General features: G+C 28.5%; 4 protein-coding genes across 5 annotated transcripts; 1 reads left to right on the top strand and 3 right to left on the bottom strand.

Annotated features, from left to right (window-relative positions):
- Positions 1–18,871: 18,871 nt before the first annotated feature.
- On the bottom strand, positions 18,872–26,043 carry LOC122510551 (zinc finger protein 341-like). Of its 2 annotated transcripts, XM_043625303.1 has the most exons (8): positions 25,854–26,042; positions 25,645–25,719; positions 25,302–25,575; positions 24,931–25,228; positions 20,912–21,106; positions 20,259–20,822; positions 19,710–19,979; positions 18,872–19,572 (listed from the first exon to the last, which is right to left on the bottom strand). In XM_043625303.1, exons 1-8 carry the CDS (start codon positions 25,882–25,884, stop codon positions 19,189–19,191), a joined length of 2,091 nt encoding a protein of 696 aa, XP_043481238.1. In that variant the 5' UTR covers positions 25,885–26,042; the 3' UTR covers positions 18,872–19,188. The 2 variants fall into 2 exon arrangements, with proteins under 2 accessions (XP_043481238.1, XP_043481236.1); XM_043625301.1 differs by having other exon boundaries at positions 25,302–25,719; positions 25,854–26,043.
- Positions 26,044–34,590: 8,547 nt separating this feature from the next.
- Positions 34,591–40,422, bottom strand: LOC122510543. Its single transcript, XM_043625291.1, has 4 exons — positions 40,244–40,422; positions 36,331–36,496; positions 35,093–35,211; positions 34,591–34,825 (listed from the first exon to the last, which is right to left on the bottom strand). The coding sequence occupies exons 1-4, from the start codon at positions 40,413–40,415 to the stop codon at positions 34,629–34,631; spliced, it is 654 nt and encodes a 217-aa protein (XP_043481226.1). The 5' UTR covers positions 40,416–40,422; the 3' UTR covers positions 34,591–34,628.
- Positions 40,423–40,872: 450 nt separating this feature from the next.
- Positions 40,873–45,898, top strand: LOC122510542. The gene is made up of 4 exons (XM_043625290.1): positions 40,873–41,041; positions 41,502–41,625; positions 42,192–42,301; positions 44,198–45,898. The coding sequence occupies exons 1-4, from the start codon at positions 40,873–40,875 to the stop codon at positions 45,598–45,600; spliced, it is 1,806 nt and encodes a 601-aa protein (XP_043481225.1). The 3' UTR covers positions 45,601–45,898.
- A 2,197-nt stretch (positions 45,899–48,095) lies between these two features.
- On the bottom strand, positions 48,096–54,952 carry LOC122510549 (protein ALP1-like). Its single transcript, XM_043625300.1, has 4 exons — positions 54,410–54,952; positions 51,370–51,722; positions 49,685–49,904; positions 48,096–48,669 (listed from the first exon to the last, which is right to left on the bottom strand). Exons 1-4 carry the CDS (start codon positions 54,724–54,726, stop codon positions 48,285–48,287), a joined length of 1,275 nt encoding a protein of 424 aa, XP_043481235.1. The 5' UTR covers positions 54,727–54,952; the 3' UTR covers positions 48,096–48,284.
- Between the last annotated feature and the right edge of the window lie 7,486 nt (positions 54,953–62,438).

Here is a 62,438-nt window from a genome sequence, read left to right as displayed (position 1 = left end):
TCTGATATTCTCGAAACAATCTCGAAAGCATTCGACAATTCTCGCATGCGTAAAATGTCGAATGGTTAATGTCGCATGCGACTCTGAAAGTTTATTCTCAATGACCGTTCGAGATAGGTTGTTCGAAAATTTTCGTGTGCGACATTCATACATTGTTGCCGTCGTTTCCAAATACTTATTTGCCAATCATAATTGAGGAGGAAGAGAACTTGACATATGAAAAAAATACAAATAGTTATCCGTTCATTTAAATATTTCAAAATCAATTCAATTTTGCGTTTACAATTTGAAATTTTATAAAATTTTTATTTTGAATGAATTTAATTTAAAATTTTATAAAATTTTTGATTTTTGAAAAATTTTGATAATTCAAATTCTTTTGAAATTAATTAAGGAAGATTTCGACTATATCAGCAATTAGTGACATCTATTAGACGTCAATTGAACTCTTTGGTTTAGAGTCAGGTGTTATTCTTAAGATAATTATTCCGATATGGTTGTCGGTAAATAATTATATTTTTGAATTTAATTTTTGATCTGAAAAAATAAGCTGCGTGAACGACTGCACTGTGCATCTGTGAGGACTCGAACCCCAGTTAATAGCTGCCTTTCGCGGGACTAACGCCTACCAATGCACCATGCCAACACAGCCTGGACGTTCACGTTTCTTATAATCTCAGATCAAGCCCATACACTAGTCGAAGAGCTGTATAGTTAATGTAGGAAATTATTTGCTGATTGAGAATTTTAATTAAGGAAGATTTCGACTATATCAGCAATTAGTGACATCTATTAGACGTCAATTGAACTCTTTGGTTTAGAGTCAGGTGTTATTCTTAAGATAATTATTCCGATATGGTTGTCGGTAAATAATTATATTTTTGAATTTAATTTTTGATCTGAAAAAATAAGCTGCGTGAACGACTGCACTGTGCATCTGTGAGGACTCGAACCCCAGTTAATAGCTGCCTTTCGCGGGACTAACGCCTACCAATGCACCATGCCAACACAGCCTGGACGTTCACGTTTCTTATAATCTCAGATCAAGCCCATACACTAGTCGAAGAGCTGTATAGTTAATGTAGGAAATTATTTGCTGATTGAGAATTTTAATTAAGGAAGATTTCGACTATATCAGCAATTAGTGACATCTATTAGACGTCAATTGAACTCTTTGGTTTAGAGTCAGGTGTTATTCTTAAGATAATTATTCCGATATGGTTGTCGGTAAATAATTATATTTTTGAATTTAATTTTTGATCTGAAAAAATAAGCTGCGTGAACGACTGCACTGTGCATCTGTGAGGACTCGAACCCCAGTTAATAGCTGCCTTTCGCGGGACTAACGCCTACCAATGCACCATGCCAACACAGCCTGGACGTTCACGTTTCTTATAATCTCAGATCAAGCCCATACACTAGTCGAAGAGCTGTATAGTTAATGTAGGAAATTATTTGCTGATTGAGAATTTTAATTAAGGAAGATTTCGACTATATCAGCAATTAGTGACATCTATTAGACGTCAATTGAACTCTTTGGTTTAGAGTCAGGTGTTATTCTTAAGATAATTATTCCGATATGGTTGTCGGTAAATAATTATATTTTTGAATTTAATTTTTGATCTGAAAAAATAAGCTGCGTGAACGACTGCACTGTGCATCTGTGAGGACTCGAACCCCAGTTAATAGCTGCCTTTCGCGGGACTAACGCCTACCAATGCACCATGCCAACACAGCCTGGACGTTCACGTTTCTTATAATCTCAGATCAAGCCCATACACTAGTCGAAGAGCTGTATAGTTAATGTAGGAAATTATTTGCTGATTGAGAATTTTAATTAAGGAAGATTTCGACTATATCAGCAATTAGTGACATCTATTAGACGTCAATTGAACTCTTTGGTTTAGAGTCAGGTGTTATTCTTAAGATAATTATTCCGATATGGTTGTCGGTAAATAATTATATTTTTGAATTTAATTTTTGATCTGAAAAAATAAGCTGCGTGAACGACTGCACTGTGCATCTGTGAGGACTCGAACCCCAGTTAATAGCTGCCTTTCGCGGGACTAACGCCTACCAATGCACCATGCCAACACAGCCTGGACGTTCACGTTTCTTATAATCTCAGATCAAGCCCATACACTAGTCGAAGAGCTGTATAGTTAATGTAGGAAATTATTTGCTGATTGAGAATTTTAATTAAGGAAGATTTCGACTATATCAGCAATTAGTGACCTGACTCTAAACCAAAGAGTTCAATTGACGTCTAATAGATGTCACTAATTGCTGATATAGTCGAAATCTTCCTTAATTAAAATTCTCAATCAGCAAATAATTTCCTACATCTTTTGAAATTAGTTAAATTTGGCAATATATATTTAATTAATTATTAAAAATAATGAATTTATAGAAGAATTTTAGTTGAAAACTCTAAATACATTGAATTTTGTAGACGTACGTTACAAAATGATTACAAAAATTAAACGAAGTGACTATTTGGCCCGTCGGCGGGCCATACATAAGCTACTTTTTTTATTTGGCCCGCCTGCTTTTTTTTAATATTTCAAAGCGGGCCAAATAATAAAAGTAACTTATTTGGCCCGCCAGGTAAGAAAAAAAAAGCGGGCCAAATAGAGAGTGGTATATTATTTGGCCCGTCACAAATAAAAATTGCTTTTTTTTTATCTCATCTTCAGTTAATAATAAAATTAACTATAAAAGAAATAATAGTAAGTGCATTAACATATTTTTTGCTTTTTATATCGTGAATTAATTTTTTTTTTTGCTTTAAGAATGTAAATAATATTTTTTGTGTGTTATTAACCTTAAAACACTTATGCGTAAAAAAAGTGGTAAAGGTACACTCTCACCTCACTGCCTGCCTGCCTGCACAGGCAGGCGCCATAAGAGTGAGAGAGAAAAAACATTTAATTTGAATTTTCTTACTCTCTTACTCCTATGGGTTACCATGTCAACCTGCAGGCAGGCAGGCAGGCAGTAGGAGCTGTGCTAGCGCCTTAAGCATCCCAAAAATTGTCTTTATTAGCGGGAATTTTAAATCAAAATTTTTCTCCTTGTTAGATCAAAATTATTTGTTCAATTTACTCTCTAAATCTGAATATGTGACGCGACACGAGAAAAGGGACCTATCGCCGCAAAAGAGAATTTTACAGGGAGAGCGTTTAAAGCGACGCCATGCGCAGAAAACCCGTGTATTTACGCGTACATGCTTAACTTTCGGGCTTTATATTATTAACACTATTTAAATTTTTCAACTTTTGATTTTTTCACGTGAAAGAGCAAAGAATAATCTATCGAATAGCACCATAATCTCAAAATCGATTTTTTTAACGATAGGTCCCTTTTCTCGTGTCGCGTCACATATGTGAAAATTCACATATTTGTACGTTATAAGTCGTCTTCTCGATCAAGAAGTGCATATGCACTTATAATAAGTGAAATTTCACTCAGAATAAGTGAAAAATTCACTTATTTATAAGTGTATATGCACTTATTGATCGAGAGGACGACTTATAACGTACAATAAGTGAAATTTCACATATTCAGATTTAGAGAGTATATTCTTTTTTGAAATCATATTAATTTGCAAAAATTGTAATATACATTTCATAAAGTCAAGATGAATGAAAACCTTTCCAATCGCCTTCTTTTATATTCTTGAAATAATCATTAATAACAAAAGTTTTGCACCCAGAAAAAAGGTTCTTTGAATCAATGAAATTTGTGCAATGTTATAGGGTCACAAAAAAAGTTTCTTTGATTTAATGAAATTATTTCTTTAACTGTTTTTTGTTAACTCAAAGAAATATTTCTTTGGATTTAACAAATCTTTTTTTAAGTCAAAGACATAAATAAATCAAAGAGATAATTCCTTTAAATGTTCTTGGCCATTTATTTGTCTTAAAGAAATTTTTCTTTGGATCAAAATTTCTTCTAAAAGTAGTTTGCTTTAAAAAGTTAATTAAAAAAAATAAATATTTTATTTAAAAAAATATATATAGTAAATACAAATATTATTGTAAAACAATAAATGATATTATAACATAATAAATATAATATTCAATGTTATGGTTTCGTGAAAACTGTTATTTGAAAAGAATTGTTATATACTAATTATAATAAATATACGAAAAAAGTTTTTTGTTATTTCTCTGCGTTAACAAAAAACAGTTAAAGAAATAATTTCTTTAAATCAACGAAACTTTTTTGACCCTATAACAATGCACAAATTTCGTTGATTCAAAGAAACTTTTTTTGAAACAAAGAAGCTTTTTCTGGGTGTAAAACTTTTGATGCATTAAAATTTCTACATTATAAAATATAAAATTCTCTACATAATATTATAATAAAGCACATTGAAAATACTTAATATTTATTAGTCATATATAATTTAAAATATATTTTAAAAATTTCCAGAAAAATATTATTAAAATGTGTAAATTTTGATGGACAATCAATTAACACTATAAGAAAAAATATTTTATTATTACTTATTTTGAGCACTAACTAACTCTTAAGTTTCAAAATTTATTTTTATTTGAATTACTTAGGGGCCGTACACATAATACGTCACGCGATTTTTGACCATTTTTAACCCCTCCCTCCCCCTATGTCACACTTCGTCACAAATCTTGAACCCCCCCTCCCCCCTACGTCACGTCACACACGTAAATTTCACTGTAAATTTTATACATTGGACAATATATACGTATATTATATCTTACACTCTAAATTATTGAATCAGTTAAGAATATCTGATTTAGAAGCAAAAAATCAGTCACTAATTCAAATAGTAATATTTTTTCTGACAATTAGTTGAAAATAACTGATGTTTAATACAATTGTTTTTGATTGATTCAATTAGTCACGTTTAACTACCTACATAGCACCGAAACTTTCCTAAAAATTTACTAAAGATTTACTCGCAAGCTTCGAAATATTTAAATGCAAAGTTTAGTTAAAATTGTGTAAAGATTTAAATATCCCACTTCAATAAATGTTTAGCGGGAAACTTTTCCGAAAATTTAAGTTAAATTTTCAGGAAGATTTTCACGAAAGTATAGTCGAAAATGCAATTCAAATGTTCAGGAAAGTTTCAAGCTATATTTTTAAGAAAATTTGACGATAGACATTTATTGGAGTGAGAAATTTAAATCTTTACACAATTTTAAAATAAACTTTGCAAGTAAATTTTTTTGACTTATGCAAGCAAATCTTTAATATACAATATTTAGAAAAATTTCGGTGTTTTGTGGATAATTTTTCAGTTATTTTTAACTGATTCAGAAGCAAAAAGTCAGTCACTGTTGATTGACAGTTAAAACCATCATTTTTAACTGATTCAAATTAAGAGAATATCCCGTGTAGAAATTTCGCTATGGTCCGGATCAGGGACTGATCGGGCCTTCCATATTAGGGAATGAAACACACGGCCCGATATGGTCCTGATCAGGAAATCCACATTTGATCGTCGACCCGATCTGGCCCAGGTCGGGCCGTGTGTTTCATTCCCTAACATGGCCATAATAGGGATATTTCTACACGGGATATTATTTATAATATTATAAATAATATGCCAATAGATGTTAAACAGATACATAATAGATATTAAATAGTTCAAACCATTTTTAACTTGTTTTATTTAGAAAAAGTGACATTGTCACATATAATTTCTTATTATCTTTGAATTTAAAAGATCGTGACGTAACACATGAGTTCACCCCCCCCCTCTCCCATGTCACACTTAGTCACAATTCTCAGACCCCCTCCCTCCCCCTAGCCGCGTGACGTATTATGTGTACTGCCCCTTATCATAAATTAATGATTATTTCAAGAATATAAAAGAAGGCGATTGGAAAGGTTTTCATTCATCTTGACTTTATGAAATGTAGGTATATTACAATTTTTGCAAATTAATACTCTCTAAATCTGAATATGTGAAAATTCACATATTTGTACGTTATAAGTCGTCTTCTCGATCAATAAGTGCATATACACTTATAATAAGTAAAATTTCACTCAGAATAAGTGAAAAATTCATTTATTTATAAGTGTATATACACTTATTGATCGAGAGGACGACTTATAACGTACAATAAGTGAAATTTCACATATTCAGATTTAGAGAGTATGATTTCAAAAAAGAATATAAATTGAACAAATAATTTTGATCTAACAAGGAGAAAAATTTTGATTTAAAATTCCCGCTAATAAAGACAATTTTTGGGATGCTTACCACTTTTTTTACATGTTTTTTACGCATAAAGGCGCTAGCACAGCTCCTACTGCCTGCCTGCCTGCAGGTTGACATGGTAACACATAGAAGTAAGAGAGTAAGAAAATTCAAATTAAATGTTTTTTCTCTCTCACTCTTATGGCGCCTGCCTGCGCAGGCAGGCAGGCAGTGAGGTGAGAGTGTACCTTCAGTGTTTTAAGGTTAATAACACAAAAAAAATATTATTTGCATTCTTAAAGCAAAAAAAAAAAAATTAATTCACGATATAAAAAGCAAAAAATATGTTAATGCACTTACTATTATTTCTTTTATAGTTAATTTTATTATTAACTGAAGATGAGATAAAAAAAAAGCAATTTTTATTTGTGACGGGCCAAATAATATACCACTCTCTATTTGGCCCGCTTTTATTTTCTTACCTGGCGGGCCAAATAAGTTACTTTTATTATTTGGCCCGCTTTGAAATATTAAAAAAAAGCAGGCGGGCCAAATAAAAAAAGTAGCTTATATGGCCCGCCGACGGGCCAAATAGTCACTTCGAAAATTAAATTATTTTTAAAAATAATAAAATAATGGGAAAATAATAACAATCCAATATTTATTTAAATAGAAGTTACTGATATTATTACGAATAGTTTTACAATAAATTAAAGAAATTCGTAAATAAATGTAACAACATTTTTTTGATATTAAAGTTTTTTTTCTTTATTTTTTAAAAACTTTCAAATCCATTTTCAATTAAAATTTGTAATTGACGAATTTATCAACATTTTTTCCCTTATTTTTAAAAAACTTTTAATATTATTAAAGCATTTGTAAATTGAGAATTTTCTAAAAAAATGTTAAGAAACTGGAATATGTAATATTTTTTTTAAAGAAAAGAATTAGTTTATGAACAATATTGTTATTAAAAAATTAAAATTATGCATAATAAAGGGATATATTTCCTATTTTTGCAAAAAGAAAATTTATTTGTTAATCAAAATTTTTTGTAATTTTATAATTTTAATTATATTATTTTATTTTAAATCTTGAAAAAGTGCATACTTTCAATTTGTGAAACAATATTTTGTAAAGAAAAAAACAAAAGCATACACAAAAACTAACTTTTAAGGCCAACGCAGAATAGATCTGTAACCGGAACCGCAATCGTAAGCGTAACCGTAAGAATGAGTTAAAGAAAGATAGGTATATCGTTTATCCTTCTCTAACTCAATCTTACGCTTACGGTTACGATTGCGGTTCCGGTTACAGATCTATTCTGCGTTGGCCTTAAGGTGCTTCTATACCTCTGGTGGATTAGTCAAGCAATCGGCTCGATGAATTTTCACGGTCGGAAAATGTACTTTCATGGCGGGTATTTTTGAATAAGTAAATGTTGAAAAGGTTTTTACTTGAAAATTTATTTAAAAAAATGATTTTATCATAGAAATTTTTTTGAAATTTATGTTAAAAAACATGTTTTATTTTAAAAGTTATCAAATTTGAATTCAAAATGTTTTAATTTTCCAAAGAAGTGTAAAAAGCCTAATGTTTTTGAAATGCTAGTACAGACGGTACAGACTGTTTGTAATGAATGTACATAACCTAGCGTTGTGTTGTCGTGCTTGTGATATTATATTCTAAATTTAATGATTTTATTATTATTATAATAATAATAAAATCATTAAATTTAGAATATAATATCATATACATGTTTTTTAACATAAATTTCAAAAGAATTTCTATGATAAAATCATTTTTTTAAATAAATTTTCAAGTAAAAACCTTTTTAACATTTACTTATTCAAAAATACCCGCCATGAAAGTACATTTTCCGACCGTGAAAATTCATCGAGCCGATTGCTTGACCAATCCACCGGAGGTATAGAAGCACCACGAAGTAGTATAAGGAGCTTCCACTCTCCGTAAATAGTGTTTCCGATTTTTCTTTTCTGTTTGACGTCATGGTTAGTTAGCGACAAGAATCCATCTCACATGAAAATGTGCAACTCAAGAATTTTTCTCTTTTTCGTCTGCTAAACGGAAAGACGCATGCGCAGATCAACGCGGTCTTTTTTGAATTTATTAATTCACATATCCGCCATTTGTAATGGCGGATCTCTCACCTGAGTTGTAGGTGTTTCCCCGCAAGAGCGCTAGTTTCGCTAACTAACCACGAGCCGAACAGAAAAGAAAAATCGTCATCAAAATATTTCAAACTACCCATTGAGTGGAAGCTCCTTATACTACTTCGTGAGAAGCACCTTTAAAGTGTGAACAGACAGAAAAAATGAAACGAAGATTAAATTGAAAAAATTTATATTGTTTACATGATTCATTCACAAAAATAACACAAACATGTGAAATTTATCCATTATAAATTTTACATATTATAAATTATTTACATATAAACTTTTATTTCACAAGTTTACTTTTAATTCCTAAACAACACATTTAGGTTATTTTGTATAGTTTTTCTACTTTAGCATGCGGTTCATGCACACTAATACTACTTTATATTATATACGTTTATTACAAGGATGACACACAACCTTATTTTTTACTAGCATTTCGTATACGAAAGGAGACCTCACGCCACATAAAAATCTGCACACATTGGGGGGGACAGAGATCTCAACCAGTAGCAGATGTTGCGCCTCTGTGGTGAAAGTAGTGTACTACAGTTTTTCGTCTGCTATTAAACATCAACATAACCTACGTCTAAAAGAATACAATCGCGAGTGTCATTCGTGGTATACGACTTTGCATCTCGAATGGCCACTACCCACTCGAGATGAACCATTCGGAAATTATCGCATACGACATGAAATCTCGCATGCGACAAGCGTTCGAGAATAAGGCCAACGCAGAATAGATCTGTAACCGGAACCGCAATCGTAAGCGTAACCGTAAGAATGAGTTAAAGAAGGATAGGTATATTGTTTATCCTTCTCTAACTCATTCCTACGGTTACGCTTACGATTGCGGTTCCGGTTACAGATCTATTCTGCGTTGGCCTATAGCTTTTTCCATCTCGAATGGTCTGGGGCCGTATTCTCGAAAGCATTCGACAATTCTCGCATGCGTAAAATGTCGAATGGTTAATGTCGCATGCGACTCTGAAAGTCTATTCTCAATGACCGTTCGAGATAGGTTGTTCGAAAATTTCCGTGTGCGACATTCATACATTGTTGCCGTCGTTTCCAAATACTTATCTGCCAATCATAATTGAGGAGGAAGAGAACTTGACATATGAGAAAAATACAAATAGTTATCCGTTCATTTAAATATTTCAAAATCAATTCAATTTTGCGTTTACAATTTTTATAAACAAATTAACTTTAAGCGGTTTCAGTTTGAAATTTTATAAAATTTTAATTTTGAATGAATTTAATTTAAACTTTTGATAATTCAAATTCTTTTGAAATTAGTTATATTTGGCAATATATATTTAATTAATTATTAAAAATAATGAATTTATAGAATAATTTTAGTTAAAAACACTAAATACATTGAATTTTGTAGACGTACGTTACAAAATGATTACAAAAATTTAATTAAATATTTAGTAAATTCTTCCACAGTTATTTAATAAATTAATTTTTTCGATTTTTGGAAGACGTATATAAAAGGTAAAAGAAAAACACTCTTTTACTTTTTTATAAAATAGACGACGTTTCGGTGGTCAGGTTCGCCACCATCATCAGGTCACTTTAATAGAAAAATTTTTTTAAAAAAATTAATACAACAAAATTTTGAAAATTTAAATTTAAACAAAAAATAAAAAACAATTTTTACCTAGTTAAAGTCAATAAATAAACATCACGTCAATAAATTAAAAACATAAATAAACGCAATACAACAAAAAAATAAAATATTTAAATTTACAAATCACAAACATATTAAAACGAGTGATTAGTCAAACTGACTGAGCCGGTGACAATTTTCGCGTTATATACAGTCGATGGGGTCAATGACCCGCAATCGAAATATTATGAATTATAACCATTATTTCAATTTATTAAGCAAAGGAAAATAGGAATTACTAAGAAACTGTATATCTTCCTTCTTGTTAATAGTAAAATTATTGCATTTAATATAAATCATCTCAGAAATTAATCGTTTTTTATAAGAAGTTTCATAATCTAAAATTTCTGCATCGTCAAAATTAAAAGAATGATTATATTCAGTTTGATGTTTGTTCACAACGGATTCGAGGTTTTTGTTTTTATGCTCGCTAATTCTTTTTTTCAAAGTACGCTTTGATTCACCAATATATGTTGCAGGGCAACTATTACAATTAAATTTATAAACAATATTATTCCGATCCCACTTTTTTGTCAAGTCCTTTCCTAATTTTATTACAGAGCTTAAGCTTTTTTCCACAATAGGAATAGAAAGTAAATTATATTTTTTTAAAATATTAGATAATTGATAATAAATATCATTGAAAGGAATACAGATTTTAGGTAGTTGTTGATAAATACTAACGACATTGTTAGTTTGTTTTTTATCTATTGTTTTATGAATTAATGTATGTTTTCGTTTTTTAATATTTTTTTGTATAAATTCTAAAGGGTAATCGTTGTTTTGCAAAATTTTAAAGATTCGTTTAATGTTTTCATTATGAAAGGACTTGTGAGACAATAAAATTGCTCTATCATATAAATTGTAAACAATGTTTTTCTTTTGTTGAATTGGATGACGTGAAAAATAATTTATCAATCTATTAGAAGAAATGGATTTTTGATACCAATTAGTGATGAGTTGATTGTTATTTTTTATTAATGTCATATCTAGGAAATTAATTTTATTATCCATTTCTAGTTCATGAGTAAATTTTAAATTAATATTAAACGAATTAAAAGTGTCAATGAAAAGTTCGACTTGATCTTTATGGACGCACAAAAGTGTGTCGTCCACATATCTATAATAAAATAGAGGAACACAATTGAAATTGTTTTTAAGCAAATTCAAACAATCAGTTTCCACGTCATCCATTACAATATCCGCAAAAAATGGAGATATCGGTGACCCCATCGGAGTACCGTAAATTTGTTTATAAATTCTTTCATCAAAAACAAAATAAGTATTATCAAATAAAATTCAGTACAATTAATAATGTCAACAAAAGGAATTTTACATTTATTATGAATAATATTGTTTCTTCTATCAAGGCTTTGTATAACTAAATCGCATGGAATATTAGTGAAAAGTGAACTAACATCAAGAGAAAGTAAAACAAAATCTTGTGGTACAGTAATATTCTTCAATTTTTCTTTTAACTCAAAGCTATTGTTTACATGAGATTTTGGTAAAGGAATTACAGTTTTTAACTCTTCGTATATGATTTTGGCCAAAAAATGAGTTGGACTATTTATTAGCGAAATAATAGGACGAAGAGGTGCATTATCTTTATGAATTTTTGGCAAACCATAAAATTTTGCCAAAGAGGTATTAGTCATAGTTAACTGATTATTATGATATTTTCGTTTAAGAAATTCATTGTCATTTAAATTTTTTAAAATTTTATAAGTTCTTGATTGTAATTTGGATAAAACTCCTTTCGTTGAAATTTCTTTATAAGTGCGTCGATCGGAAAGTAAGTCATGGGCTTTGGAAATGTAGTCTGATTTTTTCATACAAACTGAAACATTTCCTTTGTCTGAATTAGTAAAAAATATGTCAGGATTTTCTTTCAAGAAACTTTTTGCAGAATTTAACTTAATGGCAAAACTTCTGTCTTCAAATGTGATGTTGTTTTTTTTGGACAGATTTGACATTACACTATTACTAACTTTTTGTCTAATCTCATTTTTGACTTCAGAACTAATATCTAAACTCGAAATAGTACATTCTAAATTTTTTATAATATTGATAGATTCTTGTTTCGAAACATGTTTAGAATTCTGTTTCGTACAACTGTAATTTTGGCCCAAAGAAATAACATCACAAACTTCTTGAGGAATGACAGTATTAGTTAAATTAATTAACCAATTTTGTTTTTTTGAGTTAATATTATGAACAGAGTTTTTCTTATTAAGTAATGAATTAAATTTTTTAATTAGTTTGTGGTTACAAAGTGAGTGAATAGATGAAAATTTTTTCTCAGAAAACAGGAAAAAATTATTTAATACTTCTGAGTCAATGTGACATTGTGAGATTTTGTTTTCAAAAAATTGCAACTTTTTAGTCAAGAAATTGAGATGAAAATGAATATCTCTAATCTCATGACCAAGTAAAGTGCGTGAATAATAAAGATTAAATTTATGAAAGCTTTTTTTACATGAATTACTATGAAATGAAATATGATTAGATCGATTACTTATATGAAGAAGATGTTGCGGAATGAGTCCATTGCTCCTGCACCTTAGCAAAAAATGTCGTTTTGATGATGTTTCAGCCAGCTGACTTCTTATAAAAAACGATTAATTTCTGAGATGATTTATATTAAATGCAATAATTTTACTATTAACAAGAAGGAAGATATACAGTTTCTTAGTAATTCCTATTTTCCTTTGCTTAATAAATTGAAATAATGGTTATAATTCATAATATTTCGATTGCGGGTCATTGACCCCATCGACTGTATATAACGCGAAAATTGTCACCGGCTCAGTCAGTTTGACTAATCACTCGTTTTAATATGTTTGTGATTTGTAAATTTAAATATTTTATTTTTTTGTTGTATTGCGTTTATTTATGTTTTTAATTTATTGACGTGATGTTTATTTATTGACTTTAACTAGGTAAAAATTGTTTTTTATTTTTTGTTTAAATTTAAATTTTCAAAATTTTGTTGTATTAATTTTTTTAAAAAAATTTTTCTATTAAAGTGACCTGATGATGGTGGCGAACCTGACCACCGAAACGTCGTCTATTTTATAAAAAAGTAAAAGAGTGTTTTTCTTTTACCTTTTATATACGTCTTCCAAAAATCGAAAAAATTAATTTATTAAAAATTTAATTATTTTTAAATGTAATAAAATAATGAAAAAATAATAACAATCAAATATTTATTTAAATAGAAGTTACTGATATTATTACGAATAATTTTATAATTAAAGAAATTCGTAAATAAATGTAACAACATTTTTTTTATATTAAAGTTTTAATATTAGCATTTGTAAATTGAGAATTTTTTACAAAAATGTTAAGAAACTGGAATATGTAATATTTTTTTTTTAAAGAAAAGAATCAGTTTGTGAACAATATTGTTATTGAAAAATTAAAATTATGCATAATAAAGGGATATATCCCTTTATATTATGCATAATTTTAATTAATAAATATATATATTTCCTATTTTTGCAAAAAGAAAATTTATTTGTTAATCAAAATTTTTTGTAATTTTATAATTTTAAATTTTATTTTATTTTAAATCTTAAAAAAGAGCATACTTTCAATTTGTGAAACAATATTTTGTAAAGAAAAAAACAAAAGCATACACAAAAACTAACTTTAAAGTGTGAACAGACAGAAAAAATGAAACGAAGATTAAAAAATTAAAAAAAATAAAAAATAAAATAAATATATTGTTAACATGATTCATTCACAAAAATAACACAAACATGTGCAATTTATCCATTATAAATTTTGCATATTATAAATTATTTACATTAAACTTTTATTTCACAAGTTTACTTTTAATTCTTAAACATTACATTTAGGTTATTTTGTATAGTTTTTCTACTTTAGCATGCGGTTCATGTACACTAATACTACTTTATATTATATACGTTTATTACAAGGATGACACACAACCTTATTTTTTACTAGCATTTCGTATACGACTTTGCATCTCGAATGGCCACTACCCACTCGAGATGAACCATTCGGAAATTATCGCATACGACATGAAATCTCGCATGCGACAAGCGTTCGAGAATAGCTTTTTCCATCTCGAATGGTCTGTCGCATGCGACATCTAGGGTCATCGATTCGAGAATACGGCCCCTGTCGCATGCGACATCTAGGGTCATCGATTCGAGAATACGGCCCCAGCACGGGAACGAATGAATGTCTTTCCGTTGGATCCAACGTGTGCAACGTCGGACAAATTTAGGAAGGAAGAGTGGCGGGAAGGTTTAAACTTAGGTCTGTGACTATCCCAGCTGTTCCTGAATGAGAAAACTATTATAGACATTTAGTTTTTTAAAGGCAACTAGCGCTTCAGACGGCCTTCGGCCGTCTTCGTTGCTTCTATTCCTTCTTCATTTTTGTTCAATTTTTAAAAGTTCTAATGTTCAGTTTTTTAATTTAATAATTTTTTATATAAAACCAGAGCCCTCGTCGACCGCTTGGCGGTCGACTTTGTTGCTGCTTTATTCTTAATTCTATTTTAATTTTTAATTAAATTCTATTTTATATTTTTAATTATTATATTTTTATTATTTGATATCCTTCTTTTTTTTATTTATGATTTCATTTTATTTATAAATAAAATCATTTTATTTATAAATTTTTCTTGAGATAAACAAGACAAACCCAAGACAGCTCCATGCTCCATCTATTTCGTTTACATTTAGAGTGTGAGGTGCGCTTTCTATGTTCTTTTTTATTCTCTGCTTATTTCTTGCTTCGATACTTTTCGAGTTCGACTTTTTTCAATTCGAGCTTTTTCTGCTTTGCAATTTTTTAGAAAGGATAACACTGACATATATTTATCCAGGCTCGATTGAGAATACCTTCACCAAGCATAAATGGGAAATCAATAAATTAATTAATCTATTGAGGTATATCTAGGTTTAATCGATCACTTATAAAGTATAATGTGATCTATATTTAATAGAAGGCGCAAAAAAAAAGAGAGAACCACCAAACTCAGCAATAACTATAATATTAGGATAATTTTGAAAGTGCACTACGCATGCTTAAATGATACAATTTACAGAAAATTTCAACATCATCCGTCTCCTTCCCGATCTAGAGCTTGGATCAGCAGCAGCAAGATATGCCCAAGGCACAGAGCAGCTGATTAACCCATTTCCTTCTGCCTTCAATTAATATGGTAGTGTTTAAATCATAGTTTACAGTAATTTGTGTACCAAAAATTTACATATAGACTTAGGTATTAAGCTTAATGTCGGATTCTTCTAGTTGCCTCATAGCAGGAAGGAAGAGTAAGGAGACCGAACTCTGTGTAGAAAGAGCTTTAAAAATCTCAGAGAAATATGCACGAAAAGTGCCAGGCTCACTGCGTTCTAGTCGACTTCCAATTAAGTTGATCATGCGCCAGGGAGTAAGACTAAGGAGACTGAACTAATGCTATGGAAGTGAAACCATTCGTCGCATTGAAACTATACGTAAGACTGAAAATTATGGTTTTCGCGCATGCGCACATGCAATATATTTGTCTCTGTCCTTCTCAGTAACTCAGATGCGACTGAAAAATCATTATAAGCTACAAGTTGAGAAGGTTATGTTTAATGTTTGTGAATGTTGTGCGTTTCAGGAAATATTATTAATAATAACTATTAGTAAATTGAAAAAAAAATTAATTTAATAAATATAAATGTGCATACAAAAATATATACTAAAGAGTGTATATTTTTCAGTGATAAGTAATATATTAATAATATAATGAAATATTTATAAATGTTCAGAATCAATTTTTTTGGTATATAACTACAAAGTGTTTTATTCTTTGTGGAAACAATTGAACAATTCCTAAATAAATAATATTTACGAATTTGTAATTTACTTTAATTATATACTTTATAAATAAACAGCTTTAAATGTCACATAAAAGTTATCAATAAGTTAATTTATTCGTTTGTCGATCATTGTAATATGATGTTTTGCATCCTGGTATGCAACAAATCATAATTTTGAAATTTTATTTTAAGAATCATATGTCAAAACATAACCATAACCTATTGATAAGTTTTTGTTCTCTCACTTGCTTATATTTTACGATATAAAGAGAGAGAGCAATATGCGCATGTACTGCGCATGCGCGCGGAGCATAAGTTTTGTCATTCTGCGAGTATAGTTCCCCTACAGAAAAAGGTTTCATTTTTGAGAGACTTCACACAGTCAGTTCAGTCTCCTTAGTCTTACTCCCTGTCATGCGCATAAGCTGTGTTGTGTCTCTGTTTCTCGTAAAAATTGTGCGAGTGAGATGTAAGTTCTAATGTTTACATTTAGCCGGTCTTAGTGAGATACATACATATACAATACATTTCGTTTTAATAATTATTTATTTATTTTATTTAAAAATTGTCGTGTTGTGTGCCAGGATGTAAAGAAAGAAAAAGAGTCTAAAAACATTAGTCTCTTCTATCCTTCTACGGTATGTAAATAGACTCTAGTTATAAACACAATTCTTCTTAACCATTTTCGCAAAATTTTTCCCTTTTCATAAATATATTATTAAATTATTTTGAAAATCTAAATAATATCACAATTGCAAATAAATAAATTTGCTTTTAAAATTAACACTGTTTAAACTATGTAATATTTACCTTGACATAACCACACTTTGTATCTATGTCAACACTGAACTTTAGTTCAATGCGCATGATCGACTTAATTGGTGATCAACTAGAACACAGTGATTATATTTTACTCACCAGGTCATGGCCGGATATACAGGCATAAAGCCAGTATAGTGCCAATCAAATTTAACTTAACTTAACTTAGAACACAGTGAGTCTGGCACTTTTCGTGCATATTTCTCAGACAGTTGTAGAAGCAGAGTTCGGTCTCCTTACTCTTCCTTCCTGCCTCATAGAGATTTTATAAATAGAGTGGGGAAGGTATAGGCGGCAGCGTGTGGGGGAAGTGTCCTGCCATAAACAGAAATCTGTCCTTCAATGAGCTCCAGCGCAAGAGAGACACCTACTGGTGCTAAATCTTCTTTCTCTTTCTATCAAGCGGACGCATACATGCAAACCATCCCCACTCTATTTATATTATCTCTATGAGTTGCCTACGACATATAAATATATATATATTAGGGTGGTTCTTATTTGGGCGATGTTTCCAAATCTTCGGTCTCACCTCAAAAAATTAATCAAGGTATATAAAAAAAGATTTTCCTGAAAGTTTGAAGCAAATCGAACAATATTAACACGTGCCTCTAGTCGACTGAAATTTTAAATGGAAAATACCTTTTTATCCCACATGCACAAAAATGGCGCTTTTAGATAGCTGACGAGAGGGAGTAAAGTCACTCATTTGTTCGACCATATGAAAATGGCGTCCATTTTCTCCCATGTGCAAAAATAACCGCTGATCCCATGCGTTATTTTTGCCCAAGGGAGAAAACGGCCGCCATTTTCATATAAGTCGAACAAGTGACTGATTTTTATTCCCTGTCGTCTCGGGGCGCCTACGGTGCCCTCGACCTCCACTCGTGTCACAAAAATCACCGTAAACAAATGGCTGCCTTTATACCCTTGTTGCTTAATATACTATGATTAATTTTTTGGGGTGAGACCGAAGATTTGGAAACATCGCCCAAATAAGAACCACCCTAATATATATATAAACAGTACGAAAACCTACCACGTCAGTCATATCCCATGAGTAGGAGTGAGACAGACTTATACCCATACCTTCCTATGACTGACGGATAGCTTTTCTTACTGGTATATATATATATGTGACCTGGTCTATGAAGTCGGTTCTACAATGGGCACGTCGGACGTGGTCGTCTAACGTACCGTGCTGACGTCACCCATTTGAATAGCATGGGTGACGTCAGAACGGCACGTCAGACGACCACGTCCGACGTGCCCATTGTAGAACCGACTTGAAAAGGGACCTTACGTGCGAAAACAGCAGTTAGGGTGAAGTCCCATGGCAGCGTTTTGCGTTGCGTTTTGTAACTAGGCCATGAGTGCAAATATAGCAAACGTATATCTCTATCCCTCTCACACTCATTGCCTAGTTACAAAACGCAACGCAAAACGCTGCCATGGGACTTCACCCTAAGGCTGAAGTTCCATGGCAGCGTTTTGCGTTGCGTTTTGTAACTAGGCAATGAGTGTGAGAGGGATAGAGATATGTTTGTAAGGGTTTTCGAGGCCGCTGATTACAAATATGATGTTAAATTGACTTTGACAGTTGACAACTGGCAACTTCTCTAAAAAGTGATCGTTTTTTTATAAAAAAGACAGTTCTAAGGTTTTTGAGGTCGCTGATAACGAATATGATATCAAATTTGAATTTTAATTGTTGACAGTTGTCAAAGAAACTGTCAACTTTTCTAAATAATAACGAATTATTGTCTTCGTTATTTTAATTTGTATAATAACAAAAAAATCAGTTTTTTCGTATTTTTACTCTTGTTTCTTTTGTCTTTAAAAAATTTTTTAAGAAACTTCTAATCAACTTATGACTTTTTGGTTTTCCCCATCTTAAAGAGCATTTCAAACTCTATCCGAATCAACAAAAAAGTAAAAAAAAATTTTTTGTCACGTAAGGTCCCTTTTCATAGACCAGGTCACATATATTAATTGAAAGTGATGCGATGAAGTTTAATAAAGTACATACATAAAACCTTTGAAATAAATCCTATATATAGAATTATAAGAATTATGCTGTTATAAGTATCCTTAATATAAAGCGAAATTCACTAAATTTTAAAGAGATAAATTTTTTTTTATAGAATAAAACAATCTGAAATAATTATAAGTTACTTACATTTGTAATATTTTATAATACAGTTATCACAGATATGTAAACTACATTTACCGTATTTGCTATTATAAAATGCATTAAATTTGCACTTACAATTAGCGAATGATCCCATTGCACACACTAATAAATTTTTTATATATATAATGAAATTCTACTCTTTTACAAATAAATTTAAAACTCTATTCTTTACAAATTTAAATTCTACTTCATTATAAATTGCTTTTAAAATCTACTCTTTAGAAATTATTTATTATTTAAATGATTAAAAAAAAAGAAAATATATTTATACTTAAAGAAGTCTTCTATTTGTTTTCCTCGTGAGAATTATTTGTATCAAGTTCCTCTCTCACGGACATTTTTAAATACGCTATAAATTCGGAATCTGAATCCTCGTGCGTTAATTCCATTTCTTTTTCAAATGAATTACAGGAAGATTCGTCTATTAATATTTCATTATTAATTTCAACAAAATCATTCATTATGTTTTCATCACAATTATCTATTTCTTCTAAATCGTCTAACTTTTGATTTTTATTTTTATTGTGTGCAATTTTAGAATTGGATTTTCTTTTAGAAATTGTTTTTCGCGTTTTTGTATTTTTAACAATCTTCATTGCTGCTTTTGAATTTTCTTCTATTATTGGCTCACAACTGTGATTAATTAGCTGATCGGATGTTCGAAATTCCTGAAATTGAATTTAATTATTTATGAAAATAATTTAATTCATGCAAAGAGTATTATTAAAATTTTTTAAAATAATTGAATTCATGAGAAGATAGTAAAAAAGTATCCGATTGTTTTGAAATTTCTATAAAAACTTACCAACGAGCAGACTTCACATTTTAAACAATGCTTATAGAGTTCTTGATGTTTATGTGCCTGTGGCCTGTGGAAATTTTTCGAACAAAGATTGCATCTGAATGTTTTAATATCGCTGTGCGTAAGTATGTGCCTTTTTAATTTATCGGGACGAGAAAATTCCCTCATGCAACCAACATAATTTCGATATGGACACTTTAATCTTTTTGTTAAATCGTGTATTAACATATGACGACGAAGTCGATCTTTCCTCTTAAATTTCGATGGACAATACTGAAAAAAATGAATTTTTTAAATTTATAATTTTCAATTCTTGAATAAAGAATAAAGCAAAAGAAAAAAAATCTTATTCCATATAGGGTAAACTAGACAGTAGTCGGACACCTCTAAATTTTAAATAACTACAAATCCATATGAGATAAAAAAAAATTTTTTTTGCTAAACGTTTGTAGTATTATTGTTAATGACCCTATACATTTGTAATCGAAAAAAATATTATTTTTAAAGGTTTTTGAGCCGGTGGCCGACTACTGTCTGGTTTACCCTACTCACTGAACAAATAAACGGTGTCTCATCATTATGAATCAATTTATGATTCGTAAGATATTGTTCAGTCTTGAAAGCCTTTCCACAGTCCTCACAAATGAAACGTGATTGCGCGGCGTGTGTTTTTAAATGACGTCTCAAAAATCTCTCGACATAAAAACTTTTTCCACAATGTGGACAAGCGTAATCGTGCGTTGTTGTCTCCATATGATGATTCAATGACTCCAAATTGGAAAATGACGATTTACAAATTGAACAACAATAATATTTTTCTGTTGTTTTTTGCTTACGGACGGTGTGACTGTATTGATGACTACCCAAATCAGAGAGTGTATTAAAAACTTTACCGCACACATGACAACGATATTCAGAACGTTTATGACTGCGTGTGTGCTCTAAAAAATCATCTAACTCTTGGAACATTAAACTACATCCAAGCTGAACGCATTTATATACTTTTAGAGTCAAATGAGAAATTATTAAATGCGCCTTTAACGCTTTGTACGAATCGAATATTTCTTTGCAAAATTGACAATGATAGGTCTTGTCAATACTTCCGTCTGTTGGAGCCTGGAAACAAAATTTATAAAAATTGTTTAAGAAAAGAAAAAAACTTAATAATCATAATTGTAATAATTAATCTAAAAATGGATTTTTACTTCAGGTGGAAGGGAATGAATAGCCGTGCCGGGCCACACTTTGTGCGAAGACATGTGTTTCTTAACATTAGATTTCTGTGCAAATGAACGACCACAAACTACGCATTGATATGGTTTTTCCCCTGTATGTGAACGTTCATGTTGTTGCCAGTAAAATTTTTTTGAAAATTGCTTTTCACAAAAATCGCATTTGTACTGTAAAAGACAAATATTTAAGTTAAAATACAATTTAAACAAAACTCCTAAAAATAATTGAGGGCTTGGAACAGATAACTGCCTGCAACGCATGGTCGAAAGGGACTATACCAGTCAGACAATAGTGAGCGCCTCTAGGCCTCTCACTGATGTCTGACTGGTATAGTTCCTTTAGACCATGCGTTGCAGGCAGTTATCCGTTCCAGGCCCTCAATTACAATCAGGATTGACACAAAAATTTAATTTTGTTTTTCCCTGATTTTTCCTGATTTTCAAACAAAATGTTGACTTTTTCCCTGATCCTAAAAAATATACTGATTCACTCTAAAAATTATTAGATAGGTACTCAAAGATATGTTCTATTACATTTATTTACGAATTTCTTTAATTGTAAAATTATACTGTAACATCAATAACATCTTTTTTTAAATAAATATTTAATCATTATTATTTTTTCATAGGAAATAGGATTTTCAAAAATTTCAAATTCAAACTTTTTGCAATTCAATAACTTATAGGAATAATAAATAATTATAATTAATAATAGTAATAATAATAATAATAATAATAAATATAAATATAAAACAAATTGATCAATTTCTTCATTTTTTATGATAATTAAAGATGACCGAGTAATAAAATCATTATTTTATGTTAAAAGAATGTTGAAAAAATGTTAAAAGAATGTTAAAAGAATAACAAAAAAAATGTTATTATAAATAAAAATAATTGAATCGCTATATAAAAAATGTATTATTATAATGAAAATAATTGAATTATTGCGAAATAAATTATATAAAATTTGTAAATAATAGAATTCCTGTGAAATTTTTATTATTTACGAAAATAATTTAATGTTTGCGTAGAATTTTACCAAATTTTTTTTTAACTCTCTGCTGATGCTAACGACCGTTATCGTCAAAAATCGTCATTCTGGGCGCCTGGTGGGGACTATGGGATTTACGTTCTTTGACAATAGAGTGGGGATAAGTTAGCATCAGCAGAGGGTTAAATAATTGAATTATTTTGGAAAATTTAATTAAATTGTATACATTGAAAATCATTGAATTAAGGAAATTGAAAATAATTGAAATTTTGCCATGAATTTTATTAAAAAATTTAATTTCGGAGAAGAATTTTACTATGTATATATAGATAATTGAAATTTTGACGACAATTTTGTTAAATTTTTGAACATAATTGAATTTCTGGGAAGAATGTTTGTAAATAATCATTTTTTTGAAAATAATTGAATTTTTGCAATCATTTGTAACTTCTCCAAAATTCAATTTTTTTAGTGTTTTTAAATAAAATTCTTCTACAAATCCATTATTTTTAATAATCAATTAAATATATATTTAAAAATTTAACTAAATTTAACTAATTCCAAATTAAAACCTTTTGAAGTTCATCTATTTATGAAAATTATAAACGCAACTCTTAAAATTTAAATAAGTTTTAAATATTTAAGTACACAGAAAAAAATATTCACCTGGAACAGCTATAAATTTCGCTAGGTTAGCCAAATTTTTAGTTGTTTCAGTTAAGACTTTCGCTATTTTAGAGAAACTTATCGCTGTTCCAGGTAAACATTTTTTTCCGTGTAAAATTATTTATTTTTGTAAGTAGTGCGATTCCATGGGAGATTTTAGTTTTTTCGGAGTAAGTAAACCAATTGCAATGAAACTTAGGAATTTCAATCTACACATAAAAAGAAACATTTTCACCAAATATTACGTCAAAATATTCAGTAGTTTTTGAGATGTCAAAATTTTGGAAAAATTTTGAAATCGTTATATCTTCTTTCCATCTTAACCAAATCACTTAATTCTTTTTGGAAAAAATTCAGCATAAAAAAACGAAAACATTTTTTATATTATGTTTATATAAAATTTTTATAAACAAAAAAGTTATTAAATAATAATTGAATAACTTTTGCACGACTAAACGAAATTGAATGAGGCAAACACTAAACAAATCTTCACTGTGGTTTTTTTAAGGTTCCGAAAAAAACATGGTACATCACGAAACATTTCTATACAATATTTTAATATTTTTGTTCACTTTTAAGCGTAAACATTAGAAGTTTCTGCTACTTTACGTGCAAATTCAGATGCGCGCGCAGACCTCTCTCTCTGAAACCGGAAATTCGTAGATGATTAGAAAGAGAGGTCTGCGCGCGCATCTGAATTTGCACGTAAAGTAGCAGAAACTTCTAATGTTTACGCTTAAAAGTGAACAAAAATATTAAAATATTGTATAGAAATGTTTCGTGATGTACCATGTTTTTTTCGGAACCTTAAAAAAACCACAGTGAAGATTTGTTTAGTGTTTGCCTCATTCAATTTCGTTTAGTCGTGCAAAAGTTATTCAATTATTATTTAATAACTTTTTTGTTTATAAAAATTTTTTATAAACATAATATAAAAAATGTTTTCGTTTTTTTATGCTGAATTTTTTCCAAAAAGAATTAAGTGATTTGGTTAAGATGGAAAGAAGATATAACGATTTCAAAATTTTTCCAAAATTTTGACATCTCAAAAACTACTGAATATTTTGACGTAATATTTGGTGAAAATGTTTCTTTTTATGTGTAGATTGAAATTCCTAAGTTTCATTGCAATTGGTTTACTTACTCCGAAAAAACTAAAATCTCCCATGGAATCGCACAGTAATAATTCTGTGGAAGAAATGCATAACAGCATAACTGACATTTTTATCAAATTTGAGATAACATCAGATTTGTATATATTTAATATTGCTCTTCAAAGTTCAATAGCTGAAAAATCATTAAAATGGTTATTATTAATGTAGAAAATAATGGAAAAAATAATCGCATAATTGCATTTTTGACAAAAGGAGACCAGCATAATAACATAACTGCATTCAGTTTAAAAAACAATTGACATAATTAAAAATGAAAATAACCTTTAAGAATAAAAACAATAAGAATTTTGTAATAAAATGTTTTTAGTGAAATACATTTTTCGTACTTTAAATTAAATATATTTATTTTAATAAAACTGGAACAAATTTTTTATAACATAAATTGTGCATTTAATTATGTACTTATTTTTAAGGGTATTTCTATTCTAAAAAATTTTGGAAAGTATTTCAAAAAATAAATTGAAAAATTCTTCAAGTTGAACAGTAAAATAACTCTTTTCTCGTTTAAATAAATTAAAAACATTTTATAAAAAAATAAATTTTATAACTAAATAAATTCTTATAATTTTTTCTAACGAATTAATAGTTTAATTTGTGTTTGTGTGAACAAATCTTATTATTATGACAAATCAAACCAAAATAAATTGTGACTTTAAAAGTGTCTGAAGTTGGACTCATATGCAAACTGAACTTGCATAATCGCATAAGTGCAATAAAACTCATGATTCCGATGAAAAAATCAAAATTTATATCAAATCGTGTGTTTTATTAAATGTTATAAATGAATTTTGAAAATATATTAAATAATAATACTAAATGCAAAAGACCGAACAAATCTGTTGATTTTCTGAATTGACAGAAGTGAGAGAACATTAAAATTAATTTATCTTGAAATCATGACAAATGCAGTTATGCTGTTATGCCTTTTTTCCACAGAATTTTATGATAGTTCTTCAGGATTTAAGTTATTTAAAAAGAAATTATTGACAGAAATAGAAAAAATTGAAAGTTTTTTTTGGAATTCGTGATAATTTCATAGTTTATGAGGCAAACAAACAAGACACAAAAATTCTGAATTTTCTTATGAGTTCTAAAAATTAAATTTTTTCCAGTACTTTTAATAAAAATCCCTGACTTTTCCCTGACAATAAATATACCTTTAGATTTTGTGTTGGTTGATTTTCTTGCTCAACAGAAGGTTTTTTCTCCTTATCATCAGTATCTGTAATGGGAATTTCCTCTGTAAAATTATGATAAAGATTTGAACTTGTAAAATCTTCATTTTGACAATTCTTATCCTCCAATGGTTGTATATTATGGACTTTCACACTTATAGACTCTGCATCAGAATTAAGTGACGGATTTCCAAATGAATCAATACTCTCGGTACTTAAAATAATCGGAACATTAAAACCAGGATCAGAAGGCAAATAACTCGAACCCTCCTGGTCCATACTGGAAAATAAGTTCATCACAATTATTTACTTGTAAAAGATTGCAGTGGTAAAATAAAATTGTATACTTATACCTAAACAACATATCGTTGCCTTCGAGAATAATTGGCTCGTCAAGTTGATCCGTTTGATCAAAAGTCTCCTGTGTGTGATATTGCGTTCCATCGGAGCACGTTTCATCCGTAGATACAATTTGAGAAGTATTAGTTACTAAATATTGACTAATATCTACTGATTGTTCTTGTACTTTGAAATGTTCCTGTTTATGTAATATAAACAATTGCAATGAAGTAAATTGACTTTTACACTTGCCACACTGAAATATATCCTCCTCATCCTGATCTATCGCTAATAGAGAGTAAACAAATAATTTATTTTTCACCAGAATATAATAATGAAGATGACAAAATAAAATACCTGATTGTTCAACTTGAGTGATAAGAGTTTGAGATTCAAGTAAAGATTGTACTGTAGAATTATCCAGGCAAACACCTTTAATAAATATACATTATTGTTATTGAATTGTTTAAAAAATAAATTTCTAACATTTGAGACAATTTTAATTACTAATTGATTTTAGTGCATAACCTCAATTGTTAAAAGAAATTTCTCTATAGATTTCTTACCTGTCAGTGCATCAAAAATAGAATTAGCCATTACTATTTTGTCGATTGAAATTTCATCTTATGATACAATTAAAAACTAATTGTAAAGAATCGTTTAATTTTAATAAAAAATCTAGATCAAAAATCAAAAACATTACTTTGGAACTTTAATTGAACAGCTGATTTCATGATTTACAGAATTTACAAGACTTACAGGATTTTGTTACGTGCGGAGTTACGTTATTTACGCGCAGGCGTAAGATCCGCGATTTGATTCGATGGGCGGTATTCATAGTCGATACTTATTTCTTAGGGTGCGATCCCATGTGAGCAGAATACGAGACGCATGATTTTCCCCTAAACGCCAAGTGGTCGAATGTTCAAATGGTCGAATACCAAGTAGTCGAATCGTTAACTGGTCGAATGCTAGAAACATCGAATAGTCAAAACGTCGAATGTTCAAAACATCGACTCATCAATTGATCGAATGTTCAAAACGTCGAATCGTCATTTGGTCGAATGCTAAAAACGTCGAATCGTCAAATGGTCGAATGCTCAATACGTCGAATGCTCAAATGGTCGAATGCTCAAAAGGTCGAATGCTCAAATGGTCGAATGCTAAAAACATCGAATTCTCAAATAGTCGAATGTTCAAAACGTCGAATCGTCAAATGGTCGAATGCTAAAAACATCGAATTCTCAAATGGTCGAATGTTCAAAACGTCGAATCGTCATTTGGTCGAATGCTAAAAACGTCGAATCTTCAAATGGTCGAATGCTAAAAACATCGAATCGTCAAATGGTCGAATGCTCAAAAGGTCGAATGCTCAAATGGTCGAATGCTAAAAACGTCGAATCGTCAAATGGTCGAATGCTCAAAACGTCGAATCGTCAAAAATTCGAAAAATTTGCTTGGTTTAAGTTAATGTTGACTTAAACCAAGCAAATTTTTCGAATTTTTGATGATTCGACGTTTTGAGCATTCGACCATTTGAGAATTCGACGTTTTGAGCATTCGACCATTTGAGGATTCGACGTTTTGAGCATTCGACCATTTGAGAATTCGACGTTTTGAACATTCGACCATTTGAGAATTCGACGCTTTTAGCATTCGACTATTTGACGATTCGACCTTTTGAGTATTCGACCATTTGACGATTCGACCTTTTGAACATTCGACTATTTGACGATTCGACGTTTTTAGCATTCGACTAAATGACGATTCGACGTTTTGAACATTCGACCATTTGAGAATTCGATGTTTTTAGCATTCGACCATTTGACGATTCGACCTTTTGAGCATTCGACCATTTGACGATTCGATGTTTTTAGCATTCGACCATTTGAGAATTCGACGTTTTGATCATTCGACAAATTGACGATTCGACGTTTTGAGCATTCGACGTTTTTAGCATTCGATGTTTTTAGCATTCGACCATTTGAGAATTCGACGTTTTGAACATTCGACCATTTGAGAATTCGACGCTTTTAGCATTCGACTATTTGACGATTCGACCTTTTGAGTATTCGACCATTTGACGATTCGACCTTTTGAACATTCGACTATTTGACGATTCGACGTTTTTAGCATTCGACTAAATGACGATTCGACGTTTTGAACATTCGACCATTTGAGAATTCGATGTTTTTAGCATTCGACCATTTGACGATTCGACCTTTTGAGCATTCGACCATTTGACGATTCGATGTTTTTAGCATTCGACCATTTGAGAATTCGACGTTTTGATCATTCGACAAATTGACGATTCGATATTTTGAACATTCGACGTTTTTAGCATTCGATGTTTTTAGCATTCGACCAGTTAACGATTCGACTACTTGGTATTCGACCATTTGAACATTCGACCATTTGTCGTTTAGGGGAAAATCATGCGTCTCCAGAATACGTCGACCGAAAGCAGAAAATCATGAGAGTGAAAAGAACAACAATATCTATTTATCTCTTTTGCACTCATGATTTTCTGCTTTCGGTCGACGTATTCTGCTCACATGGGATCGCACCCTTAAGCAGCGACTTAAGCTGCCACCTAGATTCGAGACGCATGATTTTCCCCTAAACGACAAATGGTCGAATGTTCAAATGGTCGAATACCAAGTAGTCGAATCGTTAACTGGTCGAATGCTAAAAACATCGAATGCTAAAAACGTCGAATGTTCAAAATATCGAATCGTCAATTTGTCGAATGATCAAAACGTCGAATTCTCAAATGGTCGAATGCTAAAAACATCGAATCGTCAAATGGTCGAATGCTCAAAAGGTCGAATCGTCAAATGGTCGAATGCTAAAAACATCGAATTCTCAAATGGTCGAATGTTCAAAACGTCGAATCGTCATTTAGTCGAATGCTAAAAACGTCGAATCGTCAAATAGTCGAATGTTCAAAAGGTCGAATCGTCAAATGGTCGAATACTCAAAAGGTCGAATCGTCAAATAGTCGAATGCTAAAAACGTCGAATTCTCAAATGGTCGAATGTTCAAAACGTCGAATTCTCAAATGGTCGAATGCTCAAAACGTCGAATCCTCAAATGGTCGAATGCTCAAAACGTCGAATTCTCAAATGGTCGAATGCTCAAAACGTCGAATCATCAAAAATTCGAAAAATTTGCTTGGTTTAAGTCAACATTAACTTAAACCAAGCAAATTTTTCGAATTTTTGACGATTCGACGTTTTGAGCATTCGACCATTTGACGATTCGACGTTTTTAGCATTCGACCATTTGAGCATTCGACCTTTTGAGCATTCGACCATTTGACGATTCGATGTTTTTAGCATTCGACCATTTGAAGATTCGACGTTTTTAGCATTCGACCAAATGACGATTCGACGTTTTGAACATTCGACCATTTGAGAATTCGATGTTTTTAGCATTCGACCATTTGACGATTCGACGTTTTGAACATTCGACTATTTGAGAATTCGATGTTTTTAGCATTCGACCATTTGAGCATTCGACCTTTTGAGCATTCGACCATTTGAGCATTCGACGTATTGAGCATTCGACCATTTGACGATTCGACGTTTTTAGCATTCGACCAAATGACGATTCGACGTTTTGAACATTCGATCAATTGATGAGTCGATGTTTTGAACATTCGACGTTTTGACTATTCGATGTTTCTAGCATTCGACCAGTTAACGATTCGACTACTTGGTATTCGACCATTTGAACATTCGACCACTTGGCGTTTAGGGGAAAATCATGCGTCTCCTAGATTCATAGTCGTGCAATAAGCATTGCCTTAAGCCGCAACTTTAGCATATGCTTGATAAAGTAAATGCTTCGACTTTGAGTGGGACTTTAAGAATGCCAAGTATTCATAGTCAAATAAGATGATCTTATTTGACCAAGAAGACTATTATACAGGAGAACCAACTCGCCTGCTTGTTCATAGAGAGCAGTGGTCCCGTTTTTAACGGACGACTGGGCGTACTACCCCGAGGCGCACTAGTCTTCTGCACATCGCAACACATGCATAACTGTATAAACTCTATCTGTGTATCTTTAAATAATGTGTGTTTGTTTTGTTTACAATTTTCTTGGTTATGTGCAAGTTCTGTGACAGTTGATTTTGAAAACACTAAATGAAATGCCCCAAAAGAGTTTGTATCTTCTGAAATATTTTTGCTTGATTTCATCTTCATTAGTTTTTATAATTTATAAATCTCTTTTAAAATCTTTGAAATATCGTAGAGCGTTAAATCCGAAAACTTAGTTCAGTTGGAAAAATTCCTCTTTGGAGGTTATGGTTAACCTCAAATACAATGCTATAACAGAAATAAATATAATTGCAGCAATAATAAATATATAATAAATTATATATTACAATAGGATAGATAATAATTTATAATATAACATACCCTTTTTTTATTGTAAGATAAAAAATGGTTATGAAAATCCCATTACAACTTTTATTATTTAAATTAACACTCTTCATCAATACGAATCATAATTAAAAACACTAGTGTTAAATACACTTCTCACTTTTTTTTAGAAATTTCTGTATTAAAAATATTAAGTTCACTTAATATTTACACTTATTATTCAATATGAGGGGATAATAAAAACTTGCAGCTGTTACAGCTGTCAGATGAAATATATATAAAATATACACAGTTATGCATGTGTTGAGATGTGCAGAAGACTAGTGCGCCTCGGGGTAGTACGCCCAATCGTCCGTTAAAATCGGGACCATCGGAAATACTCGAGTTGTTCCTCCTGTATAGTCTTCTTGTATTTGACATTGCCAGTGAACTTATTTGAACGAATTGAGGTTATGATTTTAAGTCAACGTTTTACATGACTTAAGCAATTACTTATTGTCTTTTTATAAATATTTATAATAAAAATGAAAAGATTTTTTGTTAAAAACAATTTAATAATAATTAAAATTTAATAATTTAGAAAAAAGGTTCAAAACTTATAAAATTTTCTCGAGAAATAAAAAGTATTTTTTTTCATCGAAATGTTGAAAAAACATTTCGATATGCATCCACACACAAACATCCGGAGAATTTTTTCCCCATGTTGAAATATTTATATACGCTATACTTGAAAATTTGTAAAAATAATTGATTATCTAAGAAAATCGACACCCTATAAGGAAATAAAACTTTTAATATTAAATAATTATTAAAAAATACTATTTTTAAAAATTTTGTAGTTCCAAATGAAAGTAATTTGTTTCACCCCTTTTGTATGCACTCTTGGTTCATTGTTTTAGGAAAATAAGATTTTTTTATAAAAAGTTGCAAAAAAAATCATTTTACAATAACTTTTTTTAAACAAAATTTTTTCTGTCGTTTGTTTGTTAGAGACAATGGCCAAATAAAAATGCTTTTTTTCATTTCGATTATAAAAATACTCCTTATTTCTTGTAAAATTTCACTGATTCTGACTCAATAATTTTTTTAGAAAATAATAGTTAAAATAATTTTTTCTATTTTTTAATACAGAAAAATTTAGAATCTAAATATAATATTTCGTGAGGAATAGGAATATTTCAATTTTTCATCATTCTGGTAGTCATTTCTTGTATCCTTTTACTTTATAACTTTTTTCCTAAAAATATTAAAATATTATGCATATTTTTAAGTTTTTTTGACCCCTCTCCTCTCCATTATAAGATATTTTATGTGCATTAGCGTCATTTTTTCTAATGAATATAAGCTATCTACCGTCGCTTATTGGTAGATACAAGAGAATATTGACGGAAAAAGCCGAACGCTCAATAAGATCATCTTAAGCATTTGCTTGGTCAAGCAATTCTTAAGGTGCATTTCCTTTACCAAGCAGTTGCTTATTTTTGACTATGAATATATATGGTCTTAAGCTCGACTCAATCGAATAAGACCGACTTGATCAAGCAAAGCTTTAGTCCTTGCTTAAGTCGGGACTATGAATACCGCCCGATGTTCATTTATCTTGGTCTAAGGCTGTGGCAAGGCTGCGGTTACACCTCTGCAGGCAGCCTGCCTGCCTGCAGGTTGTCATGGTAACGTACAAGAGTAAGAGAGTCAGTGACTTCAAACTTCTCCCTTACTCTCGTTGCTCCTGCCTGCGCAGGCAGGCAGCCTGCAGAGGTGTAACCGCAGCCTAATCCTTTGAAAAGGAAGCGGAAATATTCAAAATAAAACAAGTAAAATTCCGTTAAAACGGAGGGAAAAACCCCGAAAATAAGAAAGATCAATTAATAATTAATATTAATATCAATTAATTATTAATCCGACTCATTTCACGAGTAAACCCAATACATTTATTAGATAGTAAAGTCAAACATTACACAAGTCGAAGTTATTCTTACAACTATTTTTGGGACTACTCTGAAGCATATTACGAAAGAACTCCAAAGTAGAACTGATTTGGCCCTTGGTTAAGTTAAGTTAAATTTGATTGGCACTATACTGCAGACGCATGCATATCCCCTAATCGCCAAGTCGTCGAATGATCAAATAGTCGAATGCCAAGTAATCGAATGGACAAAACGTCGAATGCTAAAAACATCGAATCGGCATTTAGTCGAATGCTTAAAACATCGAATTGTCAATACGTCGAATGTTAAGGCCAACGCAGAATAGATCTGTAACCGGAACCGCAATCGTAAGCGTAACCGTAAGAATGAGTTAAAGAAGGATAGGTATATTGTTTATCCTTCTCTAACTCATTCTTACGCTTACGCTTACGATTGCGGTTCCGGTTACAGATCTATTCTGCGTTGGCCTTTAGGTCGGTTCCAGAATGGGTATCGTGAAATGAACGCAAACGCAACGTAGACGCAACGCAGACGCGACGCGCTTGTTCTGACGTCACAAATGTAATGCTACCAACTGCTGAAAGTTGTGTTAAAGTTTTGTATAAATAATAATTAATTAATTACTTTAATTAATGAATTTAATCAAATTTTCAGATAAATTAAATTATTTAATTACAATATATATTATAATTCTTAATAATTGTTATACATATAATAATAATAATAATAATAATAATAATAATAATAATAATAATAATAATAATAATAATAATAATTGTTAATAATACAATTAATGTAATAAATTATTTAATTAATGAATTAGTTTAAAATATATGATAAAGAGGAATTTGAACAAGTTTAAATTTTTTAAAAAATTTTATCAGTAATAATAATAACAAAAAATGTTATACTATATGGTTGGTGATTTGTATTTGTTAAAAAGTTTTTTTTCATAGAAACCTACTATTTACTACTTTTTTTACGTTATGCTACTATTTGAGTACTTTTTTATAGATTTCAGCTACTATAAAAGCTACTATTTCCCTTTTTTTAAGAGAGAGAGAGAGAGAGAGAGAGAGAGAGATTTCCCATTACCTACTTTAAATTTTCAATATCTAGTATTTTCATGAAATTTCGCAAAAGAATTCAATTATTTACATAAATAATTCTTCAATAGAATTCTATTATGTCGATAAATAACCAAATTTTTCCCGAAATTTCAATTATTTTTGAAAATTTTAATAAAATTTTTTGCAACTATTCAATTATTTTCATAAATAATATCATAATTATTTTTAATACTATTTTACAGGAAGTGGTTAAGAAATGCAGTTATTCTTAAAAATTTAATTTTAATTTCTCGAAAAAATGAATTATTTAAAAAAAATGGTTTTTTTTTACATTCTTTGGAAGAATTCAATTATTTACAAAAATATTAGAATTTTTCACAGGAGTTTAATTGTTTTTAAATATGTTAATAAATAAATTTGTGCAAAAGAAATCAATTATTTTAATTTCGTACAATTTTAATTAATTTCTTTTGAAATAATTCAATTATCCTTTTAGATTTTAATAAAATTCTTTCCAACAATTCAATTATTTTTAAAAGTATGAAATTTTTTCTTGGAAATTCAATTATTTTAAAAAATTCTAATAAAATCGTTCTCGAGAATTCAATTCTTTTCATGAATAATAAAAATTTTTCGATAACTACTACTTTTTTAGTATTTTAATAAAATTCTTTGCATAATTCAATTACTTTTATAAATAACAATATTCATTACAAAAATTCAATTATTTTCAAAAAAATTTAATAAAATACCACACAGACATTCAATTATATTGTCAAGAACTTTAATAGAATTCTTTGTAAAATTTAATTATTTTTAAAAACTTTTCACAATTCAATGTTTTTCAATATTTTCTGTTTTCATAAAAATTTAAAAACAAAATCCAATTATTCGAAAGAAAATTTTGTAGAAATCTTCGTAAGAATTCAATTACTTTCATGAAAAATAAAATTTTTTACAAATTCAATTATTTAAAAAATTTTATAAAATTCTTCGCAAGAATTAAATTATTTTTATAAATATTTAAATTCTTTCATGAATAATAAAATTCGATGCAGGAATTGAATGTATTAGCAGGATACAATAAAGTAAATATTTTTGATGAAAATTAGGAAAAAATTATGAAAATAAATAAAAGAATGGAATTTTTTCAGTTTTCTGAAGTATCTGAAACGAGTTTTTTTGGTCCTCAAGTTTAATTTTTCGATAGCTACTTTTTTAAAATTAATTACCTGGTAAGAAGGTGTGTATTAAAATGAATTAAAATGATATCACAAAAAGGACGAAAACGACATTGGTTTGGATTAAAATGATTGAGAATTCATAGCATAGTTGTAATCAGTTTAATCCATTTCAATCCAAAAAATTAAAATGTTAACAATGTTTATGTTCAAGAAAAGATTCAAATGATTTCACTTTTTAAAATTTCCATAAAGCATTAAACTGGATTAAATTGATATCATTTTTCGTCATTTTAACAGATTTGAAATGTTAACAGGAATTCAATTGAATTTAAGTGTGTTCAAATAGATTACTGTGATTGGAATAAATTTATTGATGGACAAAAATGTCATTCGTTTGGATTAAAATGATTTCAAGAATTCAGCTATACTTGTAATCATTTCAATCATTTCAATCATTCAATTGATACTAAGTCATTTAAACAAATTAGTCATCATATTATAGTAAATTCGAGTGTGGAAAAAAGTTGTTTATAATTAATTTAAAAATTAAAATAATATAAAGTTTTTTAATTTTTAAAACTTGTGTTTCTATGTTACTTTATTTTATTAAATTTGTAGTCCATACTTAAATAGATTGTCAATGTTTTAAATACAATAATAATTATCAAAAGGTTTTTTAGGAAAATAGAAACGTAAATAAATGTAACATATGCATTAAAAATGTTTATTTATAAAATGAAGGAACTTTTATAATATTACAAAATGCATTCAACGAGCATCTTTCTTATCTTGAATCATTTTTTTTATATTTGTGTAACCTATTATTTTATTTGCTTCCGGTATTTTTTTCCATTGTGCACGCATAATCAACATGTAACTATTTGTTATAGACGAATTATGTTGTAGGACTGTAGAACTTTCTGGCTGTGTTAAATCTCCTTCTTCACTTTCAGAAGTAAGTAAGTCTAAAAAGTCATTCAAATCGTAGGATGAAAATAATACAAACGAATAATTATTATAAAGTAAGGTATAACCTAATTATCTGCATTAATGAATGCAGGCATTTATTTGGGTTATTGTTCTTATAAAATATGGAACAAAAACTAAGTGAAAGCTGATGATTACCTTCAAACCATATTCTTTTTTAAAATTTCATTATATATTTTAACATAAAAATTAAATATTTTTTATACTATTGTATTATAAATTCTAAATGTTTTAAAATACTATACCATCATCATTATTTTCAGTAATGCTATTTTCTCCAGAAAAATATTCGGAATCAGAACCAGAACTGCAACTTTCATCAATTACTTCCAATTGTTTATCTTTTTTAACATTTGAAACTGTACTATATAGGAAAAAAACACAATTAATAAAATATACAATGTTACCTAAGAATTGAAAAAGTTTAAAGGAAAATTGATTTGAATTCCTTTTTTCTTTAAAAAATACCACATGGAAAAAAACGCAGTATTAAAAATAAAATTTTCAATTCGATAATGTTTACCGAATAGAAAAATCATTGTAAACACGGTAATTGTTTTTGTAAAAAAGACAACACTTGTTTTCTTTAATAAAATTACTTATATGACAGTATAGTTGCTTTAATGATTAAAGCAAACATTTTTTTTACTGAAACAATTGCCCTATTTGCAATTATTCTTTGCTTATAAGGCGATAATTACTAATTTAAACATCTTTTTATTACTTTTTTCAATCTACTTATAATTTTTAAATTATATTTTGCTTTATTTTTAAATTATTTGACATATATTTTTAGATATTTTCTGAAAAAACATCGTTCAAGCAAAAGAGCTTTTTATTGAAATATTTTTTATTTATTTACCAAACAAGAAAATGTCTTGTAAATTTTTGTTACTAAATTCTTTACATTTATACATTTTTTTGCGATATTTTTCTTAAACATTTGTTTAAATATAAAATCCATAAATTTATTAATTTTAGAAATATGTGACCTGGTCTACGAAAAGGGACCTTACGTGTCAAAAAATCATTTTTTACTTTTTTGTTGATTCGGATAGAGTTTGAAACGCTCCTTAAGATAGTGAAAACCAAAAAGTCATAAGTTGATCAGAAGTTTTTTTAAAAAATTTTTAAAGTCAAAAGAAACAAGAGTAAAAATACGAAAAAACTGATTTTTTTATTATAATACAAATTAAAATAACGAAGACGATAATTTTTTATTATTTAGAAAAGTTGACAGTTTCTTTGACAACTTTCAACAGTTAATATTAATATTTTTAAAAGTTAAAAGGATTTTTCTAAGTTAAACTTTAACTGCTTTTTCCTCGAAAACTTGTTTTCGCACGTAAGGTCCCTTTTCGTAGACCAGGTCACATATATATTTTGAAATCAAATTAATGATTTGTAAGGAATACTTATGTGCCAAGATTTATTAATATGTAATAGAAGAAATTCTATAGAAATTTTAATATTTGTCGCTTACGGAATATGTTTAGAAAACTTTTCAAGAAATTTCATATCTTGAAAATATTCCCATTCAGGAAGTTTTTCCGGTGCTGCTGATCCTGACGGGATATATTCCCGTATTTTTTTTTGCTCTTCTGCAAATCTCTTTTTTAATGTTGCCCATTTGGACATTATATCTGAAACTGTTATAATTTCAATTTCAAAAAAACAATTTATATCTCTAGTTCATATTATATTTATAATATAAGGGTGATTTTTCTGAAAGTTCTGCATTTGAACTTCAATTTTCCAATATATTTTTTATAAAATTATATGGTTTTTTCTATTGAAACTACTTTATTTTATACTCAAGAGTAGGATTTTTCAGTTGCGCAAAATTAATTGTTAAAAATATTACAGTTTTTCTTTTTTGAAGAAGATTGTCTTTGTTGCCCCATTACTCTCTAAATCTGAATCAGTGACTCTATTCTCACGATTTGAATAATTGGAATTTCACATAACTGAAATTTCAGTCATTTTCCACTGATTCGACAATTAAAAAACCACTGAAAATTTCTGTCACACATATTGAAAATTTTAGTTATTTTTTAATTTGCCAATCAGTGAAAAATGACTCAAATTTCAATCATTTTTAACTGATCTTCAATGAAATTTCACTGATTCAAATCGCGAAAATAGAGTCACTGATTCTCAGTCTAATTTCACTGATTCAGTTTTAGATAGTAGATTAGTTTTATTTGATTTGCGATTTTCTCTATTAAAAATATACTCTAATATCGTTCACGTAATCAAAAATAAAACTTAAAAAATAATAATTTGCATATTTTAATATCAAATATATTCAGTCCGATTAAAATAGAAATCTAATTTAAGTATCTGATTTGATGGTTATTTGAGTTAATTTTTTCAAAATAATGCAGGTGAATATTAAAAACAAAAGAAAAACTCGCACATTTTAATAAAAAGGCTTCGGAGATGAAAAAAAAATTTTCAAAACGCGATGCTAAAAAGGGCACTTTTTTGCACCTTGTTATGAAAAATATCGTTCGTAACTATTGTGCGAGCAGTTGCCAATTTTTGAACGAGCACTTTTTTTGGAACAAACGCTCATTCAAAAATTGGCAACTGCTCGCACTCGTTACGAAATATACTATTTTCACATTTATGCTCATTAGGGCACAATTAAAATGTATTTTTCAGTAAAATATACAAATTTGACACCGTAACTTTATATTATCATCGAAATATTCCGTTTAACTTACTTGTATATTCAATTATTTAATAAAAATCAAGGCTTTGGTGTTGGAATTGAATTTTTACTCGGAACAAAATGTAAATTTCGATTACACAGGCCAACAAAATTTGATTCAATTTACTTTCCAAGAATCAGACAATACTTTTCCGAAGGATTTCGACGTGCTGAATCCGAATCTGGCCTCAAAATACACCCATCACGTCAGGTTTTCGAGATATTTTAACCTAAAAGTACAAAAAACCTGTTTTTAGTTATATTTGATGTCTTGTAACATCAAGAGATAATTTTTTATTTAAAAAGTCAATATTGCGTTTAAAAGTGCTACTCTTCCCCTTTAATATCCATTTTGAAAATTTTAAAAATCTCCATTTGTCTCTGAGTAATCGTTCATTGAATTTTTTGAGTTTGTCGAATTCTTCGAAAACTGAGTAGAAACAGACAAAACTTCGATAATAAAGCAGATTTTAACTACAAACATCTAAATTTTATATAGTTGTGAGGATTTTCGATATAACTGAATACGAATTCGATATCAGATTGACAGAATTGAAAATGGCAAATTTTAGGCAAATACAATCAATTTTAAGTAAATCGTCTGCCATATTGTATACGCCATTTTGAATTTTGTGAATCTAATATCGAATTCGTATTCAGTTATATCGAAAATCCTCAGAACTATTTAAAATTTAGATGTTTGTAGTTAAAATCTGCTTTATTATCGAAGTTTTGTCTGTTTCTACTCAGTTTTCGAAGAATTCGCCAAAATCAAAAAATTCAATGAACGATTACTCAGAGACAAATGAAGATTTTTTAAATTTTCAAAATGGATATTAAAGGGGAAGAGTAGCACTTTTAGACGCAATATTGACTTTTTAAATAAAAAAATTATCTCTTGATGTTACATGACATCAAATATGACTAAAAACAGGTTTTTTGCACTTTTAGGTTAAAATATCTCGAAAACCTGACGTGATGGGTCTATTTTAAGGCCGGATTCGGATTCAGCACGTCGAAAACCTTCGGAAAAGTATTATCTGATTCTTGGAAAGTAAATCTTGTCGGCCTGTGTTATTTATAAAAAAAATAATTTTCCTCCTTTTCACAAATAATTTATGGGCAAATTAAACATCAGAATCTCAGCTTTATTTGAATGTGCATTAAAATTTTGTTTTGGATATTTTTAATGTATAAAAATATCAGTAATCAGGGTTGCCAAATTTTTGCCTTTTTCAAATTCCCTGACTTTTTGCAGGTTTTCCAGGTTAAAAAACGGAATTTTTCCAGGTTTTTAAATTGAAAATTTTCCGAAAAACATCAATAACTTAATTTTTAATTAAATATTTAATCATTATTTTTTTAAAGAAATTAAGATTTTCAAAAATTTGAAATTCAATAACATAAGAATATTTATTATAAAACATGAAGATATCGATCACTCCGAGTCTTTGACTCGGAGTGGTCGCTTTGTTATGCTTTATAATAATTGCAACTTGCTACTTTGTTACTGTAACATCTACAAAATTTATTTTCATAATTACGATTATTCATTTCTAGAATTTTCAACTAAAATTCTTCTTTAAGTTAATTTTTTTAGAATAATTTTTGAAAAAGTTCTTTGTGAATTTTGAAGTTCTATTGTTTACAATTTAATTTTACGAAATTTCGATTATTCTGACATTCTTCAACTAAATATGTATATATTAGAAATTAAAAACTTCAAATAATTAAAAAAAATTATATTAAACTTTTTGAGAAAAATTAATTCTATATAGAATTCTTATATAAAAGTAAGAAAGGTTTAAATTTTCAAAGATTTTAATTTGAAATTCATTTTTAAATCAATATTTATTAGAAAATTGTACGAGAATTTAATTATTTAACTATAAAAATAAATATTTTATTAAGCAATTGAATGTTTCTTAAAATTGAATTTTCATAAAGAATTTTTTATCAAATAATTTTTAAATAATTGAATTCTCTGGACAAATTTTAATAAAATTTTTAAGAATAATTGCATTTTTCGAGAAATTTGATGAAAATTATATTAACAATAATTAAAAGTCTGCCAAGAATTTTATTCAAAGTTGTGAAAATAGTACTTAAATTCTAATAAATTGTAGCAAAGGTTAGTAAAATAAATAAATTTCTTTGATAAATTTTTTAAGAAGAATAATTTTTTCCAATGAATTCCATTAAAATTGTAAGTATTAAAAATAATTGAAATTCAGCATTGAGTTTTATTATTTATAAAAATAATTGAATCCCTGTAAAAAATATTATTTATGAAAATAATTGAATAATATATGAAAATAATTCGTAAATAATTGAATTCATGTGAAATTTTTATTATTTATGAAAATAATGAAATCTTTGCGTAGAATGTTATTAAATTTTTTTGTAACTAATTAAATTCTTTTAGGAATTTTTATTAAAGTAGTTGATACTTCGTTTTCTTATAGAAGTCATATTGAAGACATGCTAAAAAGGCTTCGGTGATGAAATTATTTTAGATACTGCATAAATGCAGATAAATGAAATTGTTTATTTTTTTCTAAATTGATAAGTATGACACTTTTAGAAGAATCACCCATAAGCAAAAAAAAAAAAAATAATATTGTTAATTTTAATCTTATGCTAAAATTTATTTTATTTTAGTATTAAAAATATATTTTACCCGACACTTCTTCATTGTTGTAAATACAAATTTCTGAAGCAATATCTTCCCAGATTCTTTTCTTTTTATTCCTGTTTATAAAGCCATCCGATTCTCTATCATGTAATACCTCGTGTTTCGACACCAATTTAATTAAGAGTCTTTTAAAAATTGATTTCTCATCTGTATCCATAATGCTTTAATTAGCAATCGTTTAATTATTTTTGGAAAAAGTTAATAAAGCAATAAACAAAATTATTTGATAGAGATAAAACTAACCCTATTTCATATGGAATCTGAGATCACGAGAAACGACCCATCGCTGTACCTGCTTTCGGAAACCATCTTGGTTTTTTATCTCTTTCTAACATATGCACCAGAAAGAGATAAAAAAAACCAAGAAAGCTCCGAAAGCAGGTAAACACCAGATGGCGTATCGTAGTATGTATTTCAAATCCCAATTGTGAACAAAAGTGACAAACTTTAATCACTCGACTGCAGAGCCTCTATTTTTGGCGGTTGAAATGCTAAATTAATTATATTTGAACCTTCTATCTATTCATATATTATTATCGTCATATTTTGGTGTTAACCGGTACTAATAATAATTGCATATTTTTAACAGTTATTATCTGCTCGAGTTTTTTAAAATGTCTTTTAAGGACAATATTACTATTTTTAACCAAGAGTTAATTGAAATCGTTAAAATTAATCCTTGGATTTATGATAAGAATTTTATAGATATCTCAGATCAAAGCAAGGAGGCAATGTGGGTTCAAATAGACGAAAAACTAACAAGCATGGGACTCGATATTAAAAGTAAGTACTAATTAAAATAATTTATATACATTTGAAATAAATGAGTGAATATACATGTGCAAAATAAAAAATTTATTATTCAAAATAATTGCCCTTACATCTGATGCGTATATAATGTTATATACATATATAAGTCTTTATGCACTGTGTTAAAGTTATAGGTTATATACTGCAGTCAACACGGAAAATTTTTGCTTTTATATTCTGTTATTTATTGGCTCCTTATTCCAGTTCTTTAAATTTTATGTTCTCAAAAATTTTTATTCCTCAGAGCTTAGATACCAGGAAATTGTCTCTAAAGGAAATCTTTAAAATGATTTTAGTCAAAATTTAATAAATGTTTGCAAATTTGAAAAAATTAACATTTAAACTATTAAAAAAACCTTTTTATCATCATAAATATTAAAATATCTTTTGGAATAGATTGAGTAATTTAAAAAACTTTTTTTTCAATTTTCAGATGGCTCTAAATCTCGCTGGAAATGTTTGCGAGACCAATTTGTTCGCAAAGATAAAATGACGAATCCATCTTGGATTCACTACAATGAAATGCTTTTTTTGAGACCACATATTTCACATAGATAGTAAGCAATAAATAACTGATTACATCAATTTAATATATTTAATAAATATATATTAAAGTTGATTGAAAAATTATTTTAAAAATGTTGTCAAGTGTTTAAACGTTTAAATAAGCTAAATTAATGTTTTTCCTTTTCCTTTAAATAAATAAATTATAAAGTTTTAAATTGATTAAAATTGATATTTTTTATTAGTTATTCTTTTTTGAATTTGTTCATTTTTAAGAAATATTTAGTTTATTTGAACCTTTAAAAATTTCATGTTTTGTAAACAACTTTTATTCGTTGATTTTCATTTGTAGTCATGTAATTTCTAGTACTGATCATCTACTTGTAATTTATTAATTACTGAAGTGATTAACTTTATAGAAAATCAGTGGCGGATCCAGGGGGCCAATGGTGCTTGGCCCCCAAGAGTCTTATATTCCTATGAAATAAAAAGAGATAACTTTATATTGATTTAATTTTTTTGAATGGTTGACTCCACCAAAAAAACCTTGCCTCAACCTGTGTCCGCCACTGTGTAAAATTTAATTACGTAACTTATTAATTTTCTTCAATTGTTACAGCGGAAAAAACACAACTTCTTCATCGTCTGATGTTTCTTCCATACCTCCAGCACCGTTGAATATTGCAACTTCTATGGATTCTCCATGTTCCTCAACAGCTTTCAACAAAGGTTTGTACATTCTACTTGTTTTTTTTTTATATACATATTACTCATTGTCAGTGATCACGTATTCTCATAGTAAAAATGAAACTGAAGTTACCAACGTTGATTCAACGAAATAATTCAAAACAAAATTTTCTCTAAAAAGTTCAGGATACAAATTTTTCTTAATAAAATTTGTTTATTTTTAATCCAAGTTAACTCTTCAAACCCTAAAATAAGAGAAAGGTAGGAAAACATAAGTTATTTTTTTCACGGATTTTCCAAAAATCACGAAATTTCGACTAAATGGAAAGCAGTGATTTTTATTTCTTTTGTCGAATTTTTTAAAACTCACAAAATTTCAAGTGAATCAATAATTCCTCTCCTTGGTAGCAATTTCTTTCTTGTGATAATTATTTATTTTAATGTCAAGTATCAAAAGAAAAAATTACTATCTGAGCAAGGAATTATTAAATTACTAGAAATTCTAGGATTTTCGAAAAATCCGTGACAAAAATACCAAAATCATTGTTTTCCCCGACTTGGAACCTTTTCAATTTTTTTAAAGGGCTTCTGACATTAGAATAAGTAATTATCAGAAGAAAAAACTTGCTACCGGAGCGAGGAATTATTAATTTAATTGAAATTTCGTGATTTTTGGAAAATCCGTGAGAAGAAATAACAACTTCTGTTTTCCAACCTTTTTTTTATTTTAGGGTTTGGAAGGTTTGCTTGGGTTAAAAATAAACAAGAAAAATTTGTATTCTAAACTTTTTAGAGAAATTTTTTGGTTAAATCAACGTTGGTAACTTCAGTTTCATTAGTAAAAAACATAGGGCACGTGACTGCTGAATAATATGACCGTGAGTGAGTTTCTTATTGAAGTGTTTCTATAAGGAGTAGAGGTGTGCAAAAAGCTCGAAGCTTGATCGAGTATTTTCGAGCTCGGGCCGAGCCGAGCTTTATAAAAAGCTCGAATAATTTCGGGTACTCGAAACTTTCGAGTACAGTAGAATCTCGATTATCCGAGGTAATGTGGGGAAGAGGTGCCTCGGATAATCGAAAACTCGGATAACACGGAACAAATGAAAATTTCATTTGTTCTGTACATTTTTTTTCCTGATTTAGTCGCTCGATCCGTTTTATCCGAGTTATTCCGTATTATCCAAGCATGTTTAGTGCCTCGGATAACCGAGATTCTACTGTACTCGATTTGATTCGAGCTAGAGCTGTGCAAAATTCGAACTGAACCGAGTTTTGTTCGGTTTTGGGACGCCGAAATGTCGAATGTTGAATATTCGACATCTGAACTGGGCTAGTTCGAATGTCGAATATTCGACATTCGAACTAGGCGACTGAAATGTCGAATTTTAAAATTCGACATTTTAGCGTTCCAAAACCGAACAAAACTCGGTTCGGTTCGAATTTTATATTAACTAGGCGAAAAAATTCGAACAGTTCGGTTCGAATTATTTTGCATAGCTCTAATTCGAGCCCTTGAGAAAATCCAAAATTTTCTACTTTAATTTTTAATTAAATTTTTTTTTGTATAAAAAAAAATTTTTCAATTTAAAAGCTTGAATCAAATTGAGCACTCGAAAATTTCGAGTACCCGAATTCACTCGAGTACCCGAAATATTCGGGTACCAGAATGTTTCGAGTACTCGATACATCGGGCTCGGTTCGACAAAATTGCGGCTCGGCTATTCGAGCTTTTTGCACATCTCTAATAAGGAGGATAATTAAAGTTTAAAAAAGTAATTGTTGATCTTTTCGTAAAGCACAATGTTTTATATTGTAATCATTTCTTCATAAATATTTTATTTTCAAGTTCGGTCTATATTTACATCATTCATTTTTTTTCAAAATATGCACAAAATTTTGCAATTTTATAAAAAAAATTTATAAGAACGTTTTTTTCAGAACCAGAGTTTCAGCATATTTATACATTTGCAAATGGAATACCTATAAGAAATGAAGGAAATGTTCAAATTTTAAGTAATGCTTTTTTAAATGAAGACCAGGAAACCAGCTTTGTTGAGGAATCCATTGCTAAACCATCAACATCTAATCTCACATTGAAGCGTCATGTACCAACAATAATAGGAAATCAAATAATCTACAAAACTCGGAACTCGCAGATAAACAGTGAACATAATTTACATTATTCTCAAGACGAAAATTTACAAATCCAATCGGAAAACCAGATATATTTAAAGAATGTCAACAAAACATCAATAGATGATGTTTATCATGTTGATGGAAAATCGTCACCTTCGTCGATTAATTATTCTGTGCCAGAAACTCAATATATTGCAAATGATGTACATATGAGCTCCGAAGATTTGAATTTTCATATGTATTCAAATAATGATGCTTTTTCAAATGAAGTTCAAAAAACCTGCTCTGCTGAGGAACCCAATGCCTTACCAGCAACATCTATTCTTGGAAGGAAGCACCTTATGTCTACCTCAATAGAAGATCAGAAAAATTACAAAATTCAGAAACTTCAAACAAGTGAAGAAATTATGAATTATTCTCAAGACAAAGGTTTGGTACAGATTAAATTACCAGCAAAACAAATGAATTATTCTCAAGACAAAGGTTCGGTACAGATTCAATTACCAGCAAAACAAACAAATTATTCTCAAGACAAAGATTTGTTACATATTCAATTACCAAAAAAACAAACATTTCCACAAGAAATTTACGAAGAATCATCGGCTTCACTAATTAATTATTGCCCGCCAGAAAGTCAACATGTTGCAAATAATATAAGTGCGAACAGTTATGAAGAAAATCCTCCTACAACTTCGAATAATTCCGTATTAAATGAAAACAAAAAAAAAAGCTTGAATAAAAAGAAAAATATTGCTTCATCGACAACCATATTCAAAAAAGGGAAGACCTTTGTACCTCCTACAAATAAAAATAGTGGAACTTGCAACATTGACAAAACAAATAAATTAAAAGTAAAAAGTGATTTGAAGGGGAAAGGATTGGTTGTACCACCCATGGATCATTTTGCGGTAAAGAAAATAAAAAATAAAAGTAAGAAAACAAAAGTTGAGGATGCAATTCTTTCTTGTTCAAAAAAAATTAGTTCTATGACTTCAGATTGCTCTTCGTTGATTAAACTACAAAAGAAAATAGCAATGAAGAAATTAAATGGGACTAGTCACTCAAATAAAAAATCGCAACAAGTAGATCAGGAGGATGGATTAATGAATCTTATCGAAATGGAGTGGATATCTCTTTCAAAAGACGAACAAGCTGAATTATTTCCTTCTATTTTAAATGAAATGGTTAGGTTGGAAAATAGTTAAAAAAAAGGTGAAGACAAATCATTTTTTTTATTTCCTTATTTTAAGTACACTTTTTATTCTTTCCAACGAAATTTAATTTCCCTAAGTCAAAGAGAAAAGTTATATATTTAACTATTGCATATAAAGAAACATGATCTCTGAAAAATAAGAAGACATATATTTCAAATTTACATATCGTTATTTATCTATCACCGTCGAATGTGTTAAATTTCTTTTTATGTTAATAATATCGTATTATTCGTAATTATAATTATTTCATTAGAAGATGTACCCAGTACCACAAAGTATTAATTAATATTACCAAAATTATTTGTTCTCTATTAGTATTAAAAATAATACATTTGGTACGTAAGAATTTTTATTGTTTTCATATCGTAAAAAGTTATATGTTCTATTGTGTTCAACTCGATTTAATGAACGAGTTTTTGTTATATAGTAACAAAATTTTAAATAAAGAAAAGAATTTTTATTAAAAAAATGAATTGCATAGCTGTAATTGTAATTAATTATATTAATTCCCAATCTAATATATACTTCATTATAGACCAACCGTTTCGTTTAGAAATCCATTCTGAGATTTTAATAAAATAAATATATTTATATTATAACCTTTTCAACTTATCGTATTCGTGGAAATAGGGATTCACATCCACATTTCATCCTGATTAGTGCTGCTCACGAGATCAAGCCTGTCTAGATCACATATTATCGCGGTTCAGAAGACTAATATTCCTGATGATATTTTTAAAAACTAGAAAAATGAAATATTTTCATAAGACATTTTTTATTAAATTTAACTTAATAAATAAATCTATTATATTTAACTTAATTTATTAAGTTATACAATTATTTCACCAACTTTTAGATGTATTTACTCTCTAAACCTGAATTAGTAAAAAGTTACTAATGAAACGACGAAAAATAGTCGAAAAGATTTAGTAATAATTGTTCGAGCGATAACTGGAGTTTTACTAATTACTAGTCGACTTACTACTATCAATTAGTAGAACTGGTTTATAAATAGTCTATTAAACAGTTTCACTAATTTATTTAGTAAATTAGATACCTAGCATTCTAGCAATCAGTCAAATTCTACTAAAAAATAAATAACATTTCACTAATAATTTGTTACATTCGACAATTTTCACTTATTAAAAAGGTGAAAAGTCATCCACGAGAACTTAACAATATTAATAACATTTTTCTATTTGTTATTACAATTTTACTAAACCAGATGTGGAGAGTAAGTTCCTGAACGAAATGTAGTTTGAAAAAATAATTGGATCTCGCACAATCTTATTGATAATAACATCAAGGTTATATAATTATGACCCTTTTTTTTGTCCTTAAAATATAGTTTAAGATTTTATTTAAAAAATTTTAATAAACAACTACTTTTTTTCGTTTTCAAGATATTATTTTTAATTGTTCAATTAATAAAATTTTATTAAGGGCATCCGGGAAAAATCGACTTCGAAAAAGTGTTTTCCCGCGTGTCGTCTCACTCCTAAGTAAGTAAAGATATTTAGTTTCGATTTATCAGGATAATTAGGGGAATTCGTGCTGATAAAGAATATTCTCGACTTAAACTAAGGAAACTACTCCACCTCAAATAACTCTACTTTCAATCATTAATAAAATAATTTCCTTGCAAAATTATTGCAAAAACAGAGAGCAGCGCGCCTCGGAGAGACTTCCTCTATCACCCCTACAAATATGAATCCGACTCAAAAGAACGCGATCACGAAACCATTATTTTTTCCTGGATGCCCTTAACAAATAAATTCGTTTAATTAATTTTAGTTATTAAATTATAAATATATCAAAGAAAATACGTCACTATTTTATTTCGCTTCTTGAAAGGCATAACGGGCATAACACATCTTAAGCTTTATTTTAAGATTAGAAAAAAATGTATACTTTCTTTAAAAAAAATATTTTTCATTTTCAAGAACAGGATTAAATTTTGGATGGTTTCCAAAAATTCATACAAAATTAAAAAGAGTAGAAAAAAACCTTTCGAAAACATCCCAGTCGAAAATTTGTTTCAGGTTGTTGTGTAATAGAAATAAACTATTTTTATTTGAAACATTTTTATGAAAATTTGTTAAATTTTTATTTTTTTTTAAGTCAATATCAGTCATTATTAAATGTAAAGATAAAGTATTTTAATCATTCAGCATTAATTTAACGTTATTTATAGAAATGAAATAAATTTTAAATTATATAACTTCTTAACATCTTTAGAAAAACCTTAAATTACATTCGTAACATATATGTAGCTTTAAAAAGAGTGTAATTTTAATAATCGTAGTTTAAATACAAAATGTCACTGGTAATGCGATGATAATAATAATAGTAATAATCAAGCGAGAAATACGAGATCTTAAGAGAAACGAGTTAGAAAATAAACATTTTTGTAATACTTTTCAAATGTTTGCAGACCCAAATATTTAATGTCATGTTAGCATTTTTTCTTTTTAAAAAATCTGACAGTTGAACCGATAAATTTAATTATGCTTTTCCTAAGAAATATGTAAGTGTTTAAAACTGATACAATTTGTTGAAATTATATTTAATAATATATTATTATATATTTTGCTTTAATTAAGCAATATTTTGGTTTAAAGTATAAAACTGAGTGTGTTTCTAAATACCACATAAGTAATATTTATCAACGAAATTCATTGGTTCATAAAATAGTCAGCCAATGCACTTTGTACTGCATATTCGTTGATGTCAGCATTCACTGGATTAATATCATCCGGTTCGTTAACATTATCTTCTTCGCCGTCACTTGAAATAACTTCGTCATCGGAAATAATGCCTTCATTTTGTGGTGTTTGATTTTCTCGAATAAACTGTTCCATTAAGTGTTCAGGAAAGTAATGCTGATAACCTTCATTTGCAACTAATTCGCGAGTTATAATAAAATTGTGAAGACACACTAATGCCTGAACTACAGCAATAGATGTTTTCAATTTAAAAGACATTTTATTCTTAAGAATTTGCCATCGGGCTGACAAAATTCCGAATGCGCATTCTATAGTTTGCCTAGCTTTTGATAATCTGAAAGAAGCAAATTAAAATCAAATATTATATTAAAAGAAGTTGTTATGTCGGTCATTTGCAATTTCGCACAAGTGACTGTCCACGAGAAAACACGGCTTAGCTTTCACAGGGCGAGTGATTGAAGTAGAAGCAGAATGAAGGAATGCATACAACATAACATCTTTAAAACGTTGTATTGTCAAAAGTAATTGACAATTTACAACTTTTCAGTTTTACATTTGAAAAAGCAATATAAAATCTATCGATTAGCATAAAAAATCAAAATTGATTTTTTAGAGCTAAGCCGTGTTTTCTTGTAGACAGTCACTAATGAATATTCGTTCTTTTAAGAATTCGTTCAAAAGATAATTCATTAAAATAAACATTTGGACGATTAATGGAAATTGTGTTAAATGAAAATTCTCATAAATAAAAATTCGAGTAGGTATTTATAATTCTGTTAATTTAAATATTCGGGTTAATTTAAAATTGATTAAAAAAAATTCGAAAAAAATGAAATTCTGCTAAAAGAAAATTCTAATGAATGAAATTCAATAATTTAAAAATTCTAACTAATGATTTCTAGAGATTAGTCATGGGTCTGCAGTTATTTTTCCTATACGTTTTTTGAATTTATTAACATTCTCTTCAGACAGAATGCAGAGGCTTAAAATTCAAAATTTATAAGAAAATCGACTGCTTTTCAAAACTGATGTATTTCCTGTTTCTATTTTTTTCAGAATTTAAAAAAAAATTGAATAAAACAAGGGTAATTTTTTAAATAAATAATTATTATTTTTTTTCAAAACAATTAAAATTTTGAAAAATCTTACTTTAAAAGCTTTTAAAATTCTATTAATTATGAATATTAAAACAGTTTTTTAATAAAATCTTTTCTAAGTAAGTTATATAATTTAAAAATCAAAAAATGTTAAAGTGGAAGAAAATTTAAAAATAATTCAATGTTTTTAAATTTGGCGAAAATAATTTTCAAAAAATAATGCTTGTACTCATTCTAAAGCATTCAACTTACCGATAATTAAACAATTGCTGTGTTCTAGTAAGGCGTAAATTTCTTTTATATGGGACCATCATATATGGTTTTAAGGCGAAAATTCCGTCTCCAACTATGAAATAGGAGGAAATATAATTTGAATTTGGCAAATAAGCTGGATTTGGCAAATTTGCTAAATTATTCTCCAACTTTCGGTAAAATTCGGTTTGTTGAAATGCCGAGACGTCACTTACGCTGCCTATAATTGAAAAAAGGATAAATAATAATTATTTTTTAAATATTCAATTTAATAATTTTATTAATTATTAATCTACTGAATTAAAAAATGTGTTTATCATTGTATTGTAAGTGTTATCAAATAATTTTCTTTAAGGGCATGTACAAGTTGCGAACTGTAAATAAATTAAAAGGTATGAAGAGGTGTGGATATAATGAAGGAAAGACAGAATAAGGAAAGAAAATACAAAGATGATTATATATATAGACATCCCCTTAAAAACATCCCATTCTGCCACTTTTCCTGGGAAGTTATTCAAATAAGAATTATTTCCAGTCCAGGGCACCTTAAAGATGAAAAACGAATAGGTTTTAAATTCTCCCTCCCCCTCACCATTTTAAAAATATAGAATACTTTTGCAAAGGACCGACAAAATGGGCCCTTTTCTTTTTTCTGAAGAAATAATGTAATCAAACACTTAAATCAACGATAAATGAATAAAAACCGCATAATTCGACTTATCAAAACATATAGATTGATAATAAAAAATACAGAAAAATTAAGATTCTTCTTAAAAATTACTAAATTACGATTATCTCGAAAAATAGAACCCACAAAATGAGATTTTTCATGTGGATGTCTACATATGTTAGTTGAACAATGTCCAACGCCTTCGTGGAAATAGAACTATTGTACGCTAGGCACCAATGGAGGAATGTAGTACATTTCCCCACTGGTGGTTTGGCCAGTGGAGAAATGAAGTCATTTTCCCACTGGTGGTTTGACATTTTAAGAACAGAATTTTGAGGACACTCTATGGATCTTTGGGGACACTTTCAAGACATTCATTTTTGAAAAAATTTTTTCCAAATTTTTTTTTCAAATTTTTTTTTTAATTTTTAGATTTTTGTTCACTCTCAGCTATTGCTATAATATCATTGTAATATTTTGATTTCGATAAATAAAGAGTGAATTCAACTTAAAATTTTGAAAAATGAATAGTTTAAATTTATTATTCATAAAAAAAATTTTTTGCAGTTGTTGGACAAAATAGTATGTGCAACTTGTGGAGAACAGCGATTTTCGCTCGCTCGATTGCAAACTTCGAGCTCGCGAAAAATCGCCCTTGTTCTCCACTCGTTGCACAATCTACTAGTGTATTCCTTATAAGTTTGAATTTCTTCCTTATATACATTAAAAAGATATTTTTCCCCCTATTTTAAGATTGAACTTAATTGCTTCTCCAATTACTGAGTAGAATAACATTTAAACTACAAAAGGAAAGATCGAAAATAACTTTTTCAAATAACTATATTATTCTAAAATAGTAAATAATTGTATTTTTCACAAAGTCGCTATATAATTGGAGCACCCGCCAAAATTGACACACTTATCCTATGCAAAAATATTGTGAGTTAAAACTTTTTTTAAAAAAAGGTGAAAATATATTATATGTTAAGTAAAATGGTTTCACACAAAAACTTACCGTAATCTCCAATATCAACCCAAGAAAATCGGCAAAAGGAATCACACATTGCCATCAGTTTAAAACTAAAAAATTTTTTGTAATTAAAAAAAATGCTACCAGAATTTTCTGGTTTATTTATGGCAATTTCCTTTCCATCAATTGCTCCGATACAGTTGGGTAAATCCCATTTCACTCTGAAACCCTCGGCAGTAACTATCCAATCGTTGAGTTCGATATTCCCTTTCAAATATAGAGGCTGCAGACATTCCCAAATAATTGGGCATACCTCAGCAATTATGCTATATGTCGTTGACAAACCAATGCGGAAAAAATTGCTGGTAGTGTAAAAATTGTCACCGTGGGCAAGAATACTGAAATGATTAAATAAATTATACTATATTAAGATGCTAAAAACGAATTAGTAAAATGCGTTATTTCAAAACAAATGTTTAAATTTTGAATAAAGTAATATAGCGCAACAGAATTGAACTTTTTTATTATTTCTGGGATCGCATAATATAGGATTATTCTTCTAGATTTTTTGATACTTAACACGAATTCGTAATCCAGGGTGTCTACAATTAGCTAATCTGCAAAAAATTTCCCTGACATTTCCAGGTTTTCCAGGCATTCAAAAATTTTTTTCCAGGTTTTAAGAATCGACATAATAAGGGATTACAATAAATACATTTATTTATGAAAATAATTGAATTCCTAAAAAGAATTTTATTATATACGAAAATAATTAAGGGGCTGGATGCTATGAGGAGATACGCGCAATGTTAAGTGAATGGCGCGTATTTCCTTATAGTACCCAGCCCCTCAATTGAATCCGAGTAAAAATTTTATTATTTATGAAAATAAAAAAATTGAATTATTGCTAAGAAATTTATACAGATTTTGTAAATAATTGAATTCCTGTGAAATGTTTATTATTTCTTGAAAATAATTAAAATGTTTTTAAATGATTAGATTCTTTTGGAAAAATTTTATTAAAATAGTAGATATTGAAAAACATTTAAATGAGGAACATTTTTGAAAATAATTGAAATTTTGACGTGAATTTTAAAAATTTTTTGAATATAATTGAATTTTTGCGAAGAATATTATTACTTTTGTAAATAATTGAATTTCTCTAAAATTTCCCAAATTATATCGTACAATTTATAAACTTTTCGTTCTTTTTATATCAAATTACGGGCTTTACGGACCTTTTTTTAAAAAAAAACTGACTTTTACGGACCTAGTTCAAGCCCTGAATTATATTAAAAATAAATTGACTTATTTTAGGAAACGAATTTTTTCAATGCCATTATTTATGTTTTTCTCTTGATCTTTCAGAATTTTAAGTGGTCAATCTTTTTCTATTTGATTATATGTGTGTCTGTGGTTCATATTATTTCTCAAAAATCAAAATAGAATAGAATTGCAAATTAGAAAGGCAATGTTAATTATTACTATTAATTTTCTACTAAAAATTTGTAAAATTAATTGTGCGCATTAAAAATATTGTTCAAGAGTATTTCAAGTCATGAATTTATGATGAAAAAAATTCCCCTGACTTTCGAAAAAATTCCCTGACATTTCCCGGTTTTCCAGGACATTTTTAATTTCCCTGACATTTCCCAGTTTTCCAGGTTTTTCAGGTGTTGTAGACATCCTGCCGTAATCAAAATTGTTCCATCACCCTAGGTTTTCGAGAAATTTGACCTTGAAAATTGAAAAAATGCTGTTTTTATAGGTTACTTTTGGTTTTCTATCAAGGTACAAAATTTTTTCTGAAGTTTCTATGATTTACGTACCAAAGCTCATATGCTCGACTTAACAATTCCAATTTCGACGTTTTAAAAATATCTATTTTTTGATGAGTTATATTTGTTTGAATTTGAGGCGCAAGAGTACCCAGGTAAAAATGATTCGTTTAGAAATCCAATCAAATTCGTACAGAAATCTTATCGAATTCATATGAAATTACTAGTAAAATTCGTGTGGCCTTTTGAAACGATTTTTTTGCCCAAATATTCGTGCGAATAAAATCCTAATTTTTATAAATATGGATTTTCAAAACTTTTTTTCGCTCGGATACTCGTATGGAAATTATTTCGACAAATTGTTTAAATAATTGTGGGCCAAATTTCCATACCATATTTAAACGAATTACTAACGGATTAATTTTGTAAAATTTTTAAAAAGTTCTGCTTGGATATTCGTATGGAATTCCGCACGAAATATCAGCTAATAATTTTTTTCAAAAATTTTTAGCCAAATTTCCATTTGAAATTCGTACGAATTTCTGTGCAGAATTTTGTAAAAAATTTTCAAAATTAATCCGTTATTAATTCGCTCGAAATTCGTAAGAATTTATTATGGAATTTGGCCGAAAATTTTCGAAACAAAATTTTATCTGACGTTTTATGCGGAATTCCATACGAATTTCCGAGCAGAATTTTCTAAAAATTTTACAAAATTAATCCGTTAGTAATTCGTTTGAATATTGTATGGAAATTTGGTCCACAATTATTTAAACAATTTGTCGAAATAATTTCCATACGAGTATCCGAGCGAAAAAGTGTTTTGAAAATCCATATTTATAAAAATTAGGATTTTATTCGCACGAATATTTGTGCAAAAAAATAATTTCAAAACGCCACACGAATTTTACTAAGTAGTAATTTCATATGAATTCTATAAGATTTCTGTACGAATTTGATTGGATTTCTGAACGAAATTCGTGCACAAAATAATGTTTACTTTAATTATAAAATATTAATAGAATTATTTTTTTCAATTTACAATATAATTTTTAACTTGAAAATTCAAATTAACGAAAGTACTTAAAATATTGTCGTTTATTTAAACTTCCGAAACTTTAGTAACGGTATTATGGCAAATTTTTTCTTAAGATTTATATAACCTGTTTACAAATTAATTGTATAAAAAAGAATCTTGAAGCAACCTCACAATATAAGATTAATCAGAAAACATTCCCTTAAAGTTAAAATTATGCTATAAAAACAATTTATTAGTACAGAAATTTATAAACTTTTCAAAAACTTACGATAAAGTAACAGCCAAGCGAAGTCTTGTTGACAACGGTTGTCTGAGACTTCTCTTTTGTAGCCGATGATGAATTAAGCCATGCAACTCTTCAAATTGCTCCACACTCATTCGAACCATTTTTCGAAAATTCTCATGGTCATTATTGACAAAATAATTAAAAATAGTATCAAATGCTCCAAACAATTCTCTCATATGAGTTTTTATATGGGGTTTGACCCACCATCGCCGAAATACTTCGCTGCTCATCCTCATGTATAGTCTAATTAAATTAAGCCACTCCAAACATATTAAAATTACTGCCAGGAAATCATTCATTTTTATAATTAATAACTCGAGGAGATAATAACTGATAAGAATATGCTATTATTATTAGTACCGGTTAATACCAAAATGACCATAATGAATATGTAGATAGAAGGTTCAAATAAGAAAAATTTTGCATTTCAACCGCAAAAAATAGAGGCTCTGCAGTCGAGTCATTAAAGTTTGTCATTGTTGTTCACAAAGTTCACAATATATACATATTTCAAATAAATTGAGGAGTAAGTGGCCAAAAGTGGATAAGTCCATTTTTTACTATTTCGAGAAATTTAAACAAATGCAATTTGACACATAACAAAGTTAATTTGAAAATAGAAAAAATATATATATTTTTAAATTAATATAATTCTTTATTAACAATTTTTTTTCTTAATAAAAAGCAAAGTAAAATTTTTTTTAAAAACGGACTTATCAACTTTTGGCCGCTTGCTCCTCAATTGTGAAAAGTTTTTAAAAATAATTAAATTTTACAAAGAATTCTATTAAAGTTCTTGACAATATAATTGAATGTCTGTGTGGTATTTTATTAAATTTTTTTGAAAATAATTGAATTTTTGTAATGAATATTGTTATTTATAAAAGTAATTGAATTATGCAAAGAATTTTATTAAAATACTAAAAAAGTAGTAGTTATCGAAAAATTTTTATTATTCATGAAAAGAATTGAATTCTCGAGAACGATTTTATTAGAATTTTTTAAAATAATTGAATTTCCAAGAAAAAATTTCATACTTTTAAAAATAATTGAATTGTTGGAAAGAATTTTATTAAAATCTAAAAGGATAATTGAATTATTTCAAAAGAAATTAATTAAAATTGTACGAAATTAAAATAATTGATTTCTTTTGCACAAATTTATTTATTAACATATTTAAAAACAATTAAACTCCTGTGAAAAATTCTAATATTTTTGTAAATAATTGAATTCTTCCAAAGAATGTAAAAAAAACCATTTTTTTTAAATAATTCATTTTTTCGAGAAATTAAAATTAAATTTTTAAGAATAACTGCATTTCTTAACCACTTCCTGTAAAATAGTATTAAAAATAATTATGATATTATTTATGAAAATAATTGAATAGTTGCAAAAAATTTTATTAAAATTTTCAAAAATAATTGAAATTTCGGGAAAAATTTGGTTATTTATCGACATAATAGAATTCTATTGAAGAATTATTTATGTAAATAATTGAATTCTTTTGCGAAATTTCATGAAAATACTAGATATTGAAAATTTAAAGTAGGTAATGGGAAATCTCTCTCTCTCTCTCTCTCTCTCTCTCTCTCTCTCTCTCTCTCTCTCTCTTAAAAAAAGGGAAATAGTAGCTTTTATAGTAGCTGAAATCTATAAAAAAGTACTCAAATAGTAGCATAACGTAAAAAAAGTAGTAAATAGTAGGTTTCTATGAAAAAAAACTTTTTAACAAATACAAATCACCAACCATATAGTATAACATTTTTTGTTATTATTATTACTGATAAAATTTTTTAAAAAATTTAAACTTGTTCAAATTCCTCTTTATCATATATTTTAAACTAATTCATTAATTAAATAATTTATTACATTAATTGTATTATTAACAATTATTATTATTATTATTATTATTATTATTATTATTATTATTATTATTATTATTATTATATGTATAACAATTATTAAGAATTATAATATATATTGTAATTAAATAATTTAATTTATCTGAAAATTTGATTAAATTCATTAATTAAAGTAATTAATTAATTATTATTTATACAAAACTTTAACACAACTTTCAGCAGTTGGTAGCATTACATTTGTGACGTCAGAACAAGCGCGTCGCGTCTGCGTTGCGTCTACGTTGCGTTTGCGTTCATTTCACGATACCCATTCTGGAACCGACCTTAAAACCTATAAACGCATACATATAAGCTTAACTTAAATACAAATAAACGCAATAACGCACGCACGCTGTACATTGGGAGATACAGTTCTCAACTTCCTTATATACTAAACTCGAGAAATTTTCTGAACTTGTGAGAAAGTGATATTTTCTCCATATTTTGTTTAAAAAAGTTCTTAATTTATTTTACATTATAAATACATACTTTTGTATGCTGAGTCAAAATTTTATTCAGAAATGTTTATCATAATACTGTTTTTAAAATTGTTTGTTTCTGGAAAATGATTTCTATTGAAATTATATCCAATTTTTCGTTATATAAAAAAACCCATCATTTAATTTATTGGCATAAGAAAATGCAGCATATCTTAAATCATTTTTTTTAAATACCTTCCAATGTCCTAATTCATTTTCGTACACGGAAAAAAATTAATATCTAAACTTGAAATAATATTAATTTGAAATCCAATGGAATGTAAGTATGTCTAAAATAGACATTATAGTCACAATTAAATTCACATCTCTGATTTAGAGATTTGTTAATTTCACAACTTATCTGATGTGAATTACATTGCGTTTTAAGTTCATCATTGTCAAAGAATATTTAAACCATTTTAATTATTTAAGTATTAATTTTATATTTTAAATGCAGTTTCATTCCCAGTTTTCACTTTCCATATTTTACGAATGTTTTTCGCGTTATCACGTAGTGTGGGACATATTTTTATTTATTAGTATTTTCAGGTTAAACTTTCGTTTGACACTTGAAAACCTAACCTATATTGAAAGTTGTACCAAACCATGTTTTTTTATTAAGAAATAGAAAAAGAATGTTTATATTGTGTGATGTTGAGATAATTTGATTCAAATAAAGAAATGAAATAATAAAAAATTCATATTATCTTCAAAAAATGTCCAATTTTTTATGATTGTCAATGGATTTGTTTATAAGTTCATACTAAAAGAAAAATATACATTCTTTGAATAATTCTCACTCTAAATTGTGATAAATCATAAAATTTGAGATTTCTAATATCATTTTCAGGCATAAAAATACGGATTCTTCACACTGATAATATATGCGGATTAGATATAACTCTAAATTTAAGTTTTAGAGATCTGTTCAAATCACACATCCGATTCCAGTGATAGTTTATGCCTAAATCTCATATTAAATCTCTAATTTAGAGATTAATTTTTTTCCGTGTAAATTTTGAATGCTCTCAAATGCTCATTTAAAAGACAATGGACTATGCCTTTTACTACAATTAGGAAATCTTCATTGTCGATTAAAATTATTGAATAAACAAAATAAAATTGTTCACCAAATTCCGACACATTTTGACACATCAAATTAAAATATTTTGGGGTAAACACAACGTGCACATGTTGCCACGAGGTTTGACTCGGATAATTTCGGAACTGCTCGACTGAAATATTCGGCTAATCTCGGACAGCTTCGTAACCGCTCTACGTCAGCCTGACGTCAGCCCATAGCCTGCTATGGCCTGCTACTAGGCTGGTCATAATTTTTATTATAGTCGATAATACTATTCATAACTAAATTAACAACTTATGTAATTCTTCGATAGTATTTAGTATAATCATCTGGTAATACTTTTTACTATTGCATACTTTCTTACTTATAATATTACAACTTCTTATTGACTATTTCAATTTCTATTACTTCAGAATAATACAAAGTAATAATTTGATTATAAACTTTCTTAAAAATGGTAATATTAATTCATAAATGTACATGATTTCCCCAAATTGCAATCGGTTTTACTAAATACTAATATAATAATACGAAATATTAAAACAGAATCTCTCTCCGTGTATTAGACAAATTAATACAAAATATAATTTTTTAATTAATTAATTAAATTATGAAAATCAAATATGTAAATACATATAATAAGTTGTACCCAAGTGGCACGTAATAATTAATATTTTTATACTACATATATTTTAAAGTTTATTTGTCTTTAAAAAATTATTTTTAGAAAAAAATATTCATTTAGCAATTTTCGAAGTTTTTTGTGATAATTGATTTAAAACTCTTTGAAATCTGATTTCTATAAAAGTTGACAACTCATTTGACAGCTGGCAACTGTCAAAGGGTATAAAATTGCTAAATATAAACTGAAATATTCACAAGAAACCTTTTTATTCGTAGAAATTAATGTAAAAGTCGAGAAAATTCTCATCTTCAAAATTTGACAGCTTTTTTGACAACTGGTAGCTGTCAAAAGTTATTTTTGACATCATATTCGTGTTCAGCGTACGAAAAACTATGGGAATACATAGACCCAAGTCAAATTTTTAAAAAATGTAAAAGTTATAATACAAAGTTTGCAGAAGTACACCAAACCCATGTTAAACCCCATTTAAACTTTAACCCTTTTGCGGCACGGGATAAAATTTATCAAATGGGCTTTTCTTTTGGGAATCTCATTTTTTTCACATTTTAATTCAAATTCCGGCCGGCGACCTAAGAAATTCCAACTTTTCCAAAATAAGAACCACCCTAATATATATTATATATATATATATATGTGACGCGATCTGAAGAAAGGGACCTTAGAAGCAAAAAATTATAGGTTATGTTTTCGATTTTTGAAATGAAAATACAAAAAAAGAATTAACTATCAATATTAATCATTGATGTTTAAGTCTTCATTACAACTAAAATATTTAATAAACACTGATTTCAATTTGCAATAAGTATAAAGAAACTTTCAATCATCAAAAAAATAACACTAACATAACCTTAAAGTGATTTGCTTCTAAGGTCCCTTTCTTCAGATCGCGTCACATATATATATATATATATATATATATATATATATATATATATATATATATATATATATATATATATATATATATATATATATATATATATATATATAATATATGCGAAAACAACATACAAGTAGACAACTCAACATCCCGTTAAGTATGCTCATTAGCACTCCTGGATGCTACTTGATAAACTTTTCAATGTCAGTTGAATCAATCGTTCATTAAGAAACTTGTTTTTAGTTCATGCAATGTTCTATTTCCTCAGAAGATAGCAGCGCAGTTTCTTTCGTGCGAGTATAAAACTCCTGAAGCGCATAGTATAGGAGTGAATTGTAGTGAATTTGTCTGACAGTGAAAATTTAGTAAGCAACCTTTATTAGCCTCAGGGAATATATAATCATAAGGTGCCAGCAGATTGAAACTTAATTGCACTACACGGTTTGCATTCTCATGTTATCAGAATTCAAATCGATGATGATTTGACAAGAATGACGTCGGCGGATTATTTATCGTAGCTACCAATTAACGTTTATATGCGTGTGTGTCGTTATTATTTGCCTCGGAGTGTAATTAAGCCTGATCTTTACAGGAAATGGTTTGGGCCAAAACGCTTAATTATCTTCTTAATGAAGCAAAACCCGTATATCCAATTGAGCGTCGATGAAGACGTCCCGTAGCTAATTGCCATTTAGATGTGTCGCATCTTAAGTCCAAGAAGAGAAAATGTACATCCTCTATAAAATATACAACCTTTTTAAAAAAGTTAATAATCATTCAGTATTAAAATTTATAAGTTTGTTTTGCATAATAATTTTTCTTTCTTTTGTCAGAACAAGAAAATTTTAAAATTAAATTTGTTTTTTAATTTCATAATATTTGTCTTTGTTATGACATGAAAAGTAGACATATACAAAAAAATATCAGAGTACTCTCACTATTACCGTCTTTTCTGACATTAATAACTCGTTTGGTGAAACAGATGTACAGGGGCAACATTATTCGAAAGATTTCGTGACCAGATGGGAGTGGATTACGAATCGCTGACCCTTGATGGTGGTCGTACGTGTTTCCGCGGATATTGTAAAAAAAGAAATAATAAGAGGCAACGGCGGCGGCTTCCCTGCGCAGATTTTTCGTGACAAGATAAGCCACGTCCTGTTTATTCTGGGAGTACGAAGATGCTCGTTAAGCCTTTTAGTGTCGGCGTATCGCACGAGCAATACAAGCCTCCACAAAGCCATATATCACTCAGCCCGTGGGGAATCTAACCCGTCTGAAGGAGACAGGGATTCTACATCGAGGTGTCCGCAGTGGCGTAACTGGACAAATCTCTTCATGTAAGAAACAAAAGATATTCTTCTATCTAAACCTCATAAAACTTTACCAAGGAAATAATATGTTTTCCTTCGTGGAGTTTTGATAGCGAACTTAATTTAGCTGAGATGAAATTTTCAACCTTCATTGACTCATACAAACCTACATACTTTAAAACTGATTTAAACTTTTTGATGCTTTCTCCATCCTCATGTTATTACTTTAACACTTAATTACCCTTCGATTGTTTATTATTAACCCTGAAATAAACCTCATCAACCTCAACAGAAGTTGAGGCAAACCTCTCCGTCCTTTAACCTTAACAGACATTATACGATTCTAATCTATGTTATTACATTCTCATCATATGAGAAAGTATTAGTTTTTTGTTTAGAATGGGCAAGAAGTTTGTTAAATGACGATGTAAACCTGACAAAGGCCAATTATATCAACCTCATAAATATATAATGGCTCTCGACAAAACAAAATACAAAAAAACAAGAGCAAAATATAAAAAGTCTAATTTAAATGAGGAACGATTTTTAAAAGCAAATACTTTTCATCAACAGCAATTTTAAGCTGATTAATATTAACTTTTGAGGATAAATAATGTATAATTTAAAGTGTAAAACCTAAGGGTACAGGTAAGAAAGAGAAATTTTATTAAATTATCATTAAGAAATTTATTTGAACTCTTTACATAAGTTAAGGTTGTTCCAAAATTTGGTCTGTCTAAAAATAATCCTTCTGAAACAAGAGGTCTAATGTTAATTTATAGGAAGTTGATAACAAAGGAAATATTAAATTTAGATTAGTTTCTACCTTTTAATTATGGTAAGTGAGCTTAGATGCACCTCAAATGCACAGAAACCCCTTGTTATAGTTGAGATGTAGAATTAATAACTTAATGGTGAGTGACCTTGTCCTTGAAGGTTGACGGGCTAAACGGTTATTAGGTTCACGAACTAAGTTCCACTTAATTTACTTTTATTGTTCACAAATTTAAGTTTTTGATTTAATGACACAGGCACACAAAAAAATAAAAGTGGTCTGTTTATTGAACCATATCTACATGTCATATAGTATTTTTGCCCACTGAAAACGAATATAAAGTCAGAATTGTTCCATCACCCTCTGTTTTTTTAAATCTAAAAAACTATCCTTAATGTATACAAATTCAAAATTCAAAGTAAAAAAAAATTCAATAACAGATCGTGTTGCAAAACAAAACAATAAATATATGCACTTCTCTTACAAAAACTCAGAAACAATGTCTTAATTGCTCCATAACCCTCTGTTTTATTTAAAAAACTGCCCTTAAATGTGCAAATCCAAACTTTAAAGTAAAAAAAAATGAAATAAAAGATTGTTTTTTTAAACAGAACAATAAATTCATATATTTCTCTTTCAACAACTCAAAAACAATGTCAGAATTCAAACATCACCCCTTGTTTTTGGTAAAATTAAAAAAACTACCCTTACCAGGAAAAAAAAGGGAAAAAAAGATTAATTTTTTAAAGGAAGCATACGTCTCTATATTTTTGTTTTAAAAACTCAGAATTAGCGTCAGAATTAAAACCTTACCATTAGTTTTTGTGAAAATTTAAAAAAACTGCCCTTAAAGTGGCAAAATTCAGATTTTTCAGACGGAAATTAAAGAAATTTTTTTTTATGTAGATACTTTATATAAGGGTAGTTTTTTTG

The sequence above is a fragment of the Leptopilina heterotoma genome, unplaced genomic scaffold (assembly GCF_015476425.1).
Source record: "Leptopilina heterotoma isolate Lh14 unplaced genomic scaffold, ASM1547642v1 Lhet_70, whole genome shotgun sequence".
NCBI classification, from domain to species: Eukaryota; Metazoa; Arthropoda; class Insecta; order Hymenoptera; family Figitidae; genus Leptopilina; species Leptopilina heterotoma.
This window is presented reverse-complemented; position numbering and strand designations above follow the sequence as displayed.

Coding starts and splice junctions, on each gene's coding strand:
- LOC122510549 (XM_043625300.1), bottom strand. CDS start 54,726: ATGAATGATTTCCTGGCAGTAATTTTAATATGTTTGGAGTGGCTTAAT. Junction 51,723..54,409: donor CGCTTGGCTGTTACTTTATC/GTAAGTTTTTGA, acceptor TAATCATTTCAG/TATTCTTGCCCACGGTGACA. Junction 48,670..49,684: donor CAGCAATTGTTTAATTATCG/GTAAGTTGAATG, acceptor TGCTTCTTTCAG/ATTATCAAAAGCTAGGCAAA.
- LOC122510551 (XM_043625301.1), bottom strand. CDS start 25,884: ATGGCTAATTCTATTTTTGATGCACTGACAG. Junction 21,107..24,930: donor AACCAACACAAAATCTAAAG/GTATATTTATTG, acceptor TGTCTTTTACAG/TACAAATGCGATTTTTGTGA. Junction 19,573..19,709: donor AATGTGAAGTCTGCTCGTTG/GTAAGTTTTTAT, acceptor ATTCAATTTCAG/GAATTTCGAACATCCGATCA.
- LOC122510543 (XM_043625291.1), bottom strand. CDS start 40,415: ATGGATACAGATGAGAAATCAATTTTTAAAAGACTCTTAATTAAATTG. Junction 36,497..40,243: donor CAACAATGAAGAAGTGTCGG/GTAAAATATATT, acceptor AAATTATAACAG/TTTCAGATATAATGTCCAAA. Junction 35,212..36,330: donor AAGTTTTCTAAACATATTCC/GTAAGCGACAAA, acceptor TTTCCTATATAG/TACAGTTTCAAATGTTAAAA.
- LOC122510542 (XM_043625290.1), top strand. CDS start 40,873: ATGTCTTTTAAGGACAATATTACTATTTTTAACCAAGAGTTAATTGAA. Junction 41,042..41,501: donor CATGGGACTCGATATTAAAA/GTAAGTACTAAT, acceptor TTCAATTTTCAG/ATGGCTCTAAATCTCGCTGG. Junction 41,626..42,191: donor CCACATATTTCACATAGATA/GTAAGCAATAAA, acceptor CAATTGTTACAG/CGGAAAAAACACAACTTCTT.